At 39.3% G+C, this 72,089-nt stretch overlaps 1 protein-coding gene across 1 annotated transcript; it reads left to right on the forward strand.

The window, feature by feature from the left end:
- The first annotated feature begins 20,121 nt into the window (after window positions 1-20,121).
- HNMT (histamine N-methyltransferase) lies at window positions 20,122-56,331 on the forward strand. The gene is made up of 6 exons (XM_079924192.1): window positions 20,122-20,615; window positions 27,279-27,331; window positions 43,355-43,462; window positions 44,501-44,631; window positions 47,946-48,039; window positions 55,195-56,331. The coding sequence occupies exons 1-6, from the start codon at window positions 20,479-20,481 to the stop codon at window positions 55,548-55,550; spliced, it is 879 nt and encodes a 292-aa protein (XP_079780318.1). The 5' UTR covers window positions 20,122-20,478; the 3' UTR covers window positions 55,551-56,331.
- The last annotated feature ends 15,758 nt before the right edge of the window (window positions 56,332-72,089 follow it).

Here is a 72,089-nt window from a genome sequence, read left to right on the forward strand (position 1 = left end):
GTCCTAGGTGTTAGGTACATGGTATCATCTAATCTATGCTCAGCCTGGACGAAGAGCGAGGCCTGGACTTGGCACTGCCTCTTCCTCAGGTCTGCACACGGAGTCCCTGTGGTTCGCTGTCCTCAGGGATACCTGCCCTTTCGTTTCATGAGGCCTCTTTCAGGACGTGACTCCTTGGCCCCCACCTACACTCGTAGCCTGGCAATTGCTGCAATTCCAGTGTGTCTGCCAAAGGAAACTCATCTGTGCGACTGTGAAAGTCTGTAGTACTGGGATCATGTGTGAGGGCTCCGCCTTTCGACAAGAGATCGATCAGCTCTAACGCAGAGAGAAGATACTGCACTTGGAGTTGGAGTGCAAAGTACAGTCCGTCCGGGTCTGTCTTTTACAAGCGCGTGCCTTCACACAACTCACGGACTCAGAGCCCCAGTTTCCTCATCTTTGCAGAGCAGGGATCCCAAAAGTAGTATAGGCTTTGCTAGCTCAGTGGTGTGAGCTGACCAGGAGTGGACAGGCTTGAGTTCATTTTGCATGAACGATGCTTTGTTTGACTCAAAACACACATGTTCCTGGGGGTCCTTCATTGGTGAATGTTGGCAAAATCAAGTAAAACTTAGGTTACAGCCAATGATTTGACCTCACCTGTGCCAGTTTCATAGAAACTTGGGAAATGCAGCTTATGTATAATGGGAAAGTATATCATTTTCCTCAGTAAGGTTATTATGAGCATCCAATAGAACCTAATCTCAATGCCTAAACGTTTCCCTTCTTTTCACTTTTTGCAGATTTATTGAGATATAATTGACGATAAGGTGCGCATATTTAAAATATACAGTGCCCCAACTTTTCTTAAATCTATTTTACAACTAAAATTATTAAGAAAAAAATGTTGTTGATAGTAAAAATAGAAGGCTTAGGGTACAGGGAAGTAATCTGGGCTTTGTACTCTTACTCCGAGGTGGTGGCCACCCGCTCTATGTTTCTTCTGGGGGGTCAGCCCAGCTGCCAGCTTTCAGTACCTTGAGGCATCGATTCCGTCTTATTTATCTCTATATCCTCCACAACAGCTCATAAAGTGGCTTATTACATAGAAGTTCAACACTAACATGCGAAATGAAAAAGGAATAAAATTATAATTAGAAGTCCATAACATCAAGGAATGGCGACACTAATGCAGGCAACACAGTGTTTGCTGAGGAACTGCTCGGCAACCCACGGTTTGGAAACGCTACGCTCGTGAGTGTGCCGTTAATTAACGAACGGCCAAGTGCTGAGTTCAGGAATGCGAAGACAATTAGAGCTCAGCTGTTGGTGAGGCAGCTCTTTCGTCGACATGTGAGCCCTGCATAAAGCCTTGGATATTTCCATTTTAATAAAAAACAACCTTGGAGAATCACAGGCGACAGGAGAATCTGTTCTCTCTCCCTGACACTGGTTGTCTCTCACAATGAGGTTCTGCTAGCCTGATGCGAAATCCTGGCTGCTAGCTCTGTTCACATTTGCCGGCCCCCTCTTAGTCCCCTATAAAAGAGACGGGAGAGAGGTTGTGGGTAGTCAACTCCCACTAGACCTCTTTCATGCTGACTATAATTAGATTTTAGTCTGAGGTCAGAAGGAAAAGGGTAATTGGGGCAAAATGTTGTCAAGCCAGGCACTTGGCGTGTGACTTCGGTTCTGAACTCAAACGAGCTCGGCCTCTCTTGCGGATTTCTGCTTCTGTGGGATCTCTCCTGCCATTCCTGGTGGCTCCCCCACTACTAGTGGCCCTTTTCACTAAGCAGTCCTCTTCAGGATCTCTCAGTCATTATTTACGTTATTGATAAGGTTCACTGACTCTTATCCCCTTAGATCTCTGACTAAGGATCCCAGTTTTCAGCAGTCTTTGCAATCCTTTGCAACTCTAAAAGAAACACTCAACTTAATAATTATTTGTGGATTGCCAAGAGCTAGATCCCAGTAGGATAGTTTTTCTGACTGACATGAAGGATTCAGTCAGAGATGAGCTGGGAGTCAGAGATGAGCTGGGTAATTAAAGGCGTTTTTGCTTAAAAACCATGCATGGAGAGTTCAGTCAAGACAACTAAGACTCACCCATGTGTGGAAAGCAGTCATAGAAGTGCATTTGAGGCCTGAGAGGGGGAAAAGAAGACACAGGATGGAACCCGCTTTGTCCATGTGATGATGCCAAAGAATCCCAGGGGGGTTGTTATCCTTGTCGATGCTCTTTTCATTAGGGGCTTGGGGTGGCCGTGAGTGAGGACAGCCAGAGTCTGAGCTAACTCAGTGACACTCTGCAGTACTGGGTTTCAAAGCCAACGAGGAGTTAGGACTGGTCCCAGTGCAGTGAGTACAGGTTGCTGGGTGTCCTAGCAAAGCAGAGACCATATCCTGTGGGAAGGATGGACTTCTGGGTATCAAGGATTATGGACAGGGACAGCAGGACTGGGGTGAGTGTCCTAAAGCAACCAAGAAAGGGAATAAATAACAAATGCAATATGGTCTTTTTTTCATTTTCTATTGCTGCTGTAACAAATTACTACAAACTTAGGGGCTTAAAACAACATGGATTTTTTTAATCTTCTAGCTTTGGAGGCCAGAAGTCCAAAATGCATCTCACTGGGCTAAAATCAAGGTGTTGACCAGGCTGCCTTGCTTTCTGGAGGACTAGGGGAGAGTCCTTCTTCTTGCCTTCTCCAGCTTCTGGAGGCTGCCTGCATTCCTTGGTTCATGGCCCCCTTCCATCAAATCTTTCTCATGATGTCATTTCTCTGGTTCTACCTCTTCTGCCTCCTTCTTTACTTCTTTTTCCCTTTTTGCTCTGTTTTTGAGGAGTTATCCTGAACTTTATCTTCTAACCTTTCTATTGCATTTATCTTGGCTATTGTATACTTAATTTCATTTTTCATAGCACCTTAGTCTTGGATATATCAGCTTCTCTTACCTATTTGAGATTGTTAATGATAGCATTATTTTTGCTTTATAATCTTGTTTCTTCTCTCTGATGATCTCTGTTTCCTCCATGTTCTGCATATTTAACTTAGGTTTCCTGGACATTCTCTCTCGTCTTGCTTCCAGAGCACTAACTGGCAGTCAGGAGCTATACCCCTGGGCAAAGGCAGAGGGGTCCTCTCTAGAGAAATGGAAGAGCCCCAGAAACGATGTCTACATATTGTCAGGAAAAGGATCTTTGGTTTAAAAAAAAAAAAAAAAAAGCCAAAATTTGGTAAACCTCCATGATAAAATCTACTTGCTGGCAAACTCTCCCTATGCATCCTGAGTGAGCCCTTAGAAAAGTATTTAGAAGCTCAGGTCTGTGGGTGCAAGCATGTAGATGTTTACATAAACTGTATTCATTCCCTAACCCTCATAGAAAGTGGTATCCAGGTCTATCACAGGCTTATCAAATTTCTCCCCAGAATGATCCTCCTAGGATGTGAGAGAGGGGTGTTATCTATTCTAGCAGCTGTCAACCAAAAGAATATGTGGAATATAGAACTGAAAGACAAAGTGTCTGATCTGAAGAAGGCCAAAGTGTGGTGACACTGATATGCATTTAAACTGATCTAATATACATTGCTTTGATAGAAGTATAATGAGGAGTTGATAAGAACATTGTAAGATGAAAACAAAATGCAATCAGTGATGTCACAGAGGCAAGAAGTGTTGTCTCTGCTTGGGGAAAGTTTTAGAAGGCTTTCCAGGATGAGGAAAGCCTTTGAACAAGAAGTTTCTGAAAGAAATGTGTAGACAGTAGGGTGGAATTTCCAAGCAGCAGGAGGCATTAAGAAAGGTACCAAGAGGGGCTTCCCTGGTGGTGCAGTGGTTGAGAGTCCGCCTGCAGATGCGGGGGACACGGGTTCCTGCCCCGGTCTGGGAAGATCCCACATGCCGCGGAGCGGCTGGGGCCCGTGAGCCATGGCCGCTGAGCCTGTGCGTCCGGAGCCTGTGCTCCGCAACGGGAGAGGCCACAACAGTCAGAGGCCCACGTACAGCGAAAAAAAAAAAAAAAAGAAAGAAAGGTACCAAGAAATCTTAAAATGCCCTGTTATTTTTGGAAAATCATAAGGAGTTACGGGTGATGGAATGTTGGCCCTGAGAGTAAATATTCACTCTCAGAGATCAAGATTATCAGCAGCTATGCACCTATGCTGTGATATTACTTCAGTAAAATTCAATTGTTACCTTATTCCTTGAAATGTTTTGGGCTGCTCATTTTCACTGTCTTTCTCACTGTGATTTTGTCCACGTATTACTCCTTTCCTAAACTACTGTGGTTCTCATGTCTTCTATTACTCAGTAATTTAAGAGAGATCTGAGGCTTATTGAAGCAAAAGGAAACAGAAGGGGGTAATTCGAACATATGTGATGGGATTTGCAGTTTTAATTCCCATCACATCTACTGCTATCAGAAACCTTGTGGATTCCAGCTCTGGCTGTGAGTTTCATAAGAAATCATTAAAGTATAGATATTTATGGCTGGAGGACCTTTACAGACTAGACATGTTATAATGTTGCACAAGGTGACATGGCTCTTAATCTCAGTGCTCCAAAAACTTAGACCTCTGGTATACCAGCTCAGTGTTCTTTCTATTCTGCGTCAAGCCTGCCTAGGTCCACAGGATCAAGAATCAACAAGATTTCTTCTTTCAGTGGAAACAGGGTCACAAGCCACCAGGTGGCAGTGGTTGTTAAAGGTGGATGCAATCTGTACTCATTGTTCTTCTTTTCATTCTGGCCATATTTAAAGACTTTTACACATTCTAAAGGTTCATCTAAAACACCGAGCCAGATATTTCTTTTCTAGGGGCGATGCCATGCTCTCAATTTCTCAAGTTAGGAAATCTGAATTATATTTCACCCTTCTAAGGCCTTAATCATTATCCAATTAATCTTTACTTCTTACTAAAACGGTGCTGTTGTCTGAATCTTCTCACATACTTCTAATGGCTTAACTACTGAGCAGAATCTAAGCACTTCAGACTAATAACCAGAGTTCTAACAACCCTTGCCTTTATATAACCTTGCCTTTATTTTTTTTTGAACTTTTGAATTTTATTTTATTTATTTTTTATACAGCAGGTTCTTATTAGTTATCCACTTTATACACATCAGTGTATACATGTCAATCCCAGTCGCCCAATTCATCACACCACCACCACCCCCTGCCGCTTTCCCCCCTTGGTATCTATACATTTGTTCTCTACATCTGTGTCTCAGTTTCTGCCCTGCAAACCGGTTCATCTGTACCATTTTTCTAGGTTCCACATATATGCGTTGACATACGATATTTGGTTTTCTCTTTCTGACTTACTTCACTCTGTATGACAGTCCCTAGATTCATCCACGTCTCTACAAATGACCCAATTTCGTTCCTAACCTTGCCTTTATATAAACATAGAATCACACTGTGTTATACTTTGAAGGTGCTTAATAAAATTTGTTCTTTGATTGACATTTGTATATAATTATACAAATTTATATAAATGAAAATATAAGGGATACTGTCTTTCAACCATTTGTATTACTGCTAGCTCTCTCTGCAAATAATATACCAAAAGCAAATAAGTCATTCAGAGCCTATAGGCCCTTGAAGTATAAAGACTGTATACTGTAAATGTCAGTGTCACCTCAGAATTTAACTACAGAGCCACAGTAGAACACTACACATCTTTCTGTGACAAGAACGAGCTTTTTCTTCCATTTGGGTTAACTAGTTTAGTTCACTTACATCCAGGAAATAAACTCACCAACTGATTTAAGATTTCATGCTGACAGTAACGGTAATAATAATTTCATCTTGCACGCACAGAATAGTTTATAAGTGCATGACATATCTTTACTTATTATATCATTTGAAGTTATGATATCATTTGAGCCGTACAGGTCTCATATGAAGTTGACAGAAGAGTATTAGTTGTTCTATTTTACCGAAAGGGGAATGTAATTTTAGTGGAAATAAAGTATTTTTCCATGGTGACATGGCTAAGAAATATGATCTCCACTGGGTCTCCAGACCCCCAGTTAAAATATAAGCTGGACAAACTCTGAATGTTGGAAAAGGAACAGGTGGCCAGGTGGCCACTGTGGCTTACTTCACTACCAGAATATTTCACCCAAGTCTGGAAGAACAGCTCTGTCTTGGTATTCAGGGAAAGTCCAGAAAAATTAATGGAATTTGGTAGAGACTAAAGAACATCTTCCCTGCTACCCAAATGTGGGTTCCAAACTTTTTTCTTGGCAGTAGAAACCCTTTTTCGTAAGAAAACATTAAATGGAACTGTTCTGGTTGAAGGGGACGGTGAACCCAGAGAAATGCAGGCTTGGCGTACTTTGTCTTCTCCACATTGCTCCTGGGGTACCCACAGAACCACAAGATTCCAAGAAATATAGTCAGGAAAAAAAAAAAAAAAAGCATTTGCAGTATTCAAGATCCCACTTTACAAGCAACAGAACCTGAGTCTAGCTGATCTGGGCAGAGAAGGCATTTATTTACTTGAATATTCTGAAGGGTTTTGAGTCTCTCACAGGGAGGCCTAGAGAAGCGGATCTGAGGGCTGCTTGCCAGAAACAAGCCAGAACTGATGCGCTAAGGATACTGCTGCTGCTGCAACCGATGCTGGGATGGACCTGCTTCCACTGTTGCCCAAGAAATTCATTCTTGGTGTCACAGCCACTGCCAGCAGAGAGACCTGCTGTGACCTTAGTGTCCTGGGATCTCCAATTCCCATTCCAGTTCCCAAAATCCAAGGCTGGTGTGTCTGATTGAAAGGGTTTCACTCTCAGGCCCTCATGACCTTCTAGCTGCAAGGGAGGCTGGGGACCTGGGAAAAGTTGCTGCCACCACCACAACTCATGAGGTGGGGAATTCCCTGAACACAGAGCCCGGGATCAGATGCTACTGGGCAGCCAAAGCAGGTGACCAGAGTATCTCAAACCTTTGGTTCACAGGCATCATTCTCAAACCTGGCTGCACAGCCGAATCACCTGGTGGGAGGGGAGGGGGGGTGGGGAGGGCTTTGAGGACAAATTAAATGACAAAATACCAAGGAGACCAAGTGAATCTGAATCCCTAAACCATGGGGCCCAGGCTTCCATACATTTATTTCTGTCTCTACTGGGGATTCTGAAACCAAGTGGGGCCCTGGGTGGCTCCCAGGCATGGAAGCACTTTTGTCCACCATTTCTTGGAGGCAAGACCCCAGCCTCCATGACCTTCCCTGAGTTCCAAAGGGCAGATTATCAAACAGTTGCTAATCAAGGGAGGAACAGCAAAGGGCCACCTGAGGCCAGATTAAAGGGACCAGAGAAGCTCATCAAGATGAGATGAAGGGAGTGTAAGCCCTCCATAGACCCTAATCTTGTCAGAGACCCTACCCTGAACCACTGTTATGAACCCATCATCGAATCCTCCGGGGTTGAGACACATAGTTTCTCGAGGCAGAAGCCCAGCGTGTCCCCGTTTGCCTGGCAAAGCAAAACTTCACCCAAAACTCTGTCTCTAGGATTTGATTCGGCACCTGTGTACAGAGAGGCCAAGCTTTCAGTAACAATTCTAACACACAGTGAGGGTTGCAAACCAACAGCCAGGATGGTTTCTGAAGTAGTTCCAGCTCTATTTTTAGGATTTCAATACAGCAAGTCCAGTGCTCGTTCCACAAGTTTTTGCACATTCTACATTTTAAGAAACTGAGTTTCTCACGCCAAAATGGAGCAAACCCCGGCAATAATCATCCTAATTTTTGCCTTCTAGCCTGTCCAACCTTCACAAGAAGAGACCCTGAAGGTAGAAGAGTGGTTTTATATTCTCCCACAGTTGCATGCACCCCTGGGGGGCTGCCCATGTATCCAGAAGCATCTGACATGAGACACATTTTTCCTACCATGTAAAGGGAGGAATGACAGGGAGGGAGGAAAAGTCTTCCTCTCCCCAGCGTTTCTGGCCCATAGTTATGGGCACTTCATAGCCGTGTGCTCCATTTATTAATCTAACCTACCTCATGTGCCAAGGACTGTGAGAGGCACTAGGAATAGACAGAGATCCACCCATGGCTCAAACACACAGTTCCTGGCCCTTCTGGTATTTCAGCCTAATGAAGATCTAAGGGATCTTCGATCTTTTTCTTTGAAGGGAAAGATCTAAGTTATATTGGAGAATAACAGGTTGGAGGAGGCCAGGAAGGGGATTGGAAAGGGGGGTGGAGGGGTCAGGGATTGTCCCTCTGATGAGATGACTTTCAGGTATGAGTTAATGTGGCCAGATCAGATGTGAAATAGAGCCACCAACTCTCTTCCAAGTTTTTAAGTCAAAGGCAAATTTCTTTTCCTCTGTTTAAAAAGAGGAGCTTCGACAATCAGATAGGCATTTGCTCAACTGGTTTCCTATTTATACTGTGAAATATATTGAGAAATACTGAATCCATTACAGAGAGCAAAACAGACAACATTTGGGCAAACCAAAGCCTCTTGAGGAAATGTCTCAGGAAGTGCTGGGGCCCATCTTCCTTGAACTATGTTTCCTTAACAGGACTAGATCTGGGATTTCCTAGCTAGCCTTCTCAAATCGTTTGCGGAACAAGGCACAGCATAAACAAAGATATTAATCTCTAGTTAATTACTTCCTGCCTCATGAGGGAAAACCTGCCTGACACACTCTTTGAATTGGTCAAATCCCTCTCCTTTTGGTCAAATACCGCATGGGAGAGGAGATCTCAGGCACTCTTTTCGGGGTTTGGATTTTCAAATTGACGCTGCCTGTTGTGCAGATGGCCTTTGACTGAGAGAACACTGTCCCCCAGCCTGAGCTACCTATTTCTATGGCTTTTCTAGACCAAATTAAAATAGTAAGAGCAAACCCATCAACACAGCATTGGCTGCAACGTCATCACTAAAAGATGTACCCAAAGTGGAGGTTGCAGACTCATTCCCACCCACACCCTTTGACCACTGTCCAGAAGGATTTCACTGGGGGTGACATCCCTGTCAGTGGCTCTGGACTCATAGCATTTGGGCAAAGGCTACATGGGGTTCTAGATTGAAGCCAGTGCTTAGAACCCGATGTAAAACAAAGAACGTTGCCCGCCATCCAGTCCTACGTGAATCAAGTCATTAGCCACTACAGTCACTGACCTACAGTACACCCTGAAAGGAATCCAGGGTGACGATCAGGATGAGGCAGTCTGTGCTCTGGAAAAACAGGCAAAACAAGCCCTTAGACAGTTAGAAATATTTCAGGAGAAATTTTTTATGAACCTAGGTTCTTGCATCTTCCCATACTTAGAGAAGCACTAAAATCATTTAACTGAGATATGTGACTAGCAGTGATCTTCTACCAAGATGTTTGCTTGATTGTACATACACCTTCGCCAAAATCACATATATATTTTGGTCTCTCCCCCTACCTCTTCAGAGCAGTTCCTCAGAGCTACCCGAGAAACTGTCTCCTGGGACTACAGTATCCAAATAAAACTGAAACTCACAACTCTCATGTTGTATGCTTTCATTTCATTCAGCACAGGAATCCTAGCTCACATACGAGCTTTTTCACGTACTAGCTCTGTTTTCTCATCTGTAAAATGGGGGTGCAATGAACCCTACCTACACGAGCAGATAGATGGAATATTACAGGAGCTCGTTTAAGATTATTATAAACTATAACACGCTTTACAACAAGGTAGGATTATTCTATCTTTCTCGTCATTCCTTCCCTAGTCCCCCACTTTCAGAAGTCCTGCAGAAAAAGGAACCCCTCGCCTCCCCACCAACTTTCTGTGCGAAGCTTTTCCATCAGCACATTTTCTCCCCTGATGCTCTATCCCAGGTCTGAATTCTTTTCATCATCATTAATTTGATGCCTTGGTTCTCAAAGGTTTTTGTGCACAAGAAGAGAAATCAGGAAATCATAGCAAGCTCTGAGGAAGAGGTGAAACTGAGGAGAGGTGAGAGGGAGGGGGCCTTTGAAATCGTAATTAGGGAGGCGGAGAAGTACCAGTAAGATGTCAAGTCTATTGATGGACTTATGTAACAGAAAGCTAAACTGACACACTTTTTTAAAATGTCAAAGTTGCTACCGTTTGCTTGTTTATTTATTTTTAAATTTACATATGGTAAAATGTCCTCATTTGGGGCGTACAGTTCTAGACGTCTTGACAAATGCCATGACCACGCTCAGGCTACAGAATAGTCCCATTAACTCCAAAAATACTCTCTCTTGTTGTTTCTTCATAGTCCAAACCCTCCCCCTGACCTTTAACCCCTGGCCATCACCCATCTGTTCTCTGGCTCTACCAGAATTTTAAATGTGGAAATGAAAATTTCTCATGTGGATGGTAAATGTGGTTCCCTTTTTATCTTGGCATTGCCCTTGGTCTGGATTTTTGGTTGTACTGTAGCTCACAGGAATAAAGTTCAGAGAAGAACTATTATCTTCCAAGCATTCCTATCATTGTTTTGGCAAATGCTCTCCTGTCTGGGTGCCAGAGGAAGGTCCTGGGGGCGGCGATATACTGTTTTTTTTGAAAAAATGAACAAGATCTCATAGAAGGGCCATTTTCAGCATAGAATTGCAAGCCTGGTATAAAATTAGAATTGCTTCTCAGTGAGAAACAGCCTTTATTAAAGAAAGTACAAATTCTTTCAGGAGAATCCCAGGTTTGATACAACTTTTAATTAAGTTTCTCAAAAGCTAGAGCTCATTTATTCTTCCCTCTGTCTACCATCTAGCAGCAGTGTGCAGGGCCCCATATTCACCAAGACCTTGCTTTGAATTCTAATTCCAATGTGAGTCTTTATACATAATTTTGGTTCATTCCATGGGTTTTCTAAAATTATTTGTTTGAATATCATTAATATCTATCTCTCCCTCTCCCTCCATTTTCACTATGAAAATCTCTCTGGATAAAGCTCTTAAGGAGTGTAAGCTATCTCTTCTCAATACTGGATTACAGCTAGTATTTTAAAACCAAATGAAACAAAATGAATTCCCTACACAAATTAAATTCCAGTATGCATTCACGTCTTATCCTGACTGGAGATAAAAAGGTGATAAAATGAAACTTAAGAAAATGATTCTAGCAGCAATATTATGAAAAACAGATGAGCTTTTCGGTGTTTCTCTGGCCAGCGAAAGACCAAATACCGTGAAAAGTTCTAATCAACTTTGGAATTCCAACCAGTGTTGGCAGACTAACTAAAGGCAGACTATAAAAAAGAGCAGGCGTTTGTGGAAGGCAAAAATCACTCTGTGACCTTTTTTGGGGGGTAGGAGGGAGTGATATGATGTTTCGGAGGCAAGGTAGCCCACACATGTATTCAGAATTCCCCAAAGCAAATTTTCAAAATTGACTGAGTTAATTCCACATACTCTCACCATCTTTGACCCAATATGCATTTCGCTGCTGCTAGAACTGTCCCAGGTGGAAGTATTTCTTTGGACTAGCAGAATAGAGAGATTTCATATGCACTTCGTACACTCGATGTTGCTTCCTTAAATCATGTGTTTATTGACTGCAAATTTCACTTGACTGCACAAAATGCATTCAGAATTGATAACTCTGAAATGTAACAGCAATTGTGTTTATGGGAGACCATCTTCTAGCTATTGAAACTAGCTAACACTCCATGTCTAATGTCTGATTACAGAACATCCTGGGAAAAGAGTTAGTTCTTCAAGTTCTGCAGGTATCAACAACTCTTAGAGGCCTACATAAGAAATAATAAAAACAGACTTTGATATATATACATGCTTTTTGCTTTTAAGTAGCCATATTGATAAACAGATCTTAATTATCTTCTATTGCCTGAGAGCACATGGGTAATTACTATACTCTCCTTATGTTTACCAAATAATTAGTGCATTATGAAGATATCATTTATGCTTACAAATGGAAAATAGCTTTGAATTTAGTGAAGGAGGAACACCAAAGAGTCAGAGGACAACGAGGTATACGCTTCTGAGAAGTGGCATCCTGTTTTCCTACCTGAAATCCTAGCCACTGGCTCTGAATAACAGGTTTATACCCAAGTAATCTTAGAATTTTAGAACCGGAAATGGAAGATGGAATCTAGCGGTTTACATTTGAAGAAACTCAAGGCCAACTGATTTAAATACTTGCTCAAAGTCACACATGGAGATAGTAAGCAGAGTGGCGAGAAGTAGAACCAGGAGTCACAGGCTGCTCTGCTTACTCACCCCATCTGCATAGAGAGGAGGGGACTTACCCGACCCTGCTCCTGGCCGGCTCTGAAACATTCAGAGGTTAGAGCGGCCCCCGGTGCCCACCGATGGTTCTTTGTGATGAGCTTACTGAACCCTGACAGATTCCCAAGAAACACCAACCCAATACCCACCTCCTAAAACACAGCCGATCTTCCTGCTGACCTGAGGGAATTAATGATCATACCTCAGCTCCTCATTTTTAAGATTTTATAAATGTCAGCCTTCCTCTGACCCTGCAGCTATCATCATAACTATAATAACAACATAATATATAACATATATGATAATACCATAATAGCTACAACAATAGCATCATACAATGAAAACAGCTTTTCTTTTCACTATTTTACTGTGATTATCTGGCATTCATTGAGCATTTTAAAAACTATTTTATTGAAGTATCATTGATTTTCATTGAGCATTTAATATGTTCTAGGTGTTCCGCTTTACACTTTTTTAAAAAAAATTAACTCTCACAACAAATTAATCCAGTAGGCACTTGTGCTGGTTTTTGCCTATTTTCGTCAGAGCCGCTTCTGGTTTTTCCCCTGCTCTGTGCCATACTGAAGGGGGCTGAACCCTGCAAGTTACGTCACCCGAGCTTTCTTGCCAACTGGTTTTCAGTTAGTTTTAGGAAAGAGGGAAAGTGACGAAGATGAGAAGGTAGGAAGCTTTAGGAAAGAGGGAAAGTGACGAAGATGAGAAGGTAGGAAGCGGAGAGACACTGGACATTTCTGCCCATTTCCTTGGGTTTCAGGGAGCATCTCCAGGAGTGGCTGAGTCCCCTTCATTGTTCTGGCTCTTACTGCGTAGCCCAGACTCCAGGGGTTTGGTAACAGCCCTACAGGTGGTAGGAGCTTCCTGGTGGGTTGCCTTACCATCTCGGTTGGCCCCTTCAGCTCTCCCAGTACCTTTACGACTAGTTCCCGCTATGAAAAATGCCCTCCGGACCACTTGACATGGATTCTGCCATTTGGACTTGAATCTCACGATTGCCCTCATCCTATAAATGAAGGCCATGAAGGTTAGAGAGGCCTGTCTCACACCAGAGAGAGTACTATGTGTTAGACACTATGCCGAGCACTTTTACACAGTATTTCAGGTAATCCTCACAAAAGTATTATGAGGTAGATGTGATCATTCCTATTTCACAGACAAGAAAGTAAGGCTCAGGGAACATAAATAACCCACCCAACATCATAATAGTTAGTGGCAGACCTAGGAGCTATGCTTATAACCAAGCACGACCCTATGGGGTCTGCCTGGCACAGACCCCCTCCGTCATATCCTCTGCTGTAGCTCCTCTCTGAAGTGCCCAAATAATAGTATCTCAGGCATATTTCCTGAGGTTTTCAGATGCTGAAAATCACCACCAAATGAAAGAAATTAACTACTTGACGATCACAAGCGTGAGCACATAGCCCCCAGACCTACTGGCGCCTAAGGATGGATAATGTTAACTGCCCTGCTACCTCACCATCAACCAATCGGAGAATTGTGCATGAGCTGCTCACAAACCCTGCGACCCTCCTCCCTCACCTGGCCTTCAAAAATGCTTTGCTGAAACCCTTCGGGGAGTTCGGAGTCTTTTGTGCCTGAGCCACCCGTCTCCTTGCGTGGCCCTGTAATAAACCTTTCTCTGCTCCAAACTCTGACTTTTGGTATTGTTCGGCCTCACTGTGCATAGGGCACACAAATTTGCATTTGGTAACATTCTAGACATTCTAGATCACAGTGAGGGTACAACCAATTAATTAAGAGATGCTGGAAGATGGTACCACCTCTTCCAGAGTTTGATTGGTCAAACTCTTCAGGAAGGGCATGCTAGAGACTGGAAAAGGAGGCCTCTGCCGCATTACCACAACTCAGGCAGTTTACCAGAAGGCTCTCCACAGCTGCTTTGCAAATAATCACAGGGCTAAAAGCAGTGGGGTGCTGCTAATGGTTTAACAATCTGCCCTCCAGGAAAAAGAAGTCTAGATTCCTTTCTTTTGCCAATTTCCATGGTGTAAATATTCCCACTATGGGTGATTTTAAGCTACTAACGTGATATCAACCAGCTCATGAGATTCCTGAAACTCTAACAATCAGCTCCATCACACCAATGGCTAAAGGTATAAAAGGCACGAGGGTAGTTTTAGTTGTCTTGGTTCTATTAAACACATATATTTCCAGATTAAGTCGGGATTTAAAAAGGATAAGTTGATGAATTTCTATTCTTCAAAAAAATCATCAAAAAATGAACAGCACATCACAGACTGGGAGAAGATATTTCATACATACACATACATTTACACATATATAACAGGATATCTAGAATATAAAAATTAATCTTACATAAATCAATAAGAAAAGAGGCAAATGATACAGTTTAAAAAACGGACAAAAGATTTTAACAGGCCCTTCATAAAACATTACATAACTTTTATGGCCCACAAGTATTGGAAAAAATCATTACTCAAATGCAAACCACAAAGAGATACTGCTATATAACCCCCAGAAGAGTTAAAGCAAAGGTGACTGGCAATACCAGAATTGCTGAGGATATGGAGAAATTAATATCCTTATATTTTGCTGGTGATTGTGGACATTTGCAAAACTTTTTTTTTTTTTTTTTTTTTTTTGCGGTACACGGGCCTCTCACTGTTATGGCCTCTCCCATTGCGGAGCACAGGCTCCGGATGCGTAGGCTCAGCGGCCATGGCTCACAGACCCAGCTGCTCCGCGGCATGTGGGATCTTCCCAGACCAGGGCACGAACCCGTGTCCCCTGCATCGGAAGGCGGACTCTCAACCACTGCGCCACCAGGGAAGCCCTGCAAAACATTTTTGCGATGCCTTCTACAGTTAAATATTTGCTTATCCTATGACATTTTACTCATGGTAACAAAAATAAGTGCCTATATCCACCGAAAGATATGTACAAAAATGTTTCTACCAGCTTTCTTCATAATAGCCCCAACCTGGAAGAGCCCAAATATCCATTAAGAGAAAAGTGGTTTAAAAATTATGAAATATTTATAAAATATAATGTCTAGCAATAAAAAAGAATGAACTGCTGATGCCTCCCCCCCAAAAGAATATGGGTGAATCTCAAAAATATGATGATGAGCAAAAGTAGTCAGACACAAAAGAACGTACTGTGTGGAGCTTTCACATGAAGTTCGAGAACAGGAAAAACTAATCTATGGGGATAAAAGTCAGAACGGTGGCTCTCTGGAGTGGCGGGCAGCCAGTATTATTGACTACAGACATGAGTTAATCTTCTAGGATGTATACATGTGCAAGGTTTCCTCAATCTGTACACTTGAGATTTATGTATTTTATTGTATGTAAATTATGCTTTGATTTTTTTTTAACAAAAGTAATTTTGGGACCTCTTGGGCGTGTGTATCCTTTCATTCTCTGGATCATTCACAGGCAAGGTCCCAGGTGGAAGGATGTTTTAGCCCGGCACGTTCTTGAGCACATGCCCCTGTACCAAATGCCAGAGAAGTTTATTTACCATGACCACTCTGTTTATAAAAGCTTCTCTTGGACTTCCCTGGTGGCACAGTGGTTAAGAATCTGCCTGCCAACACAGGGCACGTGGGTTCGAGCCCTGGTCTGGGAGGATCCCACATGCCGCGGAGCAACTGGGCCCATGAGACACAACTACTGAGCCTGCGCGTCTGGAGCCTGTGCTCCGCAACAAGAGAGGCCGCGACAGTGAGAGGCCCGCGCACTGCGATGAAGAGTGGCCCCCGCTCACCGCAACTAGAGAAAGCCCTCACACAGAAACGAAGACCCAACACAGCCAAAAATAAATTAATTAATTAATTCAGAAAAAAAAATACGGGAGTCCATGTATTTAAAAAAAAAAAAAAGTTTCTCTTACATGAACGCTTAACCTTCACCAGATCCCTAATTCAACATGAGACCTACTCCTTAGGGTCACTGAGTCAGTAACCGAGATGATCTGTACCACAGACTCAGGCAAAGGTTATTTGATGAATTGTATTATTTTATGTTTTTCTTTTCTTTTCTTTCTTTCTCTCTCTCTCTCTCTCTCTTTCTTTCTTTTTTTGACAATTGTCCAGTTCCTGATAATTTACCAGGTTCTAAGTACTTACCAACCTCTATCTTTGCAAGGGATTCTAGACTTTTGCAGGTGACTTTTTAAATTTTTGGCTTATTAAATAGGAACTAAGTTCTTAGACTATTTCTTCCTTGTCTTGTCTCATAATCACCCTTAAACATTTCATATAAGCTTTACATCTCTAGAATATCACTGTTTTCTACAGCTTTTAACATTATTTGTCTACCCATCCACCCCTCTCCCTCTTAACTAATGATTCCCCAAATATTTCTTCTGCATTATATTTTGTTTGGTTTGTTTCCTCTCTGCATATTTTGGGCCTTTTTTTTCCGGTTATAAGTTAATTAAAACAAAACCATTATAAACTGCATGTCAATAAAGTGCAATTGAAACAGCTATGCCATTAAAAACAAGAAACATGGCGTATCATCACCTATGTGAGCTTAAACAGTGACATTTCATATAGAGTCAAGGGGCTGCCTATCCAGAGACTATCTTTAGGTTATCAATTATCTACAGTCTTTGGATACAGTGGCTCTCCTAGGTATGAATCTATCTATTTTTCAGTTTCACAAGCTCACAGTAATTTATTTTTTTAAAAGATGAAGACTAATCAGAACTTCAAGGAACGTTAAAGATCATCTAGTCTACCTTCTTTTCCCATATTTACATATAACAGGGATGCGGGGGAAGGAAGCATAGAGCACTTACGCTGTTTATCCAATGTTGTTTGGTTAGTAAGAGGCTAAGCTTGTATAGCACTCAGGTCTCTTGCTTCTTGGCTTGTTTCTACACTCATGAGAAACTTAGCCAATGGTCCTGTTGAAACTAAGATTCCTGATATCTATTATATTTGCCTGAAATTGCCAGTCTAATTGAGCTCTACAATCTTACGTACTATGATTTCAAACCTCCCTTCAAGACTACTGTGGTCACCTACTTGCTAAATTTCAAACAAACCAACACACCAAGTGAGCCAATCAATTTGTATAAAAACATCTTCCTTCTCTTTTCTTGTTGAGAGAAAATAAAATGAACTCTTCTAACTATTTGATTATGATAATTTAACAATATTACCATTGTCATATACATATATGCTATGCTATGGGGCATATTACTAAGGATAAAAAGCCAGTCCAATAAGAACTGTATTCAGAAGACTATATACCAGGGTGAATGAGAGAGCCAAAAAATGCTATGTACAATGAAGATGCGTCCTTAGAATTCTGCTAATGCATATTTTTCTCTTTGGTTCATTTGTTTGTTTTTTTTGGAATAGCACATAAGCCTAATAAGAATAAAGCAATGGAATAAGAATATAAGAGCAATAAGAATAAACAAGGGAAACCCTTTGCTTTTTGACCTAGCACAGTAGTATTATATTACTAGGTGATTGGATCAATACAGAACTACTCCACTTTTGCTTTGTTCTAGTCTTCTCTACCATGGAAAATAATCCTTATGTTGGAAAGCTACAAAGTGGTGAGAGGTAATAGGATGTAATTTTTAAAAATCGGTCCATGGAGTTCAACAACATGAATTTGGATCCAGACTCTTCTCTCATGAGTTATATGATCTTGTACAACTTATTTGCTCTGAGTCTTGCTTGATGATATCAATAGTTTCATCCCTGGAGGGTTAGGAGTATTGAAGGAGATAATTCATGGAAGGCACTTTGACACAGTAACAGCCTAATAAGTGGTAGGTAACAGGGAACAGGAGCCCAAAGTAGGTAAGAGAATATCTAAGAATTCTAAACTTGACAATCTTTCAAGGCCTAGAAGAATCGTACCCCAATGTACTAAAATAATTTATAAAAGCAATAATGATGCTATGGCCAGTAACCTTCGAGAAGTCATGGCAAATGATAGATGTGCTGGACTGTTTGCCCCAGTTTTCAAAAAAGAGGGGAAAACTTAGTCATCCCAACCAGCCAGCTAGATGTTTTAATCGCCAGGGACATTCCAGATGCATTATGGATTACGAAATGGATATTCTAAATGCAATTTTAAAAGGTAGTTGTGATTGCTAAAACCAGCATTTAGTCAAGTGCAAGTCATGCTGAAAGTGTGACTCCTAATGCAGGAAAGTGGGTGAGAAAAAAAAAAGAGAATCTCAGTATCATGAAAGCAACAAGGATGGAGAGGAAATCCTTGATGAGTCACACATGAAGAGCAGATTGTTGGGAAAGATGTGTGAACGAGTGAGGCAGCTGAGGGCCTCAGGTGAAGATTGAGTTTTAGTTAAAGGTAGTTTTTAGTAGGAAGACAGAGGTTAAGGTTATTTCTTCTCAGCAGAATGGCACACAGTAGACCCTTACTAAATATTTGTTCAGTAGATGAATACATGAATGAATGATTTGGATTAAGTTCTAAAGAGAAGGGTGGAAAATGGTAATATAAGAATTAAAAACGTGAGAGTCAGTATGAAGAAGGCGAGGCTCTTTGCATAGAGATGGGAGTTAAATAGCACATGTATAGAGGCCTAGGGGTCGACCAACCAGGGCCACTGGGCCAAATCCAGGCCAGCACTTGATTTTGTGCAGCCCACGAGCTAAGAATACCTTTTACATTTTTAAATGATTGAAAAAAATCCAAAGAAGAGTAATGTTTTGTGACATGTGAAAATAATATAAAATTCAATTTTCAGTGTCCATACATAAAACCACTGCTTTTTTGTTGTTCTACTGTTGCAGAAGGAGCCAGTTATTAAGCAGTAATAATGTGCTAAAGCACTTTATAAATGTTATTTATATAATTCTCACTACAACCTGTGAGATATAATTCACTGTTCCCATTTTACTGATGAGCAAACTGAAACTTATGTTTCAGCCAAGTTCACACAGCTGATTAGTGGCAGAGTCAGAAACTATCAATACATCCACAGTAATTTGACTTTCCAGAGTTTCCATTTCCTCCTAGGATGAAAGCACTGGCTCTAAGAGTAGTGAGACCATGAGATGTTTATTAAACAGGGGTGAGGAGTGTGCTGAATGCTTAGAGGGCCGCTTTGGACCTGAATCAGAGGAAGAGAATGGTTTAGGCAGACACATTTATAAGAGAGGTATATGGATTTAATTCTCATAACTCCTTCATCATTTGGATACTATTATTAACATCCCATGTTGGATAAGGGGTGGATTTCTTAAAGACCATTTCCCAGGTAAAAGGCCCAGCATGTGGACGCTTTGGCTCTTTTTTTTTTTTTTTTCTGCTGTACGCATAGGCTCCGGACGCGCAGGCTCAGCGGCCATGGCTCACGGGCCCAGCCGCTCCGCGGCATGTGGGATCTTCCTGGACCGGGGCATGAACCCGTGTCCCCTGCATCGGCAGGCGGACTCTCAACCACTGTGCCACCAGGGAAGCCCCGCTTTGGCTCTTTTGATGGGTGACACCACTGGGCCTCCAAAGGCTCATCCAATCCTACGTTTTAGGATCCCACGTTCAGAAGCACTTAGGGAAGGTTTCCTATGGATTGAAGGATTCCAGTGTCCTGCATTCTTCCCTGAGACTTCTTTCTCCGCCCCCTCCTCCTCTCCCCCATCTTCACCTCCCAACTAGGCTTCTCAGACCTTTCAGTTAATAGCTCTGTTCCTGCATCACAACAAATCAATCAGCATATGAAGAAATGCAGCAGAGTTTAAAGTTCAAGTGTTTAGGGATGTGAAGGCATGAAACTCTCCTAACAGAAAGCCTGGAGGCAGATGACAATCTTTTGTCAAAGATTCAGCAGCTGTAGATTTCTGGAAGTGGTTTGTAACCTTGCAGCTGGCCTGTTTATTCCTGCCTTTGCTGCCTTTGGCGCTGAAAGCAGCCACGTTCCCACTGGGAACTTACTGGCTGGCCCCTGCTGCCAAAACAGGAAGTGATTTGAATGTCGTCTGTTTTTAGGACTTTCTGAACTTCAAGAGTTTTAAAACAAATTTCAGCAGTGGATTTACTGCTTTGCTTTACTACTCATTTCTTCTAAAACGCCCGTGCCAGGGTTAAACTCTCAGGGGCAAAGTCCTGTACAAATAGTCACTTAGTAACGAGCTTTGCAAACTCAGCCTCTCCAGCACATTAAATTCAAAGCAGGGCTTTTTTGTGGATAGAAACTGGTGCGGGTGAAGAGAGAAAGAAGGAACAGGGAAGAGAAGGAAGGGAAGAGACCTCCCTTCCCTCCTTGTCTTTCTCAGAAAACCAAACATGGCATCTTCCATGAAGAGCTTGTTTTCTGACCACAGCAGATATGTTGAATCTTTCCGGAGGTTTCTCAACAATTCCACGGAGCATCAGTGCATGCAGCAATTCATGGACGAGAAGCTGCCGGGCATAATAGCAAGGTAACCAAAAAAAAAAAAAAAAAGGCCGTTTTTGTCCCATGGACAAGCCTCGGTCTCGTTCTGTGCAGTGATAGATGGGTCAAGGCCATCCCGGGAGGCTGGGCGCGGGGATAAGAACGAGGTACTGACAGCCGCCCCGCTCGACCCTCCGGTGCCCCTTCTCCTGCCGCGTTTCAGTTAGACGCTCGCTTGAAACGTTCAAAGGCTCTGATTTGTGCTGGATTTCCAGCTGCTCAGAGATAAGCGTTAACCATCTGAAGGCACAAATCCACGTTCCTTTGGGAAAAGATAAGATCCCAATCTTTGAGCTCAAATTTTTCAGCCCTCCTCCAAATTTTACCTTCCAAAAAAAAAAAAAAAAAAAAAATCCCCAACGAAGTCTAGTATTTTTGCATTAGAATCAAATAATTACCAAATACTATTCACCCCTGAGGATTGAGTGGGTGCCTCTCAATTCTCTTAATACCCATTTAAATTTATTCTCCTTATCCATTATTATAGTTACCACTCTCCAAAATAATAATAATAATTGTCTTTTACTTTCAACTTAATATTAGCAATGTGGCCCTAAAAAAGCATTTTCCCATTATCAGTGAAACTCACTAGTGTCTACCCTTCTCGCAGACTCCTTCTTTTTTCTTTTTGGTGATTAATGTGTTCAATTTGTGCCAGAGCTGATAAGCATTATGAGAGTAACAGATTTCACATGGCAGTGATAATCAAATCACTTATCTGGGGGTGGATTGCGGGAACTTTGCGCTTCAGGAAGTAATGATGGAAAACTGGGGAAAATGGCTGGGGATCCAATTTGCAACTGGAAAGGAAAGTTTCCTATCAGCAAAGGAAACTGATATTTTTATCTTTTGCTGGATTTTTCTATTGTAGGCCTGTAATTCTTTCACCAGGACAGTTAACTCCACCTGACCAGAGAAAGCACTGTTGGATGTATATGGAATTTTATTGCCCTTTCTATCTTCTATTTTTCATGGTTCAGTTTTTAAATGTGTTTTTTTTAAAATTGAGTATCATATATTAAGTAATAAGTAATAGGATAACAGTGCAAAAATCAAAGCAGACAGCAAATACAGTTTCTTATCTAGGAACTAATTATAGTTTACTTCTTTGAGTCTTTTGGTTCATTTCTAAAATGAAAGGTAATGAGTTAATTTCTGAGTTCTTTTGCAATGCTAAGCATCTGTGTTCATGTCTGTGGCTTATGCAGATCCTTGGTTTACTTCCGCCTTCCGTTTGGTTTGAAGACATACTATGGATGCCTAGAGTAACTACAACAAAGATAGTGGTTCCTTGCCTTACCCACTTCCATTCCTGATTCGGGCTCTCCGGAGACAACCACTTTCAACACTCTGAAAACATTTAGTTGTTGCTTATGGAATTTTCTTTCCTAATTCTAAATAACATGTTATTCTCTTTCTTAATTTTGATGTATTAAAGTAGCTAAATAAACATGCACATCCCTCTCCCCATCATGTCAATACAACATAGCTATATAGAGTGGGTATATATAATACATACGTGTATGTATATATATATGAATATATACATATATATGTCTAAATTTTGGTTAATTTGTTTATATCATATCATTTTGCCTGTGTAAATATTTTTCATAATTGAACAATGCATTTATACTATCGTTACTACTATCATTATATTTCCTTTCATGTACAGCCTTTTGTTTTTCCTAGAGTTAACTACTGTCTTGATTTTAGTTTATTTACTTAGCTTCCTATGTACCTATCACTACTTATACCCCAAGCAGAAGTATTAATCTCCTCTCAATATATTCCAACAGATCAAGTAACCTGCTGATTTTTCCTCATGGGAACATCTTTTCTGGAGTTCTCTGTTCTTTTTTTTCCAGTCTGGGTTGATTTGCTTTTGGCCTGCTATACAAGTATTGATGAGGAATTTATTTCATCTTCTAGAAATTCCCTTCTCTCTCCAGTACTGAATTCCCAGCTTCTGGATCTGATGCTGTTTCTTTCTTGGTTTCTTTAGTCTTTTTTTTTTCTTCCCTGCTAATCCTTTAAGAGCTTTCTAAGAAAGAGTGCATGGGAGGTAAATTTTTTGAGACTTTGTGTGTTTAAAAATGCTTTCACTCCTTGCTCATCATTGTTAGATAGTTAGATAGTTTGGGTATAAAACTCTACAATGAAAATGATTTTATATCAGAAATTTAAAGATATTTTTCCATGGTCTTGCAGTTACTGTTGAGAAATCTAATGCCATTCAAATTCTTCATCTTTGGTTTGTGACCTTTTTGTTGTTCTTTGTTTTTTAGGATCTTCTCTTATATCTAGTATTCTGAAATTTTAAGATGATGAGCTATGGTGTGGGTCTTTCTCACCCATTTTTGTGAGTAGTCCCTGGGCCATTTCAATTAAGATTCAGATCCTTCAGTTTAGGGAAGCTTTGGTATTATTTAATCATTCCTGCCCTCTTTTTTCTTTCTTTCTTTCTTTCTTTCTTTCTTTCTGGAATTTCTATTCATCAAACAGAAGACTTTCTCAGTTGATTCTCTAATTTTCTTATATTTCCAGTTTTCACAATTTTATCTTTCAGCCCTCTATTGTTTGCTATTGTATTTTTAATTTCCAAGAATGTTGCTTCTTTATAGCATCCTGTTCATCTTTCATAGATATAATACCGACTTTTATCTATTATAAAATTTTCCTCTGCTCTGTGCATGTTTCTTCTGAATTCTCCTTTTCTGTTTCTTTTGGTCTCTCTCATGTTAGGGGAGCTCCCCAACTACAGATGAGTTTTGGTTGTCCATCCAATCAAATAATGAGGCAGTAAAAATTAGTTCAGGTCCTCTTTGTGTATGTACAGGAACAGCCTGTTGAGCAGTTGGCTCACTAAAGTAATTCGATGTAGATTTTGCACTTGATGGGAGATTCTCAGATGCCAATATAGATAAGTTTATTTAGTGAAGTGGATTATTTTTTCACAGAGGAATTATTCAATCCACTATCTGGAAGTGGTAAACAGGGCGAGGATGGTTATAGCATACAGCTGTAAATAGTAAAGTTTGTTGTTGTCACATATAATGCATTTAGATCCTTGCCCGGAAAATAGCAAGTTTTCAGTAATTCTTAGTTATCATCATAATATATGAAATAGGATGATAATAGTGTCTAATCATAGAGGAGTTGTAAGAATTCAAAGAGTTAATTCACTACAGATGACCAACAGGCACATAAAAAGATGCCCAACATTGCTAATTCTTAGAGAAATGCAAATCAAAACTACAATGAGGTACCACCTCACACTGGTCAGACTGACCATCATTAAAAAGTCTACAAATAACAAATGCTGGAGAAGGTGTAGAGAAAAGGGAACCCTCCTACACTGTTGGTGGGAATGTAAGTTGGTGCAGCCACTATGGAAAACAGTATGGAGGTTCCTCAGAACACTAAAAATAGAACTACCATATGATCCAGCAATCCCACTCCTGGGCATATATTCAGGCAAAAATATAATTCAAAAATATACACCCCTATGCACCCCTATGTTCCTAGCAGCACTATTCACAATAGCCAAGACATGGAAACAACCTAAATGTCCATCAACAAATGAATGGATAAAGAAGATGTAGTACATATACACAATGGAATACTACTCAGCCATGCCATTCGTGGGACTTCCCTGGTGGCGCAGTGGTTAAGAATCTGCCTGCCAATGCAGGGGACATGGGTTTGATCCCTGGTCCAGAAGATCCCACAAGCCGCGGAGCAACTACGCCTGTGCGCCACAACTACTGAGCCTGTGTTCTAGAGCCCGCAAGCCACAACTGCTGAAGCCTGCACACTCTAGGGCCCACGTGCTGCAACTACTGAGACCACGTGCTGCAGCTACTGAAGCCTGCACTCCTAGAGCCCATGCTCAGCAACAAGAGAAGCCACTGCAGTGAGAAGCTGTGCACTGCAACAAAGAGTAATTAGAGAAAACCTGCATGCAGCAATGGAGACCCAATGCAGCCAAAAAAAAAGAAATAACGCCATTTGCAGCAACATGGATGCAACTAGAGATTATCACACTAAGTGAAATAAATCAGAAAGAGAAAGACAAATGCCATATGATATCACTTATATGTGGAATCTACAATGTGACACAAATGAACCTACCTAGGAAACAGAAACAGAATCACGGACACAGAGAACAGACTGATGGTTTCCAAGGAGGAGGGGGTTGGGGGAGGGATGGAGTGGGAGTTGGGGTGAGCAGATGTGAGCTTTTTTTTTTTTTTTATAAATTTACTTATTTATCTATGTATTTATTTTTGGCTGCCGTGGGTCTTCGTTGCTGCACGTGGGCTTTCTCTAGTTGAGGCGAGCAGGGGCTACTCTTCATTGTGGTGCACAGGCTTCGCATCACGGTGGCCTCTCCCGCTGTGGAGCACAGGCTCTAGGCATGCAGGCCCAGCAGTTGTGGCACACGGGCTCAGTACTTGTGGCTTGTGGGATCTAGAGCGCAGGCTCATTAGTTGTGGCACATGGGACCAGCCACTCCGTGGCACGTGGGATCCTCCCGGACCAGGGATCGAACCTGTGTCCTCTGCATCGGCAGGCGGACCCCCAACCAATGCACCACCAGGGAAGTCCCAGATGTGAGCTTTTACATACAGAGTGAATAAACAACAAGGTCCTACTGTATAGCACAGAGAACTATATTCAGTATCCTATGATAACCCATAATGGAAAAGAATATAAAAAAAGTATATATATATGTATAATTGAGTCACTTTGCTGTACAGCAGTAATTACCACAACATTGTAAATCAACTATACTTCAGTAAAAATTTTTTTTAAAAAAAGAGTTAAGTCATATAAATCACTTAGCTGTGCCTGGAATAATAATAATAAGTTGAGTGCTTGTCATGTGCAGACACATTTCTAAAAGATTTACATCAGTTACATCATTTAATCCTCACAACTCCTCCATAAGGCAGACACTATAATTATAACCCTATAAGGCAGGTGGTATTATTATCCTATTTCTTAGAATCAATAATAAAGGCACAGAGAAGTTCAATAACTTGCTCAAGGTTACGTATTAGTAAGCTAGGATTTCAACCTAGGTGCTCTGCTCCGTAACCTCACTATGCCAGCTAATGATAGAGGCATTTTTAAGAATTAACCAAGGGCACAGACAGGGATGGGTGTATGAGGACTCATGATTATGAATTGGAAGATAATTAGAACTGAGGAAGGCAACTCATTCACAGGTGTCCTTGACTCTGTGTTTCCCAGTGTCCTTAAGAACTCTGCTTCAATCTGTCTTCTTCCTATTACTCTGGGCAGGCTCTTCACTTTAGCCAAAAACTAGGCTTGTTTACCATCCTGAAGCACAAACAAACAAGCACCGTTCTTTCAGTTCATGTTTCCTCTCTAGCAGTCTCCCTTTTTCGTTCTCACTCTTTCATCCTTTTTCAAAAATCTCTAGATCTTCTTCTTCTTTATTGAGTTCACTTTTAATCCCACTGCCATCTGACTCCTGCCCTTAACCACCTTTTAAAGCTGCTATTATCAAAGATATTCATATTGCCAAATTCAATGGAGAGTTGCCCTCTTTTTATGTTTTAGTAGTACAGTCTGCCATGTACAATGGCCTTTTCCTTCTCTAATTCTCTTATCATCTCTCTGAGCTTTACTGCTTTCCTCTCTGTCTTCTTTGTGTGTTCCCCCATTATCCCATGACTTTTTAAAAGTTGGTATCTTGTCATAATCCCACTGCTCTTCTCTTTGCAATACCCTTGGGTGATAGAATCTATTCTCCTACTTTCGACCATTACTATATGATAATTCTCCAGAATACATCATCAGTCCTGATCTCTCTCCTACCCAGCTTCAAGCTTGCATATCCAAATGTCTGTTGAATTCAGATCAAAAAAAAAAAAAAAAAACACTGAAAAAACATAAACTTGCCATAAAATCATACTGTCCAGCTTCCTTTTCGATACCACCCTTCACCCAGTCATCCAAATTCACAACGTGGCAGTCATCGTGCACCTCGTCCTTTTTCTGACCCCTTATTTTTTTTTTTTACATCAGTTTAAAGAAAGTCCTACTGTTGCATCCCAGTCCATCAATTCCACTCTATTTCTGTATAGAGCCATAATACTGGGCTTTATTGTCTCACATTTCAACTTGAGAGCCAAGTGGTCTCTTCATTTTTATGTATCAGTGCTTAGGATAGGCACATAATAAATGTTTAATAAACATTTGTTTATTGAAATTAGCAAGAAGAAGGAAACAAGGCAAATATCAGAGAGAGTATGAATCACCTTAGCCTTTCTCCCATCTACAATGAATGGCTTATTATATTACCAGACTCAAAGGCCCACTTTTTCTGTTTTTGTTCTCCAAACAATCTTCAAACAAATGCTATTTCCCACGTCTGAGATGTTTATAGTGCTGTTTCTAAAAGTCTCCCAGTTCAAGGTTGGTAATAAGTGGAACCTTTACTTCTAAAGATTTCTGAAGACAGCAATATAGCCACTGAAATGATCGAGGCCTTTCTTGTTGGCCTAGTTTTTGTTCACTGTAATTTTAGTCTGTTCTCTTCAACTAGACTTGATAATCAGATTTTACAAACCACCTGGCACATTTTTCTTAAACTACATAATTTTTTTTTTTTCAGGATTGGAGACACAAAATCTGAAATTAAGATTCTAAGCATTGGTGGAGGTGCAGGTATGAATAACACATTTTAAAATTTGTATTTCACTCCAAACATCATGCTGTCTGACAGCAATATTGTTCATTCTTTAGGAAAGCCATTTTCCTTTGCTTTTGGCAGAGATTAGTTTATTAAAACTAGTAAGAGACATACCACTTCAACTAAGATTAATGTCCGCATAGATTTATAGCGTTTAGGACATCGGCCTTCATTATTATCTGTGATATGGATACGTGTGGCTTTCTTATTTTTTTTATATAACTGGAAAAAATATAGGATAACTTTGAGGATACCTTTGATCCAAAATGATTTAACTGTTCACAGAAAAGGGAAATTTCATAAGACATTCCTTAAGCTTGTGCCACTTAAAGCAAAGTCCATAGACTGGTTAATGGTTTGCAAACTATTACTGGTGCATGAGAAGATAAGTGTGCACTGGAACGTAAATCAATGCACAGCTCCTTTCATTGAGAAAGCATTGCTATGGGGAAAAATATGCTTAATGACATAGCTAATTTACACTCTTGTGACCCCACTCTTTTTGAGTTGCACTGGCCTAAACCATTCCCTTCCTCTGGCTCAGTTCTAAAGCTGCCCGCTAAGAATTCAGCACACTCCCCAGCTCCCTTTCGTAAGCAGTTCATGTTCTCATTACTTAGAGCCAGTGCTTTTATCTTAGGGGAAATGGGAAGTCTGGAAAGACAGGTTAATGTGGGTGTAGTTTCTGACTCTGCCACTAATGAACTGTGTGAACTTGGCTGAAACATAAGCTTCAGTTTGCTCATCAGTAAAATGGGAACAGTGAATTGTCTCATAGGTTTGTAGTGAGATTTATATAGATTAGTTTCTAAAGTGCTTCTATAAGGTGGAGGTAGGTCCTTTCTGCAAAAATAAAACAAGAAAATTCATCTCCAGACTTTGCCTCATATCAAACTCCTGAGTAGTGTTTGCTTTACTTTTAAGCTGCTAGTCATCTGGAGGTCTGAGTTAACATAATAATAATATATATATTATATAATATATATGATATGTTAATACTATAATATAGTCATATATTATTTATAATATATCCATATATAATAATATATAGTCATATATAATGTTTAAACATATTATTCATATGTTTATATCCTTATTATTGTTTTCATTTGAAATAACCACGGAGTGATGGTTAGTATAGGTTACAACTTGGTAACAAGTGGACACTACATTACCACTTGTCACATAGTGCCAAATGGTAATCTCTTGAGTCTTCTAAGTGTAATGTTCTAATCCTACATGAATGAGTTGAATTGTGCCCATCTTAACACAAAGATAACCAAGAGCCCTCTAATGGAATAGGATGGCTAGTTTTTGATGTCATCATTTGCTCATTTTTCATAAAATACACTGGAATATAATGTAATAAGGACTGACTCTTAAAATAATTTTACGTTATTATCATCTTTCACCAAGAAAACAGAAACCAACAAGGACAGGTAATGAAAGATACTGTCATGAATGATCTAATACAGTGTGTTTAAGCTAAAATACTCTATTATTGCTTGTGATATTTTATGTCTTAAGGTTTATAAGAGTGATGAATTGCCCAAAGAGTGTCCTATTAATTCATTTAACCAAGACAGTCATTTCCAGTGCGTTTTGCAAATGAATTTCAGGCAACCACAGGCAATGAGACTATCATTTGATAGTGTCACTTGTTCTTGGACAAGAAAAGAAGCCCTACAAGGAAAAGTAATTAAAAACAATCTCTACCGTGGCCAAGTTAATTGACCTCTTAATATAAAGTTAATTGAATTTCTAATGTAAATGTATCAAGCAAGATGCTTATAAGCTATCTAGAGAAAGGAATATTTGCCCCACACAGTGATTCCTTACATAAAGGTGCACATAGGGGCTAATATAGAGAACTTTTCCAAACAGAGGGAGCAGTACTTGGTGTTCTTCTGACTGAGCCCTAACATTGTATTAATAACAAGCTCTGCCTTGGAGAGAATATGGGTGCCCTTTAAGCTCATTCTTCATAAGCAACTGCTCAGAAACATAAGAACTGCAAGAGAAATTCAAACTGTACTTAGTCTTCACTGCTCAAGTAAGTTACATGAAATCAAAAGCAAGGCACTTAAAACCCCTAGGTCTAGAGGTTCTTGGCATGAAAGAGTAGTGTTTGGGGGGAAAGGACACCTCACTCAGTTAGTCTGAGTGCTTATATACCAACTGGGAGATGCTTATCTAATAATCTGTCATTGCCTAACTGCAAGGACTGCATGCGCAGAAGAAAAATATATAATGAGGAACTTCCTGTACTTGCCTTAGAGAAATGGGTTCGCCGCATGTTTCACAATCTACAGTGTGCCTGAGACTTTTGCATTATCCTGCAGCTTAGGTATCCTTCCAAATCAGTGTCTGAACTCCAGTCCCTGGCAAATGAGGCCATTGGCCCCGTGTGACACCTTGTGCTCAGCTCCCATAATGCATCTTACAGGGTTCTACTCTGGCCTTAGCTTATGGGCCTCTCTGGTTTCACTTCCTAGATGTTTTCTTTTGGATGTCCATATACCTACAGATCCTATTCTGCATATCTTTGGTGCAAATACTCTCTCTGTATTTGTAATGGTGATACCATTCTCACCATCATGATGAAAAAACACTCCAAAAGCAAACAAACTAAAAACTTCCCTAAATCAAATTGCTGCATTTATATCACTTAATGTTCATATCCTATGGGGGCCTGTTTGATTTTCTTCTCAGAAGCATGAGCAGGGACTGCTATGTACCCTATCTGTCTTCTGTCTCTTCTATAGAGGTTGGTATTTGGGTGCAGAGGGATTTCATAATTTAAGAGAGAATGTAAGGTTTTAGAAAAAGGCGTTTGGCAATTCAGTTCAGAAGCCAAGCAATTATTAGGGCTCTGAGCAGTTCAAAAGAAAGGAAACTGATGGAAAACTTTTCCATGTCTTCTGTAAGTGATCTACTACATCAGTGAAATACAATTGATAAGCAGCATTGTTATTCATAGATGATATATTCGATGTTAGGAGAATGTTTGAAATAAATATTATGTGTATCCACAAAAGAAAGAGAGGAAATCAGGAGAAAAACAAATCATGTACAGAAATATAGACCATATAGTTTTTACAAAGGCCAAATAGAGAAGTGTAACGCTGTATGTGTATGTGCATAAGTTTGTATACTTTCATGAAACAAAGTGAGCAATGGGAATGCTTCATTCGAGGTCTCAGAGTATTCAGATCATGCTTATTTCAACAATTTTTTTTTTTTTTTTTTTTTGGCTGCGCGGCTTGCGGGATCTTAGTTCCCTGACCAGGGATCGAACCCGTGTCCTCGGCAGTAAAAGCACTGGACCGCCGGGGAATTCCCAATTGTTTTTAGCTATTGAGAGCAACTGCATTGTATTCCAAGTCTCATAGAACATGCTTTTTCGGTCCATCTTCAACACTGATGCTTCCTAAAATTAAACCACCCAATGGAACTTCTTCATTACTCAACTTTAAATGAGTGTTGTCTTTATGTTTGATGGTACATGAAGAAAAAGAAACCCAGACTCTTTTTGGTAAGGGAGAATGCTGTTAATTTACAGTGCACATTTATACATGGAAAAAGGTTCCAGAAGGCAGTAATGGGCAATGTTTTCTCCTTGCTCTGGGCTTTGCTTCAAGGAGAATCACTTTATCTGCTGCGTTGTTCAGTTCTTATGTTCAAATGCCAGAAAATTTTATAAGGTTTAGACAGGACTCAAATAATCTCATTTTATCCAGCTCTCTACTTTTATTTTTATTAACCTATTATGTACCAACTCAGGTGTCATAACTTATATAATAGTGTATATATAGATAAATTTTTAATCCACTGAAGCAATTCACATATGAAACACAGGTGGTATAAACCCTTTTATAACATTTTTTGGAAAATAATTATGCTGATATATGTTGAGTTAGGTTGTTTTCTTATTCTGTAACGTATAGACACCAACATTACTACAGAGATTAAACAATAGAAGAAAATTTAGAGACCATCAATACCCTCATTCTACAAACAAGAAGCCTGAGAACCATCAAGGCAGAATAAAACCCAGGTCTCTTGATTGTAGTCTAGTCCAACAAGCTGTACTAAACAGATATAAAAGTTAACTGTCGACTTGGCAAAAGAGAGATTCGGTATTTAGTAATGACCAGCTATTTGAAAATCTAATTTTATCAGATTATTAATCTTGTTTCCTTTCATAAATGGCATGTTAAGGTGACCCTGAAGTTTAAGCTAGGTGGATAGAAATAGAAAAATGTAATTAAGGCAAGAACTGGAAGAGCCAGTGTACCCAGTTTAGAAGCAGGAGCTGGTAGCAAGCAAAGGTTAATGTTTCCAATGGTCCAGAGTAAGCCAACAGTCTGTATCAGCAACTAAGGAATGACTGGGGAAATATAGGGAATTGGGGGATTTTTTTTGCCTAGAAAAAAAGAATTTGAATGTGCTTATTGCCATCTGCAGATATTTCCTATTGAGCAAACCACAGAATATTTGCCCCTAAAGGGCCAGTGGTTAAAAGAGAGAGATTTCTTTGTTCGGTATTAGAATTTACTAATGATCAAACCTGTTCAGAAATGAAAGCACACATCTTGGGTTATAAAGAGCAGTCACTCTAGGAGTACTAGCTTAGGCTGGAAAAACACTTTGCACATGTGCTATGGAAAGGAATCAGGCACTGATTTCTTGGGTGTTTGGGCCACTGAAGGTGCTTTCAGTCCAGAAAATCTATGATCTTATGAGTAACCTTCTAGAAAGAGGTAGGCATTTCTTCAGAGCGGTGTGGCTAACACCATGTTTTGTTATATTGAAGAAGTAGAGTTTAAATAGGACTTCTAGACATGCAGACGATTTTTGTCTGGATTCTAATTGCTTTATAACTTGACATGAGTAAGAACTGTTTTACTTATGTGCAGCATGCTAGCACTTATTCCATAACTGGAAGGATATGGACTCTAGTCAATTATTAATCTGTAGGATTTAGGACTGTCTACTTCAGATAATTTGGGGCATCAGATACAAAGTATTGTTAAAGGCATTCATAATTATGTTATTTTGAAAAAAAACTATTCTACATATATAAATTTACCGAAATAGTTTACCTCATTGTATTGTATTTAAAACTTTCAGTGAACATGAAAGTACTGTTAAAGACAGACACAGTACAGAATGGAGAGTCGTGAACATAATGCTACAACACTGGAGCCACTGTCATTAAAACCGAAATAAACAAGATTGTTTTGGCTAATTCAATAAGGCCTGAAACAGGAAAATGGGGATAATGAGCAGAGTGAAGACAAAACTATCATTATCTGCAGATTAAATGACTGTATACTTAGAAAAGCAAATAAACTCAGTTGTATAGCCTTAAAATTAATAAGAATGCAGTAATGGCCTGATAAAGGTAAAATAGGAAGAAAGCAATATGGTAGATCCACCTTTCTTTTTTTGTCAACATCTGCGTGTTTTTCATTTACAGTTTTGATTATTTTACAATGTACTAGAAAGTCTGTGGCATGTGGTTATGTGTAATTTTGCTGAAGGACAAGTTTGTATCTTCCCAGTTCTTGTGCCAGTTTGGGACACAGTCTCTTAGTCGATGAATATGCTTCTACCTGACATACACTATTGAATACAACTTTGCGATTTAAGACACACAGTCACATAACCCTGGTGTAGGGTGCCTGCTGTCATCTTCATTTTATACATGGTGAACCTAATCATATATGCCACAAGGGGATTGGGGGTCCTAGAGATTGGGGTCAATGCCCAAGGTCTTCTGAGGCTTTGTCTCTATTAACAATAACAAACTGATAGGAGTGGTAAAAAAAAATACTGGATTGCTGAGCTACTAATATATTCAGTACAAAATATAAGAAACCTATTTGAAGAAAAGTTCAAATTTTTACTGAGAACAATTTGAGAAGATTTAAAAAGCAAACATGCAATAGTGATGAGGTTACAGTGACATGAAAGCCTTCATGTACAAAAGGTAAGAGTTTGAAATGAAACGAAGTTTTCCTGAAAGTAGCGTGGCGTCATATATCAAGATCAGTTCTGATATTCATCTATCACACAAGGCCCTTGTGATGCTCGTTGTTAAAATACTGACATACTTGGTAAATAGCCAATCCCTGATGTCCCAACACAGGCCCCGCTGCTGCTTCAGCCGCTCCTCATAGATTCTGTACATCCTCCACCCACCCTGTACCTCAGCCCCCCACCTCCAAGCGTTCCAACAATTGGACTGGTCTTGCCTACCCAGAGCCTCTGAAAATGTTCTTTAGTTCTTTAGCCTGCATCCTTTCTCAGCAGCTAGCGTCTGACACCTGTTTTTTTGTTTGTTTTGTTTTGTTTTATATCACCAAAGATCAAGGATCTCATTCTAATCATTAATTCTGGTTCTTGGAATTAATCTGCAAAAAAGATTTTTGCACAAATATTCACGGTTCATTGTCAGATGCCTCAGAATAGCAAAAAAACTTAAAACTAAGTATAACTATACATATAAAACTGTACATAAAAATGTATTTCTATGTATAAATACATATTCATATATATTTCCACATATAAATGCACACATTTATATATTTTTAGATACTTTTATTTATATTATATATGAAAGGTTAATAATGAAATTGATTATCCCACATATCCATCTTTGAGAATACGAATAGCACTTTCAAATAAATTTTGATATATTCATGGTTTAACTCTCAAGTGGGAAAGTCAAAATAATTCATATACATAATAATCATAATGGGTAAACTAAAGAAAATTATCTGCTCAAAGGGGACAAAAACAACTTAGGAGAAAATAAACCAAAACATTAACCTTTGCTTTCTCCCGTAGTGAGATATTTATTTTATTTTTACTTTACACTTCTATGTCTTGAGTTTTCTATAGTATTAATTTTACAGCCAGGGACAGGAAAAATAAACCCAATTTAAATTATAATTTTATAGTTGACGAGAGATGATGGTAAAGAATAGACTCACTGACTTCTGACAGCTCCTTCAGCTATTTGGCTGGCGCCCAAAGCACTGTTCTGACACACGTTTTCATGACAATTTTCCTTTGGTTATTTCTGACTCACCGGTAATAATATTGCACCCATACGAATACTTTAAGAACAATCTCGCTTGTGTTGTAGCTTAGCAGATCTTTTCTTCAGAGCCCATCTGTTCTCCCGTGGCTGCGGCGAGGACATGGTGGCCATGATGATGAGAGTGAGGGTGATGTGGATCAAGAGGATGGTGGCTGTCGGCTCTCTGGTCCTTCAGGTCCTTGATGTTTTCTGTTGATTATTTCTTGCTTTTTTTTCTACAAGGGCAACAGGCTCTCAGACTGTACACACGCTAGGGCTGAAAATTTTCCTTGGCAACATTTGTGTTTTAACCACTATTAATGTGGCAGGCCAATGGCGTAAGGGTCAAATGAGAGATCGTGAAGGTTAAGAGCGCGTAAGAACACGGATGCAAGCTGATATTGATGAAATCACACCAACTACGTGATTATCTTGGACTACCTTTGTCAGCTCAGGTAGTTTCATCTTATAAATCCTGTCTTTGGGCATGAAGAAGGTAGAAGAAAGTTGGTACTTTATTAAGGGTAATTCAATATAACTTATAAACATCATAATATGGTAGGTATAGAATTTACCTCTCTATGTATGTGATGAAGTAGCAAATATCTTTATGTTTAAAATGTATAAATTGAAAGGTAAGGCAAAACGCAGTCTTTTTTGAGTTGTTTATGAAATATCTCTACACTTCACTGTTCATCACCCTTTGGGACATTTTCTCTATGTTTGTGTTTCATAGAACATTTTGGTAGCATGGCTTTTCTTCTGAAGTTGCAAAGCAATCAGGCAGTATTGTTCCTGGGCCAACAGCCGGAAGACACACGAAAGTAAATGGCAATGCCCTTTTGGCTCAGAATTTATATTTATAATCCCCTTCCTGAGACTCTCCAGCTATTTTAATATTCTACTCTTGTCTTTCCATACTGACAGAACTGCCTCCATACTGAGGCTCCCATGGGACAAAAGAGAGAGAGAGAGAGAAAGAGAGAGAGAGAGAGACAGAGAGAGACAGAGACAGAGAGAGACAGAGAAAGAAAAGAGAAGGGATCTCGTCAAGAATCTTTTATCTTTTACACTGCAGCTCAGAATCAGATTGTTCTTGTTCTGGTTGCAAACCCATAGCTGAAATTATTTTTCATCGCTAAGCAGAGAGTTATCTGGGCAATTTTTCTCCCTAGAAACAATTTTTTTGTACCTGATACTCTAGTAGAGGGAAAAAGGAAGATTGTAATCTTAATGCAACTGTAATAGAATAAAATTTTTCCTGCTGATACTCTAAAGAATTCACTTTTTTTTTTTTTTTTTTGCGATACGCAGGCCTCTCACTGTTGTGGCCTCTCCCGTTGCGGGGCACAGGCTCCGGACGCGTAGGTTCAGCGGCCATGGCTCACGGGCCCAGCTGCTCCGTGGCATGTGGGATCTTCCCAAACTGGGGCACGAACCCGCGTCCCCTGCATCGGCAGGCAGACTTTCAACCACTGCGCCACCAGGGAAGCCCTTCACATATATTTTGATATTAGAAATGAAGCAAGAATAGACGGAAATCAAATGGCTGGAGATAACTTGACCAGTCTTTAATCCTCCATTTTCTTGGTATGGAGGATGTTCTTATTTGGGGCAGCCCCAGGGTTCTCAAGCTGGGCTTTGTGTTTCATTGAATGTAGCTCAGTCAGAAAGACAAGCCATCACGAATACATGATGAGTGCTCTTTCACAGTGTCATTTTATTATGGAACTGCCCATTTAGAAAGGCAAATCTTCATTTCCTTCTTTCCCAGTCTCCTTCAGCCTTCTCTTAAATGTCACCTTTTCCTGGAGGCTTACATGACCACCCAACTGAAAATCACAGAGCTTCCCCTCATGGCTTCCCCTTGCTATTTTTTGCCTTGGTTTTCTCCACGGGACTTATCATCATACATAACGGTTGGATGTTTTTGTCTATTTTATTCATTGCTGTATCTCCAGTGATTAGAACCTAGCATTTAGTAGGTGCTTAAAAATATTTGTTGAGTTAATGTATAATAACTTCAATTTATTGAATTATGACTATATATCATGAACTGTGGTAAATTATCTCCATATAATGTCTTTAACATTCAGAGTGACCCTGCAGAGTAGACCATATTATCCCTAATTTACAGATATGCAATTTGAAGGGCAGAGATAGTAACAAATTTGTATAAGGTATTTCTAGTGAATACTAAATTTGAGTTCAATTTTCTCTATAGCCTCTAACTTTTCCTTTTCATATTTTTGTTTTCCTTTTTAATCAAATGACCTTGGATTTCAAGCAAAAAGGCAACATTCCTCTGCTGTCTCATGAAATATATCCTTGAAGTTCAGGGAGTGGAGAAAAGTTGTCTGGAAGATAATATCCCCACCTTTTCCCTATTTTTGAACTTTTTTAAGTTCCACTGTCAGGTTTCAATTATATGTTGTTCTTCAAATATAGGTATGATGCATTTAAAATATGGCCCATATGAAAGCAAGATATTATAACCACAAAAATATCTGACTGTGAAATTAAGTAAAACATTCAACTTAGGTCAGAAAGGAGACATGGGAAGTCATACTACAGGTGTAGCTGATTTGAGGGACGGAGTAGTACAAAGGAAAGAGATTTGCAAGGAAGGAGATTTTAAAAATTTAGTTTTCATTTAACTTCCCAAATCAAAAAGTCAGGATAGAAAATAATACAGGAGTGAACAGAACAGAAAAAACAAAACAAAACACCCACAACCCAGCCTAATAGAAAAAAAACACAAAACAAAAAACAACCCACAACTCAGCCTAATAGAAAATAATTTTTGATTCATGCTGACACATGTTTGGATTTTCCTAACTTTGCTCAAGCTCCACGTATTGATCAACTGAGAAAATCAGTTACATCATCATAAAATGCCCAGACTCCAAAATCATTAATTTGCTTTGCTAGTCACAAAAGGGGGTGTGGGAGGGAAGGAAAGAAAAGAAAAAAAAAAAAAGAAGGATGGTATATTGGAAAGAGTTTGCTTAATCCCTATAATTTTTCCATTTGTCACAGGAAACTTTGCAGATTTTGTTCCAAAGCTTTAGGGGGAAACATGCAATAATAAGGCTTTAGTTAACTCAAACAGCTGCTGGCCTAAAGGCTTAGGATGTTATCAATAAGTAGTCTACAATTGCCAGAACCATGATCAAGCAGTGCCTAACCAGAGATCATATATGAAAGGAGACTGACTATAAAATGAATAAGTACTCCCTTACTCCTCTTAAATATTGTTTTCTGGACCTGAAAGTTAAGATTTCCAGAAGGCTCTGCGATGCACAATAAAAGCAGCAGACTGCTGGCTTCCACGTTTCTTTTGTTTACCCCTGAATTTGTGGAGAATTTCTGAATTATTTGACTGATTCATTTCTAGTTTACTTTCCCCACTCTTTTGGCGTATTAGTTTGGCTTGGGAGCTCTTTAAAAGCCTTTACAGGGCATTTAACGTCTGATACTGGAACACATTCATAATGTTATGGCTCCTATTCAGAAGGATCCAGCCGGGAAAGAACAAATGATCTTCTTTCTTTCTTTCTTTCTTTTTTTTTTTTTCGTTGTTTGAATCTCTTTACTGCTGGCTCGTGGTACTATAGGGTCTGATAACCCCTCACATGCTTTTCAGTGATTAATGATCAACCTGCTCAGTTGCTTAATCTAGCATTTTAGAGTCCTTGATACTTTTTAACAAACTCATTGGAATCAAGCCTTTGCTAGTGAATAAAATAAGTGCATTAAAGCAATAATTCAGATCAGGGAACACAAGGTTTTATCTGTGTTGCCAACTGCAATCAAATAACTGGCAGCTTTTTTTTTTTTTTTTTTTTTTTTTGCGATACGCGGGCCTCTCACCGCTGCAGCCTCTCCCGTTGCGGAGCACAGGCTCCGGACGCGCAGGCTCAGCGGCCATGGCTCAGGGGCCCAGCCGCTCCGCGGCATGTGGGATCTTCCCGGACGGGGCACGAACTCGCGTCCCCTACATCGGCAGGCGAACTCCCAACCACTGCGCCACCAGGGAAGCCCAACTGGCAGCTTCTGTCTGAAGGATTCTGATGCTACTGCTAGGCTCTGTGAGAAAGCCTGTAGTTAGCGATGTGTGGAAGAGTTCACGCCTAAGAGTCAGTCGGATGAAGTGAGGCAGTGAGGGGAGAGTCTTCCTGGCAGAGGAGAGAGCACAGGCAAAATGTAGCGAAGAGTCATGATGTCGATGCCGGGGGCGGGGGGGGGCGCGGGGGAGAGCGAAGCGTAGAAATACAAGAAATTCAGGGTTCCTAGAGACACGAGTTTCAAAACATGAAGTTGTGAGAGATGAGAATAAGAAAGCAGGCAAGGTGGTCTGTGCTCAGTTAAGGAGTTTGGACTTAATCCAGTTGATTAGTCATTAGAAGGTTTAACCTCAGAAATACTGGGCTTGCTTATTAGCTCAGGGTTTTAAATGGTTGTTGTAGTGATGGCTTTGAGGGAGACAAAGTTCAGCAGAGACAGGCTGAACTTTTAGGTTATTATTTTAGTATTCCAAGAGATAGGTAATTTGGGCCTAAACAAGGACATTGCTAGTATGGATGGAAAAGAGAAAGTAAAGAAACATTTAGCAGGAAAACTTACAGGTGGCCAGGGAGGGAAGATGAAGAAAAGAGCAAAGCTTGGATGTCTGGATGGAAAGTAAACAGGATAGGTGATGTATCAAGAAAATATTTGTAACTAAATTTATTTAGAACTGAATGCTACATGTTTAGACTATAATACTACAGAACATCTGAACTACCTCTCTACTGACTCTCTTTTATGGGGGAAAGAGGTTCATATATTTTTTTAAAATGCATTTCTCTTATTTCTGAGGGATACAAGAATACAAACTACATATGGTATGAGATCAAGGAATATATTGTCTTATGGGAGATCTCTCTCTCTTTCCCTCTCTCTCTCTCTCTCTCTCTCTCTCTATATATATATATATATAATCTCACAATAAGAAATAATAGAGTCTGTTATAAATAACAAACATAACACAGAAAATAAGTGCCTTACGAGCATGGTGACATTGTTTATTGTCAAACCCAGGATACTTTTAAGACTGAGAGTGGGAGAGAGTAAAAGGAGTAAAATTATTACAGTTTTTTGAAATATTTATTTATTGAACAAATTGTTTTTATTATATCGGTCAATTTATAAAATAGTTCTTTTATGTCATCAAAAAGTTTATGAATAACAAATGTTGGCAAGGATGTGGAGAAAAGGGAACCCTAGTACACTGTTGGTAGGAATGTAAATTGGTGCAGCCGCTATGGAAAACAGTATGGAGATTCCTCAAAAAACTAAAACTAGAAAGATCAAACGATTCAGAAATTCCACTCCTGGGTATATAGCCAAAGAAAACAAAAACACTAATTCGAAAAGATACATGCACCGCAATGTTCACAGCAGTATTACTTACAATAGCCAAGATACGAAAGCAACCTAAGTGTTCATCAACAGTTGAATGGATAAATAAGATGTGATACATATATCACCATGGAATATTACTCAGCCATAAAAAAGAATGAACTTCTGCCATTTGCAACAACATGGATGGACCTAGAAGGTATTTGTGCTAAGTGAAATAAGTCAGACAGAGAGAGACAAATACTTGGTTATCACCTATATGTGCAATCTAAAAAATAAAATGAAAGAATGAATATAACAAAACAGAAACAGACTCCAAGGGAACAAACTAGTGGTTACCAGTGAGGAGAGAAAAGGGGGCAGGCGCAAGATAGACGTAGGGGATTAAGAAGTACAAACTACTATGTATGAAGTAAATAAGCTATACAACAGCACAGGGAATATAGCCAATATTTTATAATAACTACATATGAAGTCTTATCTATAAACATTTTGAATCATTCTGTTGTACACCTGAAAACTAATATAATATTGTAAATCAACCATATCTCAATACAAAAAACTTTAAAATATAGTTATTTTTTAAAAAGTATTTTCAAAAATAAAATTGCAGTGATAATATTTTGTTAGAAATTAAAGAAACTTGGGAAGCAAAACCAGATGGGACATTAGCACCAGGAGCAAGTACAACTGTCCCTGGCAAACAAGAAGTGTGGTCACCTGACTTATGAAGTCAGAACTGCATTTTACGTGCTACCCGCTGAGGAAATAATTTCATTATCTCCTCTTGTTGTTCATTCATTTCTTCTAGGGACCCAGCAGTGAACGCACAGAAGGTTCGTGTCCACACGTGGGCTCACGCTCTATAGAGGTTGTTACATGAACCTACGGGTTCCGAGTCTCCATTGCAATTCTGGCATTGTGTCCTCTGTCATTGCCATAGGAGGCAGGACTGGGTGGCTCTATGGTAGAACATTCTGCAGGTCGGGAAAGGGACAAGATTGGAACGAGCCCTGGGGATGTGCTAGATACATTCTTCCATTTGGGTAGATCCCACTATCTGAATTTTAAAATGTTGGGTTTGGGAGCCTCAGAATTAATGATTTTTTTAATCTAAAATATATGGCTAGGCACATAGCACAGGGAGATCAGCTCGGTGCTTTGTGACCACCTAGAGGGGTGGGATAGGGAGGGTGGGAGGGAGGGAGATGCAAGAGGGAAGAGATATGGGGACATATGTGTATGTATAACTGATTCACTTTGATATAAAGCAGAAACTAACACACCATTGTAAAGCAGTTATACTCCAATAAAGATGTTAAAAAATAACAATAATAAAATCATTGCATGTTAATAGAAAAAATTAAATAAAATATATGGCTAGGCTGATAGAGGCAAGAACAGAACTTTTGGCCTCTGGGCCTTTGGGGCAAGCTGGAATCTCTCTATTTCTCATTAGCCCACAGATTTTCCTATCAGCCTTTTGCCTTAGTTATCTTTTGTACCCTCCAAAAATAATTACTGTAGAGAAAAACTTCCTATGTCCTTTTAGTATTTGGTGTTTTCCTATTTCTTAGTATGAAGCTGTTAGAAAAACAAACACTTCGGAGTCAGACAAGTATGCCGTAAACTTTAGGCACATTAATGTCCCCTCGGTGTCAAATTACTCAAATCACCTTATCTAGTTGGGAACAATACTGTGGCGTTTGTGATAGCATTGTGGTCAGGATTAAGTGAGATGTTTCAAGTCAAGTGCCTAGCACAGTGTTTGACAAATAATAGGTGGCCAATAAATGACGGCTAGAATAATGATTAAGGAAGGACTAAAAGGTGTCAGGTCCAGCTATGGAGAAAACTGTCACATAGGCTTCTTCATCCTCTGTTGCAACTTCTTTCCCATATCTTCTCCCCCCAATCCCCACTGTCTCCCATTACCAGTACTTGGGACTCTCATTATACCATTAGACGGCCCTCTTTTCCAAGTCTAGCATCTTTTGTTCCTGATTTATCTTCCTCGTCTCCTTCTTTTCAGACCTCTCAGGCTTATGACCTATGCTTTTTCCGCCCGCCATATCTAACCTTGTAAAGGTTCTGTTAATGTCATTTTCATATGCTAGTCTTGCCAGCACATAAGTCTGTTTTAGTGAAAGTCAACATGATAACTAAGTGAATAAAAGTGCAAACTTAATTTGGAGGCATCAGTAATAGGGAAAGAAGAGAGATTTTTAAAGAGAAGGACTCAATGATAACGATAAAAATAACGAACAGCTAACATTTATTAGGTGCCAACTCTATTTTGCACCGTGCTTTATAAGCATTGCCTCATTTAATCCCCTCACCCAATAAACTATGTACTATTAATATTGCTGTTTTTCTCATGAGGAAAATGCACCTTGGAGAGATAAAGCAAATTTCCAAAGGTCATGATACCAAGTAAGCGGGTCAGACAGGTTTGGAACTCAAGTCTATCCAACTTACCGTCATCTGTCTCTCTTACATAGTCACCTACAGGCTAAATTTTCATCAGGGCAGGTATCTATTTGCTCCTCTTATCATCATTTGCTAAAGCCTGGTGTAGTGCCTGGCACATAGTAAATAATCAATCATTGGTGCATGAACTAATGCATAAATATCAATTCTGCCATAACTTCCTCTCCATTTACCTCTCTGGGATCACCTCTTGCATGGAGACACTGCCTTGCCTAACATTCCAAAACTCTGAATTGCCAGTAGTCCCACATATACGATTCTGTTTCCTGACTTCCTGTCCTCTCTACCTGCAATTCCCATTTCCCCAGAAGTCCCTGGGCTAACTTCCACTTACCCTGTAACAGGGAACTCAGGAGTGATCTGCCATGAAGCTTTCCCTCTCTCTGGCCTCTCCTCCCATCCTCTCCCTCACTGTCTCCTTTCTCCTTCCCACCTTGGTCCAACCCAGCCAGAGTTCTTTCCATGTCTGTCTATACCACTAGACCATGGTGTTTTTGAGGGCACATGTCTGATATACTTTTTTATCCTTTTTTATACCTGACATATTTTGTATGTGACATATATTTTGTATGCATCTGGCCTAGCCTAATTTATCAATTCTATGGCATGTTTTTTTCATACTTAACATCTCTGAAATTGATATACATCTTCCAGTTGATGAAATCTTAAAATTATAATTGACAGTGTTTTTTCTGATTTAGTGATATAAGAAGAAGGGCTGTTTGCATCCTATAATGAAGGGCATCTCAGGCTTACTGTAATATAATAATTCATATTAAATGAAGGCTATATGAATGAATGAATGAATGAATAGCAATCATAGCCCTCCTCAAATCACATTATTCTTCCTACTTACAACTTAGCTGTTCTGCATCATAGACATGGTGGCAGGGCAACAGCTGAGTATTATTCTTTATTTATGCTGGGCTTTCCTAGAGATAATAAACTCGTTCAAATTATTCTGACTCATTTCTTTCTGGACTGAGGTGATCTGTTCCCTATGCTTTTCTTTCAGGTGAAATTGATCTTCATATCCTCTCCAAAGTGCAGGCTCAATACCCAGGAGTTAGTATCAACACTGAAGTGGTTGAACCAAGTGCTGAACAGATCTCCAAGTACAAAGGTACTTGTAATCCATGGTGCTGTAGATCAAATTCTGTTCTGAAAGGCCTGTCATCCCAAATGCGGCCCTTCAATCATTAACAACACAGCTGCTGTGGTATGTTCTTTGTAAACTTATTGAGAGAAGAACCTGATGAATTTGTTTTCTTGGCAGGAATGACGAAACATCTCAGAATATAAATAGTGATGAGAATCCCCCCCCCCTTTTTTTTTTAACTGACTCTCCATCCCTCCCCTGGTCGTCAACTATTATTTTTGATATTTATTCTTAGAGACAGAGTCATTAATTCATTCAGAGGTATTTAAACAGAATCCTTGCCCTTAAAGAGCTTACGTTTCATTGCTTACAGCAGGAATCAGGAAACTTTTCTTTAAAAAGGGCCATAGAGTAAGTATTTTAGACTTAGATGGTCTCTGTCACAACTAATCAGCTCTGCCACTGGAGCCCCAAAGCAGCCACAGACAATACATACACTAATGAGTGTGGGTATGTTGCAGTAAAACTTTATAAACACTAAAATCTGCATTTTATATCATTTTTACCTATCATGAAGTATTCTTCTTCTTTTGATTTTGTTCAACCATTTAAAAGTGTAATGGCACAAGATATGAAAGAAGCATGAAATCAGAAAGTAGTGTATATTTTTAGCTTGCAGTCTATTTAAAAATAGGTGGTGGGAAGATATGGCCCATGCCATGGTTTGCTGATTCCTGACTTACAGAATCATATCACCTGTCTTACATCAATTTTCCATTGATAAAATTCACCAGTTGATTTCCCATTAACACCAAGATAATAGTACCTACGTCTGATCAGGATTCTCATAATTATTTCTTATTGACTCCATTCTCTAATTTCATTTAACACTAGAGGAAAAATGAGGATGAACTCTTTGGTCTTCTGGAGATTTATAAAAAAGAAAAATGTGCTTTCTATCTGCTATGTATATAACACTGATTGCATTAAAATTCTAAATGGAAATGGGTTCCGAATTTGCAGTTAAAATTGATGGTGTGCCACCTCTTCTCCGTATTTTAGAGCTTGTAGCCAAGACATCAAACCTCGAGAACATAAAGTTTACTTGGCATAAGGAGACATCATCTGAATATCAAAATAGAATGATGGAGAAAAAAGAACTTCAGAAGTGGGACTTTATTCATATGATTCAGGTAAGAAATATTTATTGTTATACACTCTCAGAAGAAAGATTTTTCAGAAATATTTCAGAGTACCTAATATTTTAACTTTAAAAAGAAAAATGAAAATCTGATTTCTGATTTTACAAGTGACCATTATCTGTCCAAATTGAAGTTAAAGATGTTGACAATACTAAGAGATTCTCTGTAACATTTAAAAACCCAGTTTTCTCTATGCAAAATACCCCCATAGTTACTGATTTTTTTTCAATGCTGGCTTAACTTTTGTGGGATTGAAAGTTCATAGATAGTAGAGTGTAACACATCCTAACACAATTCTCCAGTAACTCTAATGGTCTGGATGGACCAACATCCCAGAGTTTTTCTGAATCCTCTTGTTTTTCCCTTCTTTTGATGACCTGGCTCGTGTGCACATGACAGAAGGGCAGGCTAGATGATTTCTCAGGTCAACAAAGTGTTACTGACATTAGTCAGTCATTACATAGGAATTTATTTCCATGGTCCAGCACTTATAGTGTATTTCTTAGAAATATGATAGTGTATTTCTTAGAAATACGATAGTGTATTTCTTGGAAAGGGGGAGACAATTCAGTAGGTGGTATGGGGACATACTTCCAGAGGTCACTGACATATCTGGATAGCATATAGGTGTATAGGCTTTGGGTGTTGGCTACCATTAAAAGATGTGTATATTTTAGAAATACCACGATGAACAACAAGATGCTTTTTGCTTTCTATAGTCCACAAGCACAGTCATCCCAAAGGAATAAAGTTTTTAAAATCATAGGAAGAAATGACTCCAAGATCAGCAATATCCAGGCAATCCTACATCTTTGCTTTCTTAGCGGACAAAATCTTTTACCTATAAGGGAGTCCTAACATTGCTCAGCAAACCTATGTTTCTCTACTAGACTTACTTTCCCACCTTCTCAAACAGCTGGCCCTTGAACAACACGGGTTCGAACTGCGTGGGTCCACTTATATGTGGATTTTTTCAATAATAAATGCTACATGACTGGACGCAGAACCCCAGAAACAGAGAAACTGCATACAGGGAGGGCCAACTCTGTGTTATGTGTAAATATTTGTGCACAGAGCGTTGGTGTTCCTAACCCCTGCCTTGTTCAAGGGTCACCTGTATAACTATCTCATACCTCCCTCTCTCTCCTTATACCTCCTGTAATCCCTCCTCCACCACTCATTTCCAACTGATGACCTCACGTCCTATTCTGTAGCAAAAAGAGAAACCATCAGGTAGAAAATCATCTTTCACTCTCCAAATCTACAAACATAGCTGCACCTGTACGCACCATGTCTTTCTTTCCCCTTATTACAAAAGCCTCCCTTTATCAAAAGCCAGTCCCTCCACATATGCTCTGGATCCCATTCTTATAAAATTCCTCTTTTTTTTTTTAGCATTTAAAAAGATCTGTATTCTACAAACATACCAGTGAATGCTATAAATAAGGGAATATGACATAAAACAAAATGAAAAATATATGTGAGACTGTTCTCTTTAGTGTACAGAATTCATGGCAGCTGCTGCACTATCTAGCTACTTAAATAGATCTATATCTATAACTATATTTATATCTATATCTATATTTATATCTATATAAAATTCTTATATAATGTTGCAGCTTCAGAGATCATTCACCAGTTTCTCTCAAAAGCTCCACGTCTGTTCTTTCTTTCTTACAGCAACTCTGCTTCCTCTGCATTACTCCTCTGTCCCTCTCCATCTACTCTGCATTTTTCTGTGCTATTTCTCTGTCTCTCTATTGCTCCTTGCGGTCCTAGCATTCTCATGACATCCTTCAACTTGATATTCATAATCAACTGCAGAGCTTCTGTGTCTATGAGATCAAATTTCAGAGCATCTGCTATGACTCGCCTCCTCTTTTCAGCCAGGTCATGTCAGGGATGGTTAGCCATCTTGTGGCTGCATCTGGGTGCCTGTCTATGTATGGTCCCTGTGATGAACAGCATGGAGTGACATGATACTAAATACGGCCTGTGACGCTGCACAAGCTGTGTGCAGCTCCACTGTATTTCATTCATTTGTGTGAGAGGGGCATAGTTTAGGTTGTTTATGCTTTACGCAATAAATTCTATCATGGCATCTACATAAAGCATTGAATTCTTGTTTAAGAGAGCTGAAGATGAGAGGTAAGAAGTGTCTATGGGGGTAGGTTCCAGGGATGTAAGTCTTTAGGGAAAATTTTCTACTGCCAATCTTTAATTCCAAGCTCTATCGTGTTGAGTGGAAAGACCTCTCTCTCCCTGCACTTCACCTTCACCAGAGATGGTTCAGTTATTAAAAATGGGTGGGCTTACTTCACTCTGGGTCAGAAAGAGAAAAACAAATACCGTATGCTAACACATATATATGGAATATTAAAAAAAAAAAGCTACTGGTGAACCTAGTTGCAGGGTAGGAATAAAGAGGTAGACATAGAGAATGGACTTGAGGACACAGGGTGGGAGGGCAAAGCTGGGGCAAAGTGAGAGTAGCATCGACATATATACACTACCGAATGTAAAATAGTTGGCTGGTGGGAAGCAGCCGCATAGCACAGGGAGATCAGCTGGGTGCTTTGTGACCATCTAGAGGGGTGGGATAGGGAGGATGGGAGGGAGGGGATATGGGGACATAGGTAGGCTTATGGCTGATTCGCTTTGCTGTGCAACAGAAACTAACACGGTATTGTGAAGCAATTATACTCCAATAAAGATCTATTAAAAAAAAAAAAAGGGTGGGCTGACTCCTAGCACCCTGGAACCATGCATGTAACTTTAGGCTTTATCCAGTCCATTTCCCTAGAGAATCTGTCAACATCAAAACCTGTCACATTTTCCATGATTTTAAAAAAATCATCTGTGAGCCTACGGTGAAGCTAGTGCAAAGGGCTTAATTTTAAAGCAACGCTCCATGAAATGGAATGTTTCTACGGTGCCAGCACCATTTTTGCCCAGAACTACTAAAACTCACAAAATATAAAGTGAGCATTAGAATTCAGTGCCCCCATGTGGAATGCAGACTGTCTCGAGCTATAAATGTCTGTGTTAATGAAGCCAGAAAGAGTAAAGTTTAAGCTGTTTGACTCTAGTTGAGTAAATACCATAGTTTCCCCTCTCCCCAAATATTTTCTCACACTATTATTCTATGTCTATATATAACATCTTTAATTTTTAAATTTCTTAAGTGTTTTGTTGAATAAAAATCCACTCAACTTGAACATCAAACCTTCTAGTGAGTATTTAGTCCAAGCGACAAAGACATTGACATAGAAAAGCATCTCGTTTCTCTCTTCCTTCACTTCTAGATGCTGTATTATGTAAAAGACATCCCAGGCACCCTGAAATTCTTCCATAGTCTCTTAGCTACCGGTGCTAAGATTCTCATTACTCTTGTGTCCGGTAAGTTATTTTCCTTCAGCCTGAATTTTGAAACAGTGATAGCGCATGGATACATGTGTTTGCAGGCAGCTGGTATATTTCATCTTCATTATGAAATTCCTGATTTGGCTTCTGATCAGAGTCAATTAATTAACACAGTATTAGGAAAATCCTTCTCAACAGCTTTCCATTTAGGATTTCCAGTGGAACTGAATGTCTGTTTACTTCTTTCTCTCGAGCAAATATATCCTTGTTGTCTCTATATAAAAAATATTCATTTAACATACAGCAAATACAACGGATAGGAATGTTTTTAATGAGACTAAAAATAGTAAATATTTCTATTTACCTCCTTTTTGTCTCTTGAATGTCTTTCTCTTCTGTGATGTTTATTAATAAATATCAATAAAATAAAGGTTTAAATATTTGGGACACTATCCTATTTGATTAATTTGCATTTCTAGAGCCATTATCAATGTTCATTTAGGTTTTCTCAAATAAGTATCCAAAATGGTCCCCTTGTTTTGTTTTGTGTTGTCGTGTTATTTTCCAAAGAAGGCATTTGATCATGTCATGTTGTTTCCAATGATACAATAAGTACCACACAGAGAACATAAGTAAACAGATTAGCAAATGAAACACTGACATTGTTGCGTGCATTAATTCATTACTTCTTTCATTCAGCAGTCTTTGTGGATTGTCCACACAGTGCTAGGCAGGTTCACTGCACGTACACAGCAGCCTCTATCTCCCTAAGCTTATACCAGACCCTGTACTCAGAAACCATAGGTCGCAAAATGCATTTATTCTTTTCTTTATAAATTTATTTATTTTTGGCTGCATTGGGTCTTCGTTGCTGGCCGTGGGCTTTCTCTAATTGCTACGAGCGGGGGTTACTCTTCGCTGTGGTGCGCGGGCTTCAGTAGTTGTGGCGCCAGAGCTCAGTAGTTGTGGCTCACGGGCTCTAGAGTACAGGCTCAGTAGTTGTGGTGCATGGGCTTAGTTGCTCCCCAGCATGTGGGATCTTCCCGGACCAGGGCTCGAACCTGTGTCCCCTGTACTGGCAGGTGGATTCTCAACCACTGCGCCACCAGGGAAGTTCCCATGTATTCTTAAATATGAGGAATGGCTTTAAGGATGGCAAACATAGCTGTTGCCTATAATCCTGGGTTTGAACTCATGTGGGAGTTTGGCAAATGAGAGTTCCTGTACACAACCTCTTCTCTAAGGGAACATTTGATATACTATTTTTATCTCAGGTTAGTTAAAAATACTCATTTGTGTGGGAGAGTTCTATCTTACCATTTAGAAGGGCTTCTGTAAACTGGATGTTTCCCACCAACCTCTCTCTAAATTAGGACACTTGGGTAAAGCACTTTGTACTGCATTTAGGAATACAGAAGTCAATTTAGTTATCAACACTGAGGGCAGTCTATTCTTGATAATCTGTGTCAATAATAAAGAAACGGTGTTGCAGACAGAAATAGCAATTCATCCAGTAGTCATATATGTTTGATTTTAGGATATATTTCATATCAAATGAAGATCTACTGTTATATATATTTGGTTTATGCTTAAATATTTTCAGAAGTCAAGTATTGGAGTGTCAGAAGGCAGCTCTCTATGAGTCTATGCCTACCAATAAGAAAAAGCCAGCCTAAGGTTTAGGAAGTGGAATGAGCAGTCTACAAGCAACTGAGAATGGACTAAGTGCCCTTATGGATACAGTATTCTGCTGGCTACATCATGAATACGTTAATAGAATCCGTGGTTAATTGGCATCAGGATACGCGCAAACCAAAACAGGTCCAGTGAAATGCAGGATGAGACATAAAATCAAGAATGCTGAGGCGCTTCCTAGCTGTGTGAACTTGGTCTGTGAGTCTTAGTTCGTGCAAGGCCTATTTCCAGATAATCATACCTACATAATACGGCATCTATGCATACATTTAGTTCACAGGTACTATGTCTATATACACTCATGGGGAAAAACAAATCAAAGAAAGGGAGTAAAAGTGCAAAAACCAGTTAGCTTTCATAAAAAAAGGTATTTTGAGTCAAAACTTATTCATTCTGTAGTTTGACGGTGGAGATGTTTTACTAACTTTTTCAGCACATAGCTTACAATTTTTCATTACTGCACACAGCAGTGGGAGGCAGGTATCCCAAAGAGGAAAACACTGGTAACACACAACCCTCTTAACTCCGTGCTCTTCCTAAGATACCAGCTCCTTACTTCCCCCTTCTACCCCTCTTATGTGTTACCTAGAGCAGTTTAACTCCCTTTTGCTCTGCCTCTCTGACCTAGATAAACCTGTGCACCTATAAACCCATCTTAACAACAGTGTATTTCTCTGAGATAAATTCTGTTGGCCCCTCGGTGTGTGGAAGTGCCTATGGTCTTCTTTTTTAAAAATAGCAAGAACTGCTTTGTCGTATTAATAAAGCTGATATAAACATATGGGTCAACTTTCAGGAAAATAGAGCATAGTCAATTTCCAACAGTGAAAACAAAGTTAATCGCAAGAACTTTCCAATCAGATTTGTTTTATATCGTTGTCAATTAACATGTATAGAATTGATCCACATTTTTATTAGTCACTTTTTCATTTGATGATATCACTGCAAATCCCTATCTGCCTGACCAGTCTTTGGATAGCAGACAGGTTTGGGAAAGCTCCCCAGGTCTGCTGAGGTGCCTGATCAACTTCCTACCTTACCGCTGTAGAAAAACCATTACCCTAAACTACCTTCTCAGCCCCAACTTGAACCCCCATTCTTCATACTTGCCCAATGAAAACATTCCTTAAACTTGAATGTTACCCTAAAACTTGAAACACCTACACCAAAATGGTTCACACTAGGCTCTGTTTATATCACATTTGTTGCAGTCACTTTCTAAATGGAATTTGCTTCATAATTACCCAGAAGTGAAGAAGCCTGTTTGTGTATTTCCTTTCTTTGGGGGCAATATTCTCATCCACAGCCTCACTGCAATACAGCAAACTGAGTACTCGACGCCAACAGAGTCAGACAAGCCTAGATCTAGTCACTAAATTAAATTTCTAAGAACGCTCATCAAGCCAGTATCTCACCTAAGCACATAATGGTATGCCTGGATTAACATCTTGCTCTAAAAGGTCATCTTAAATATGCCCCACAGCTAAGGCTTCTGCCTGTTCATCCGAGTCAGACACTGACCTGTTACCGAACTGATGCGTTCTCTCTGTGAATAAACTGAAGTGCTCAGTTACTTGAGCACCATATGGACACCCATTGTTTGCAGTTTATTAGATTCTAAGATAATGAAATACGGGGTCAGTTTCTAGATTTAATTATGCAGGGCACCTAGCTTGGTTAAGGTGACAGGTGTATTCAGCATATTCAAACACAGCCTACACTCTTGGTCCCAAGTTGACTGCATAGGACAGTCGTGTAGATTTGGTTCATTCAGCTTTTATTGAGCTCCTCTAGTTGGTCACTGCTAGGCTCCGGGGTTGCAAAGATGACTGTTACTCCTCTGCCTTTGAAAGGCTCCTAATCTAATGGAGGATTCAGACGTGTACATACTTTCAAAAAGGTGCTAAGTTCTGATCAGAGGCAGATAGGGAGTTTAAGGAGAGTTCCCGGAGAGCAAGAGGCTCTGCCTCTTATCTCTAGTCCCAGATCTTTGCAAAACCCTTGGCAACTAGAAGAAGACACCCAGTGAATGTGTTTGAATTGAACTGAATAATTGTTTATTATTTCTGCCTTATACTATCCCAACAACAGCTAGTTCTGAATGTCCATTCAAAAAAAGATACCATGTTTTAGCTAACATGATAGACATGGAATCAGAGAATACAGAAAGTTCTGGAGATTTGAAGATGGATTTAATAAACAGGAATAAAAGACTCAATAAAGAAGATACACATATTCACACGCACACAGTGCACACCGAAATAGGCAGAACAGAGGCTTTTCTCCAGTTCCTAAGTATCCATTAAAGAGTTAGCCCAGCTCAGTAAATATTTATTTATTTATAACAATCAGAAGTTCCTGATTATAATGATAAAAGATTTGATTTGGGATGAAAAAGAAGAGAAATAAGAAGAGGTGGATTTTTAAAATGAGGAGTATCCCACACTAAAATAATGTTAGTGGCATGTTTTTCTGCAAATGTAGTAGCCAGGCATTCGTTGAGAGAGTTGCTAATTAAAATGCAACTTATCTGGTTACAGGAGACTAGCCAGGAGATCAGTGACATTTTCTGTCTTGCCCTCTCCTTATCTAAGGAAGGAGGCAAATCATGGTGTGTTATTTTTAATAAGGGGGGTGGGGGTGAGGGACCTGGTTTATATCATGTTGAAAACAAAAGTAACACCATATATTGTGCCCACCGAGAGCCATTATGATAATGTATCAGTCAGAAAGTTTCTAATTGCTCAGCTCAGAAATGGCACTGAGTCACAGAACACTGACACCAGCGAATTCTCTGCAATTAGTGTTTGGTTCTTTTTTCTCTGGCAGGGTGAAAAAAAAAAATGATAACAGAGCCTTTCCTCAACCACCGAAATATTTATTTTCTTGTAGTCTTGTTTGCAGGCAAATTCTTATTTAGGCAGTCACCGTCTTTGGAATGAAAGATTTTTGTAGTACATGCTCATGACCCTCATTTTTTTTCCCACTAAACTGAGGTTTTATTTTTTTCTGCTTCATTCCAATTCCACCTTCTTCTAGAGCTTATCCTGTAGTTATCGTTCCCTCTTCTGAAATGTTAGTGGAACATCAATTATCTAGGCTATTTATTATTTACCACTTTCTGCCTTGGTTATTCTCTTTTGTTGAGTTAAATCAGGAGACTTTAGCCAAGCCCATGGATGAGGCCAACCTCCTATAATTATATGTAGAATTGTGTGGCTATATAGTGTTTGTATACTTTTCTGGAGAGTCCGATTACTTTGATTACATCATAAAGGAGCTTTCGGAACCAGAAGAGTTCACGCCTTTGAAATCTTAATTTTTAATCCTGGAAACTCATAGAGTTGTAAGTTCTCTCTTGTATTGCTTTGGCCAAGTCCAACTTAATTTCGTAACGCTTCAGCAGTGTTTACTATGTGCCAGTCATGGTTCTAAGTGCCTTACTTTATCAACTTGGTGATCCTTGGAACAATCGTATGAAGATATTCTATTATTATCCCTGATTTATAGATGACAAAACTGAGGCACAGGTTCATAAAGCTAGTGAGGAGAAGCCAGACTTCACACTCAGAAAGTCAGGCTTTAGAGACCACTCTTAAATGCTGCACATATCCACTATCTCTGTAACAGCCCACTATTAGATGCGTATATTAGAAAGTCCATAAATAGCCGTTCTTTTGTTTTGATTTATTAGTATTATTACAGATTTCTGAAAAGTAAATTTGTCTTTTTACATTCTCAAGATTACAACCTGTGGAAATACATTATCAAAGTAATTCCATATAATATTCATTTATTTTGTAAGCACTTATTACACATCTGCCATGTGCTTACCATTGAGCAATGATTCACTTCAATTATCTCATTTAATACTTGCAGTTGCATTTGGGGTAAGTATGGTTATCTCTATCTTATAGATGAGAAAACTGAGGTTCTGGGAGACTAAATACCAAACCTCATCTCATTCATGAAGTGTCAGAACAGTCCAACCTATCTCTCCCACAGATGCTGTATCTCTTAGCTTCTACACTGGGCCAGGTTTTCAACTAAATACAACATACACTGCTGATATATCTTCTAAAGCTGGGGACAACATTTTTAGGACTCAACCTAGTTGTTGCTGTCCAAGGCAGCATCCTGTAATTGTATAGACATGAGAGGCCACCCCATCTTTGGTCTGGGTAAACTATCATTGTATTTGCTGTGCTCTTTCTTTCTATTTCAATTTTTACTCTTAGACCCTTTCCTCTGAACCAGACTAACATAAACAACTGCCTTCCTCCTATCACCACCTGAATGTCCAACGGGGACCTCAACCTTATGTCTCCGAAACCAGATGCCTGATAACACATTTAAACATGTTCCTCCCTCATTCTTCCCATTTCCAATAATGGCAATTTTCTCTTTTCAGATGCTTGGGCCAAAACGACTGGGATCATCACTGATTCTTTTCTTTCTTTCACTATCCAAATTATTATTGTTAACAATATCCAAATCATTAGCAAATGGCATTGGATCTAGGAGTGTAATATATAAAAAATTCAACCACTTCTCATCACCTCCAATCTTGCTGGTGCAACGTAACATCATCTAACACCCAGATTATTGCAGTAGCTTTCTTACTGTTCTTCCTGATCTGTCCTTACGCCCCTATAGTCTATTCTCAATACAGAATAGTCCATCTGTGTGGCCAGAGTGACCTTATGAAAATGCAAATCAGGTTAAGTCACTCTAATATTGTGTTGTCCAATATGGAAGCCACAGTTGGCTACTGAAAGTGAAATGAATTAAGATGAAGTAACACTTAAAATTCACTCCCTTAGTCACACTAGCCACAGTTTACATGTTCCATAACCATAAAGTGGTTACTGGCTACGATACTGGACAACGCAAATATGGAACATGTCCAAGAGTCCAGAAAGTTCTATTAGACCACACTACAATGGCTTCTCATCTTTTTCCATATGATTTAGCACCCAGTCTACTCCTCACCATCACCCATACAACCTCCTTTCCTTCCACGCTCCCCTGTGTTCACTCAATTCCAATCTCACTGGCTTCCTGGCTAGTTCTTAACATGCCAAACCTGTTCCTGCTTCAGGTCCCTTGCAGTTGCTCTTCTCTCTACCTGGAGTAATCTTCTCTCTGATATCTGTGTGGATTGCTGTCATGTCTCTGCTCAAATGTCACATTATTAGAGAGACTATCTGCGACCACCTGATATAAAACAGCAACCCATCCAACTCTTTGATCCCCCTTATTCCTTGCTCTGATTTGTTTTTCATTAGCACTCTGCACCATCTGATATATGATTTATTTACTTATTTAACTTTCTCTCCTCCCACCCCCTTCACTCCTTGAACTGAGCTACACAAAGGCAAGAATTTCTTTCTTTTAAATTGACTGCTCTATTCCAAGCATCTAGTGTACTGGTTGGCAGAGTAGGTAAAGGAAAAGAAGAATAGCTGAAAGCATGAATTTTGTTCTGTTGCACAGGAACCAGTGGCTGGGACAAGCTATGGAAAAAGTACGGATCTCACTTACCCCGGGATGACCTCTGCCAGTGTGTCACGTCATCTGACCTCATGCAGATGCTGGACAAGTTGGGGATTAAGTATGAGTGTTATGACCTTCTGTCTACCATGGACATATCTGACTGTTTTATCGATGGCAATGAAAATGGAGACCTGCTTTGGGATTTTTTGACAGAAACCTGGAACTTTAGTACAACAGCACCACCTGATCTCAAAGCAGAAATTATGAAAGATCTACAAGAGCCTGAATTCAGTGTAAAGAAAGAGGGAAAGGTTCTTTTCAATAACAGTCTGAGTTTCATAGTGGCTGAGGCATAAATGTCCACCATGAGAATGTATTCAAAAACTATAGTTTGAACAATTTTGATCATTCACTTATTTGTGCAGTAAAATTATAAATATATCTCACAATATAAACAGAGCATTTTCTCTGATATGTAAAATCTAGAAAATCCCAAGATATTCTTGGACTTCCATGTGGAATCATATATGACACTGCTGGTCTTATCCCATCCCTTCTATCGGTAAAGAGACTACATGCTGTCTACACACCACATAATCTGGAAAAATGAGACAACTAAGTTTCACGGGCTTATTGACAATAAAACCCTTTCCATTTGTTGATTATAATGGAATTTCCTGGAATACTAATAAAATATGTGCTATGGATTTTTAAAATACTAATAAAGTATATGCTTATTGATACCTTGGACATTAAGAAAGCATATGTTTATTGATTTTTCCTCTTCTGTGAAGAAGTATTTCTCTATGTGCATTTCTTTATTGTAGTTTCTTATTTTTATAGATTACTCTAATTAACTTTGTTATGTGCTGTCATTTCCTCCCACTTTGTTTTCTCTTTTAATTTTGTCTATGATTTTGTAGTGTTTTGTTTGTTTTCTGCTATACTGAAGTTTTTCTACTTTATTCAGTCAAATTTAGTTTTTTTTCCTTTTTTAATTTCTGGACTTCTGACAAATTTTAAAAGACTTCCTAAAACCAAGGTTTTCAAATATTAACATATTTAATCATAATAATTTTATAATTTCACTGTAAAAAATCTTTGATATGTTTGAAGTTTACATAACTATCAAGAGTGAGTTGAGAACAAGCTGATTTTCCTCAAAAAAAAAAACCAACCCATCTATATCAACACAACTGACAAAAAAAAAAAACCACTGACTTAAAATACACCTTTTATCATTCACTAAATTTCTTGAAAACACTTGAGTCTATTTCAATACTCCATCATCCCTATGCCCCTCTGTCTTAAGATCTCCTCTAAGATCAAGGATCATCTTTAGGGCTTCCCTGGTGGCACAGTGGTTAAGAATCCACCTGCCAATGCAGGGGACATGTGTTTGAGCTTTGGTCTGGGAGGATCCCACATGCTACGGAGCAGCTGGGCCCGTGTGGTACAGCTGCTGAGCCTGCGCTCTGGAGCCTGCGAGCCACAACTACTGAAGCCCACGCGCCTGGAGCCTGTGCTCCGCAGCAGGAGAAGCCACCACAACGAAGCGTAGCCCCCGCTCGCCACAACTAGAGAAAGCACGCTCACAGCAATGAAGACCCAACACAGCCAAAAATAAAATAAAATAAATAAATATATTTTTTAAAAAATCATCTTTAACAGTAGTATTTCAGAGGATTTTTGAAAAGTTTTTGATAATCTTTATATTATCTTTAATAATAAGCATCTATCATTCTTAAAAAAAGCACACCTCTTAATTAAGTAATTTTATAATTAATAAATACATATATTTTAAAAATATAAGTAAATAATTACTACTCCCTGTTAGAAACAGAACAAAAGTAAGGTTTTACTAAAGAGGTCATGGACCCTGATTCACCAGTGATGAAACATTCAACATAGTATGATATTCACTCTTTCACATCACAGAGCTACCACTTAATGCTGTGGTATAGTCACTTAAAAAGGGTTAATGCCTTCCCTCAGGCCCAGGAAATACACTGGAGTATAGAACCTATTTCTACCCACAAATTACCAAACTTTATCGTTCATAATAAGTAAAACTGACTTGCATTACTCTCTTTTCATGGACAACTTTATCAATATTTTTTTGAATTGTCAGTTGCAACAAATGAAATGACAGCTATCCAATCAGATTCCTGAATATGAACCCTGAACCATTCATCATACTGATACGTGCTACTGACAAAGGAAATCTGTGAAGCAGGCACGATTGATGGATATGGGCCATGACGACCTTGAACAACTTCACCAAAAAAAATGGAAATCAAGACTACAGAGCAAATTACGGTCTTTTCTAAAAAGCACATGTGCAAAACAAAACAAGAATAGAACTACCATGCTGCTTAAAGATGAAGAAGACTAGCCGTCTAGAGACAGATGTTTGTAAATATGGCCTTTTCCTCATACAGCCCTTACTATAAAATACGAGGATAAATAAATTCTCACCTGCTTCAATTTAATGTAATGTGAACAGTCAAGCCTTTTTTAAGAGAAAATCCTTAGGAGTTACCTACCAGTCAGTGGTGGAAAGATACAAGGGTACAACAGGTGCGAGGGATGGGACTATTGGCTTCTGCCTGCACTGCATGATATTACAAAGGACTTGAGGCAGTCACATATGGAATATTCAAGTCTGTTTTTGTGGTTCAGAAAAAAAGCCCACAACATGAATTTAGAATGTTGTTTTATACATCATCGTACATCTCCCAGTACTTAACATGGGGCCATGCATAGAGAAGATGCTAAGTAATGGATTACTTTCTTTCTCAAGCACCTATCTTATACCTATGTGTTTATATTCTTGTTGTAACCACAGCTCAAGAAACCCAACAAAATTGTTTGTTGCCCTTAGTATAAACCTTAACTTATTTAAAGTGTTTCTGACACTTTTCTGCATTTGTTAGAGAGTCCTGCCAAATCCAAAGTATTAAGTGGAGCAAAGTATTTTAGGGCCTTGATTCTTGCTTATTGTAAAAATTGGCAACTTTCTTAATTGAAAACTCTGCCAAGGATATAAAATGGAGAAAAGACAGTCTCTTCAGGGAGTGGTATCGGGAAAGCTGGACTGTCTCATGTAAATCAATGAAGTTAGAACACTCCCTCATGCCATACACAAAAACAGACTCAAAATGGCTTAAAGACAAATATAAGACATGACATATAAAACTCCTAGAAGAGAACATAGACAAAACATTCTCTGACATAATTCATAGATAGCAATGTTTTCTTAGGTCAGTCTCCCAAGGCAATAGAAATAAAAGCAAAAATAAACAAATGAGACCTAATCGAACTTACAAGCTTTTGCACGGCAAAGGAAACCATAAACAGAATGAAAAGACAACCTATGGAATGGGAGCAAGTATTTGCAAACAAAGCGACCGACAATGGCTTAATTTCCAAAATATACAAACAGCTCATACAACTCAATAACAACAACAACCAAAAACCCAATCAAGAAATGGGCAGTAGACCTAAATAGACATTTCTCCAAAGATAACACAAAGATTGCCAACAGGCACATGAAAAGATGCTCAACGTCGCTAATTATTAGAGAAATGCAAATCAAAACTACAATGAGGTACCAACCTCACAACAGTCAGAATGGTCACCATTAAAAGTCTACAAATAACAAATGCTAGGGAGGGTGTGGAGAAAAGGGAACCCTCCTACACTGTTGGTGGGAATATAAGTTGGTGCAGCCACTACGGAAGACAATACGGAGATTCCTCAGAAAAATAAAAACAGAACTACCATATGATCCAGCAATCCCACTCCTGGACATATATCTGGACACAACTATTATTCAAAAAGATAAATGCACCCCTATGTTCATAGCAGCAATATTTACAATAGTCAAGACAGGGAAGCAACCAAAACGTCCATTGACAGATAAATGGATAAAGAAGATGTGGTACATATATACAATGAAATACTATGCAGCCATAAAAAAGAATGAAATAATGCCATTTGCAGCTACACGAATGGACCTAGAGATTATCATACTAAGTGAAGTCAGAAAGAAAATAACAAATACCATATGATATCACTTATCTGTGGAACCATAATATGACACAAATGAACTTATCTACGAAACAGAAACAGACTCACAGACGTAGAGAACAGACTTGTGGTTGCAAAGGGGGAGAGGGATGGGGGAGGGGTGGATTGGGAGTTTGGGGTTAGCAAATACAAACTACTATGTACGTAATAGGTAAACAACAAGGTCCTACTGTATAGCACAGGGAACTATATTCAATATCCTGTAATAAACCATAATGGAAAAGAATATGAAAAATAAAAAAATACATATAACTGAATCACTTTCCTGTTCACCAAAAAGTACCACAACATTATAAATCAACTATACTTCAATAAAAAATATAAAAAAGAAAACAAAATAAAAAAAGAAAACTCTGCCAATCTGGGCAAAAGAAAAAATTTAAATTTCTGGTGTGTATCCATAAAAAACAGATGCAAAGATCACAGAAAATACTAGATCTTAAGTCTGTGACATTGCACAGACGCAAATGTATATTTAATGTACTTAAAATGTTTGCTTAATAAAAATAGCTTACACAGAGTGTTTTGTCATTTTAAAAGCATATTTACGTATATTTACCCCATCAGAATGTTATTTCTAAGAAAATAAGGACTTCTTGATAAGCCCCACAAGGGACTGATTACCTAAAATAGTCTTGTTAGATGGACAGCTTGAACGAGATTTCCTGGGTTCAAATCCTGGTTCTATTAATTACTCACTGAGAGATCTCAGGCAATTCATTTTCTCTATTATCAGGTTTCTTCATCTTCAAAATGAAGATGACAATCACAGCACCGACCTTAGAGGGTGGTCATGAGGATTCTAGGAGTCAAGGTACAGAAATATGCTCATAAAGTGACAGGCTTATAGGGAATTTCAAAAATACTAACTATAATTATTATTAACTGCTCAAAAAATTCAGTATAAAATGTAGAACACATTTAAAAAAATTAAAATTAAGGAAAATTATGACTGAGGCCAGAGAGAGAGATAATACCCGGAAGAAGCAACCTATTTCCTGACCTTGACATTTCTAGCTAAAGGAAGATGGCCTCTCTGTTATTGCTGAACTGGTGCTTCACGAAGCCCAAGTGCCACCAGGGCTGAGCCACTCAAATCCCACCTGAGGGCATCTGCTTGCCTGATGCTATAAGTACCAGCGCTCCATACTATGAATAGTGGCCCCATCTCAACCCTGTCTGAGTAGACCAAAGAAAGGGTGGGCAGCTGACACAAGGATGGCAATACATAGGCTGGCCAGAGATTGACTGGAGTCGTTTCTCTTCACAAAATATAAAAGGCATCCCTTTAATTCTCTTACTAATTTAGAATTCCAAACCTGGGAAAATTAGGCTTTCATCTTTTCATTCATTCATGAAATATACATTTCATCACTACTGATTGTTCTAAGCAAAGGTGATAAAGTAGTAAAGAAAACAAAGTTCCCAACGTCAGTGACCTGATTTCTAGTGGGAGGGTGGACCGAAAAATCAATATTGGTCAGATAATGATAGGCATGATTAAGAAAACAAAAGTAGATAAGGAGAAAAGAGTACTGGAGGGGAAAATAAGAGTGGTTGGAATGGTCAAGGAAGGCCTTTTTTTTTTTTAGAAAAAGGGTAAAATTCGAACAGAGATTTAAATGAAGTGAAGGGGCAACCATGCAAAGAGTTGGGAGAAGAGCATTTCAGAAAGAAGGAAGTGCAAGTACAAAGTCCCTGATGTGGGAATGAGCTTGACACACTTGAAGGACCGTCAGGAGGTTAGGTGGCTTTCTACAGTAGGTGGGCTGAAAAGTCATGAGATGAATTCTAGTCCAGAGTAGCCACCATAGTGGCTATACGTGGGAGGACCTCACTAGGATGCCACAGTTAGAAAGGGAAGAATGGAGCAGACCTACAGAGAGAATAAGACCATACGGCCTTGGAACAGGAGATGTGCTTTGGTTGTCTTGCACAATGTTCCTTACCATTTCCAATTCCTGTTTATGTTTAGCTGGAAAACAAGTACCCCTTTCCCCAAGGTGTTTGTGTGGGTGTCTGCCTCTTGCCTCCCAGATGTCATTGTTAGAATAACGTGTAAGATCTCACTTGATTCTTACTTAATGAATTTGAAAGACTGATTATTACTATCCCATTTAGGAGGTGATGAAGCTGAGATACTAAGTTAAATGACTTGCTCCGCTCTCAAAATAAGTTTGGAAAAGAAGGTAAGCTAGCCCTTACACATTCTGACTTCACACTGTGCCTCTGTACATTGGGAAAATTAAGTTTATGATCCTCTGTCATCACAGATGTAGGTTATCTTAAAGAGTAACACTGCATCAGACTAAATTGCCTTTGCCCCCAAATGCCCATCTGCAAATTGAAGGGATCTGATTGCAGAAAAGAAAAAACAATAGGATGGTCAAAGGGTAGTATAAAAAAGAATCACCTCACTGAATGGTGAAATGGCACTCTTTCTGAACACTGTACTTCAATAATAAGGTAGTTTTAATCTATTGCCAAATACCTGGGTTCTCTCATCCATTTGCCTTGACTTTTGCTTTTATTTCTCTACCTCTATTCCTACCAGGTCCCAAGCATCACCCATTTCATGTTTAAATTATCTGTCACCCCTATCCTAGGTCCCCCCGATTCATACACTGTGCAACATGCCTTCATAGTATGCGATCAACAAATGCAGGGTAGTTAAAGCTATGGATCATGTAATCCATTTCTCAACGTGATATACGCTGTAAAAAGGCAACTGCAGTAAAAGGGGGGTTGATTTAAGAGGCTCCCTGGGCAACAACAGTCACAATTTCCAAGTGTGCCAAAAATTCATTAGGACTCCATGTCAGATTGCCGTAATCTCTGCAGCTATGGTTTAATAAATACAGTGATGTGCGGTTCTGGAGGCTATCCTATATAATCAGTGTCTTCCCATGATCAGATTCTTCTCCTGAAGAATTATCTGTGTTTCCTGATTTGTCTTAATGATACTTGAAGGACTTTGCAAACAACCTGCCTACAGTAGAAAATGTTGAAATAAATCACAGGGGCTATCAACTACAGTCCAAGCTTCGTGAATTCTCCAAAGACATTTGATACAAAAGAGGCAGGAAAATGTCAGTACCTCTATTTATGTCCTACAGCTAACTAATTTTATGCTAATTTCATTTCTATACTGTGATTCCTTATTCTACATGTTGATGGATGGATTTCATGAGTTAATTCTCTAGTCCCCGTTGCAGGCGGACTGGACATAAATCCCAGGGTTTTGTAGAAGAGGCAGTTGTTCCATGCTACCTATTATCAGCACAAACACATTGCAACCGTGGCTTATTTATCAAGAGATTGCTACTATTCTGCACATTTTCCAAGTGGCTTCATCTATCCCACAGTAGCTTTTAATGGGAGAAGTATAACAGTCTTTGTGGTTTGTTTATTATTATCTATTAGGTTTTTTATTTCTCCAGGTCTGACTGGGAGAAGAGTTTGGACTTCTTTCTCATTTTATAAAAGACACCTAGAAAATGGGACAAGCAAATTAGCTAGGGCTTACTGCTTCAGGAGACACCTCATGAGAGGGATTGATTTGGGCAAGGTTGGCGACCCATGGGTTTCCCATCTGTGTGTCCTCAGAATGGGGAAGTAAATATTAGCTTCCAGGCTTAGCTGTTCTCCCTGTGTTTTCTTTGGTCTCTCTAGTTTATAGATTTCCAGCCTGAAAAATAGTTGATCGTGGAGATTCTTTGCTAAATAACAGACATTAAGGAATTTTAAGGACTCAACTTTAATAATAGTTCATATTTATTGAGTGTTTATGATGTGTTAGGTATTGTGTCACATGATTTAGTCTAATCCTTGTAACAAGCTTATGGGATAGTCATTATTTTTATCCCAATTTCACAAAGAAGGAAACTGAGGTTTAAGTTGCTTATGGAACTTTCCCCACATTCTCACAGCGAATGCCAATCCACAGCGATAAACCACAGACACCATCTTCTTAACCATCACATCTCGCTGCCTAAGGGTGACCCTTGTTGATTCTGTTCCTTTCTATCCTAACTATCCAAGCTTCCTTATAGGAATTATGTCCTAGCTTCGAATTTTCATTCTACTTCCTGGGGACTGATCTCAACTGTTGACTCTGGTACAAAGAGAACATCTGTTTGACTTAATCAACTTTGATCCAACAATGTATTACCTTCAAACGGCAGCTCCTGTATGACTGGCCTGCCCTCTTGGGCAGAGAAGGACAATCCCAGTGAAATGATTTATTATTTTAATCTTGTGTACCTATATTTTCACTTAGTGAGTATCCATAACACAAGAGACTTTGAAATGGCAAATCATAAAGCCTGTGTAGCTCCCACTGGCCAGAGAGTTGAAGGTAATATGGCAGAGACTGTTTCCTAGTAGCAATTCTCCCCTTCTTCTGTGACAATGTAATATCTAATTTTTAATTAGGTATACGGCTGCCCAGATGAAGACTACATTTCCCATACTCCCTTTGTGCCAGATATAGTCACATGACTAAGTTCTAGCCAATGGGATGTGAGAAGTAACACTGTGGGATATGCCAACAAAGGAAGACATATGTTCTCTTCATCTGCTTTTCTTCCTTCTAGATGGCTGGAATGTGGATGTGACAGTGAGCTAATCTCAGACCAGGCAGACAAGAGTGGCAATGCCCTAGGAAATGCAAACCAACAGGAGTTGGGTCCCTAGACCTGGTGAAGCAGAGTTGCCACATTAGGGGTGGACTGCTTACCTTCAGACTGTTACAAGAGACAGAAATAACTTTCTACCTTCCATGTACAATGTTGACTTATTTGAAGTAGCAGTGGCTGAATCCATGCCCTACCTACCACAAGTAGGTTAATCTTAACCAAGTCCTTCCCATCGTTTTCAGAATCTTTTTTTTTCTTCTAATCTATAAAGTAGGCCAAAAGGAACACTGAGAAAGTAAGAAAAAACTTTGAAGAATACAACACATGTTATACTGGGTCTAGGAGAGTAGGTGACTATTTCTGAGAAAAAAACTTTTTTTCCCCAAATAGTGCTAAAATATCAAGATAAGTGTACCTATTTTATCAATCACCTGAATTCTAGATGCTTAATCTGCATGATGTCACATATCCACCTAGCAGATTAGTCATTCATCATAGTATTTAATTCTGTTTCAACAAGTTATGGAGACATGAACCTCAACAAATTCTGTAAATCATAGTCACTCACTACTTGTAAATTTTCAATGGGCAGACGACTCACCTGGGAACCTTATTAGGCATGCAAATTTCTTGGTTCTACCCTCGATCTGAACCATGTGTGAGGCCCAGGAACCTGTCTTTGTACGAATCAACCAGGTGATTCTCTGGCTCACCAGATACGGAAACTTGTATGGAATATTGGTAAAAATAATAGGAATAATTATAGAAATATTGCATCATTCACTGACATATCTGAACCGGTATCCTCTGAACGTTGCATTTGCATTATTATTTAATAATATCTAAATGAAGTGAGAACTAATTATGTGTCAGGCACTATATACAATTTTTGACGTTATTTCATTTAATTTTCAAAATAAAAAGGCATTTTTTACTAATTTTTCTTATTTTATAGATGAAGACAATGCTGTTTGATAAGTTTAGATAGACTTGCACAGTTTCTAAGCTAAGACATGGCAGAGCTGGGTCTCTGCTCCAAAGTCCAAGAGTGTAACTCTGAGATGCTAAGGCCTTTCCTCATTCTTAGCACTATCATCAATCAGGGAGAAAAAAACATGTTTCAAAGGTTATTCAAGTAAGGACAGTAGTAAGTGCCTCGGTGTTCATTAGCCTACAACGCTATTTGCAAGATATCATATAGGACTCACGAAAGAAAAGAATTCAGGAATTAAAAGAAAAGGAAGAGCATTAACACAATTTTGCTAATTTTAAACACCAAGCTTTTTATAAACCATCTTAGCTGTTAACACACTTACACACACATTTGATAGATATAAAAATGCTTTCAGTGATTTCCCAAGATTGTGCCTGCTCTATTTTCATAATTTTAAATTCACTATCATTTAACTCAAAATCTTTTAGTGAATTGTTTCATTTTTTGAAATTTAATTATATATATATATATTTTTTGGTCTATACTTGACTAAGCTGTGGTTAGCATTTTTCAGTTTTGTCAGTTTTTGTCACAGTGTATATACATGTATATAAACTGTACGTGTGTGTGTGTTTGTGTGTATGCCACCCCGCCCATATACACACAAACATAAATCATTTATATATGCACGTCTACATATTACAGCTATCAATCTCTGTAGAAAGAGGAATCATGATGTGGATTACAAATTCATGTTAATTTAACATGTATGCTTGTGGGTTTTCTTAATTTAAAATAATACTTACATAAGTAAGACACCAGAATATATCAAATCTTAAGTGGGTCTCTAACAGCAGGAAGTTAAAAAAAGAAATTAACATACAAAATGTTACATTTAACTCAAAGACATCAATAAATCTCATGCTTCTGTTTTATAGGAAGAGTTTTTAACCAACAATACTTCTCAGGAGAGAAAAAAGTCTCCATTTTCAACAAAAATAAAAATGCTAAAATTAAATAGATTAATATCTAATTTTATACCTTCATTTATATTATGTGCAAAATTATCTTAAATATTTGTTATGGATGAAGTGGCTTTCTACCAAATTGGGCCTTTTCATAGTAGAAAATGTTAACATAAATTGTTGCATAAATCATTGCCTTGTAGCATACCAGAAGGCGCATATAAAAACCCATATCTTTACTGCACATATTTCCCATTAACCATAATCTATTAGTAATTGAAGTTCATTACAAATTCTTGTAGACTTTATTGCCATCGCGCTGCATGACATACCGAACCTGGCTTGCATAACAAGAAGTCCTTGCTGGGAAATATCCTATTAACGATGACAGTGCATTTGTCATTGTAATAATAAACCTGTAGATTATAAATTATCAAGGCGCCATTTGTGCTGCCCTGGCTTGAAGGTTTGTCAGTGCCTCCACTTTAAAACGCTGATTTTCAGTGAGTTGTAACTCAACTATCAGAATCTGCAGTGAGCTGCAACTCTGCCTCCAAGGACTCAGCTCAAGAGTCTTTTTGGGACAATTCTTAAGTATGATTTACATTTTCCAATTAAAAACAACGGTGGTCTGCTGGCCTGTGCACGACAGTATTGAAGGGACCTGTGAGACGTAATCATTTCCCACCAAGAAAAATATGTTTAGACCTGGCCCAGATACCTAAGGCTGTTTAAGATCAAACTTTATAGCAGTCCCAAGTGTGTGCCTTAAAAAGACATTATTTAATTTTTAGGAGGGTGACAATTAAACTCAAATATCAGGCATTCACGTTAACGACATATACCAAGTGATTCTTCCTTTCATGCAAGGGCCGCCACTCCTGCCCCTTTCATACTAATAACTTGAAAAATAGAAGAATTTATAAGGAGCAGTGAGAAAACATTACTGAGAAGGGAGAGGAGCATGGGAGAAGCAAATGTAATATTGAAACAGAAATAGCTACAACTGTGTAAACAGATGTGCCTTTGGCTTGGAGGTGAACTTTACCAGTCTGTGATATTTCTCAGCCAAGGAGATGGAAGCCCGCAGGACCAGAATAGGGCTTTCTGCATTCCAAGGGCAACTGGTTCCACAAACTTTGATCTTTCTTACCTTAAAATGGGGTATTAGATAATTACGGTTACTTGAAAAATCTCCCCAATTCCCAAATTAAGAACATGCATTTCCATGACTACGATCACAGTAACCAAGAAACTCACGTCTTGGGGTTCTGCAGAGAGGGAGTGATTGATAGGGGCTGGCTTTGGACACTTGTGCGCAAGACTGGAAGTTAGGTAGGATGGGAAAGTGACGGAAAAGGAGAAGCTCAGCCTGGCCCTGACAGCTGTTACTGACTGCTCCAGTGAACTGACAAGTAAGAAAAATATAATACATGATAAAGTGAGCCAGAAATGCAAAATTGAGCTGTAGAAACTCTCAGTACTTGGGGGAATGTAACACAATTCATTCTCACTAGAGGATTAAAGAAACAGATTTCATGGACAGGACCCTTTTGAGCAGGATCTTAAAGAATTACATCTTTTTTTTTTTTTTTCTCCTTTTCTTTAGAGACTCCTCCCCCAGCCCATCCCCCAGTGCAATGTTCTTTTCTGGGATAAGTCACACAAGAGGAGAATAATAGATTCCTATTTCAGGAATGACCATTAGCTTGGGGTGGGGCGGGCTAATTTATGCTTGTAGAACTCGGAGCCAGAATGTACTAATTGCTGGGGGTGGGGGGCAGGGGAGCAACTAAACTGTAGCCAGAAGGAATAAAAATCTTTTTTATTCCGAGGAAACGCTAATATCTAGGTCCTTCTAGCCTCTTTCAATGGGACATTGGACCTTCAGTTCTAGTCAGTCATTAAGTGGGAAAAAGCAGAGCAAATGGGCTCTTTTATTGAATTTATTCCCAAATGTCTTTGAAAGAAAAGTCAAATAGTTCTGACGGTATCAGTGCAGTCTTCTGCATAGCAAATTCACTAAGAAGGACTAAATGCAAAATCCTAAACCCATGTCCCAGATACTATGCTAAGAAATCAATGTATTTCACTGCGTTCCTGCAAATCATGAAGTAGGTTTTAATGTTTCCATTTTACAGAGGGAAAAACTTGATACTTTGGCAAGTTGGGCAAACTAAGGCAGGTTAAGATTTGCCTAATATCAAACAGCTATTAAGTGGTACAGTGGGAATTCAGATTCAGGCCTATCTGATAGCATAAACTGTGCCACATGCCAGCTCTATACCACCCATATTGTTGTTTTTGAAACTAATCTCATGAAATAAACTAGAGAGAGCTCAAGAGAGAGCCAGTTTCCACCCGCCAAACCTTAATTCATGTTACTTAATAACTATGCTTTGCTCTCCCTTCCTCCCTTCCTTTCTTTCTCTCTCCCTCTCTCTCTCTTTCTTTCCTTCCTTCCTCCCTCTCTCTTAGTTTGATTGATGCCCTCAGTCATGGTATCATTCTGCTCTACTTTTATTCTCAAGAGCTATTCCAAAATATAGTGATTTCATGTTTAACTAAAGGCAATAAATAAATAAATACTGCTATCTCCTCAATAAAAATGATTGGTTCTATCAAAATTACACAATATTGTCTTTGACTTTTTTAGAACAAAATCCACAATTCAAGTTCTACTTTTCATTTGAAAATGCTTTTGGTCTCTATAACAATGAAGCACATAGAGTTTGCCCACCCCTAGAGAAAGGTTCTGCCATCTTAACTTCAAATTTCTCAATGTGCTCAGACTCTACTTCCTCTGTGAGCATCTTTGTCATTTGGTGATAGATATCTGTTCTTTCACTTGCTTCCCTTTCAAACTCCATCCTAGTGTTCTAATAAATCACATTTTTTTCCCCCTAGCGAGTTTTATGTCCTTTTATAATGGTGAACGTGACTTACATAGTACACAGAGTACTGAAATATTCTGAACAAATGGAGTAGGGTCATTTCGATTCCAAATATTTGCCCAGGCAATAGTTTGCCATTTGGAACCAAACTGGAAGCCAATGAAAACATGATGAGCCACCTGCTCATTCTCTCTTTACCATGCCCAAGAATTTGAAACAATTATTCCCATTCCTATAGCACCTTTCTTGCAAAGAGTTTGCCAGTTTCCAGGTGTATTATTTCAATTATCAACCCAAGCTTCTCACTAAAAAAAAAATGGATATTTCAGGAGAATGTAAAAACCTACTATGTGTCATATCCAATGATATGCCCAAAGTTTTCTCTTCACGGGGAACCAAAGAACAAGGACATCAAATGTCTTACTCCAAGGATAAAGCATATGACTTCAGTAAGGAATGATTTCCTCTCTGCCCTGACCAAATTCCCATGTCTTCATAAGCTAAAGATGGTTTAAACCCAGAATAGCAAATATGGTTATTGGAAAAAAAGGAATGTTAGACATAAGAGAGAATTCTTGTTATTGGGGGATGGAGAAGAAACACATATGCACGACTCCACGTTGAATATGTGAGACAACACAAAAAATACATTTAAAATTTGGAGATCGGATAGTATAGTGTATCTGGGTCTTCCATCCTGGGTCACGGCAAGGGAGACAGAAAACCTCATAGAGCAATCTTTCTTTAATGATGAGGAGGTACTGCAAAGTAAAACTGTCACTTCTAGCATAGCATGGCTAAACCTGTAAGGGCAAGAGAGGGAAACAGGGCTTCCCTGGTGGTGCAGTGGTTGGGAGTCCGCCTGCCGATGCAGGGGACACGGGTTCTTGCCCTGGTCCGGGAAGATCCCACATGCCGCGGAGCGGCTGGGCCCGTGAGCCATGGCCGCTGAGCCTGCGCGTCTGGAGCCTGTGCTCCGCAACGCGAGAGGCCACAACAGTGAGAGGCCCGCGTACCGCAAAATAAATAAATAAATAAATAAAAAATAAGAAAGGGAAACAGAGGACACCATACCCCAGGATATGTTCTCATAAGCTCCAGAGTGACACAAAAAAGCATTCCTGAGATCCCTATTCTCTCTGCCCTCTAATACCCAAATGAGCGTGCAAGGGTCAAGAAATGGCCACTGGTCCTCATCAGATATTTTATACACGATAAGGAGATGCAATCAGAGAGGGTTTCTTGGGCAGGGGGGCTGGAAGACACTGAGAGCACAGTGGATGCCAGTGGTCGCGTAGCGTTCGTTGCTGACAGGCCGTGGCACCATGTTTGTTCACTTTCCTCTCACTATACAGACCAGATGTAAGTGCTGGCTCTCCCTTAGAGTGACAGCCAAACTCTCCCTACCCGAAACATATAGAGAAGGATGGGTAGAGGAAGACTTTCTGAATTTGAACTTTTCCTCAAAATGGCTAAGTAATCCATTATTTGTCTGAATTTACCTAAAAGTCATTCGATTATATTTTCCACCACTGGATGGAAATGAAATTGAAAGCAACAAAAACCAAGTCCAATTTGTGAAAAAATAAATTAAAATTCTGCTTTTGTAACTTTTGAAATATGTAATCTATCACTCACGTAAGGACTCAAAATCTATGTCAGTCAGTTTCTTCGTCCTTCCACCTTTGAAATCTATATTACCGATACCAGGGCATGACATACTGTTGACAGCGGAAGGAACATTCCCATAACAATAAGATAGGTTGATTTCAGATATGTTGTTTTACACTCTAATAACCCCTTCTTCCCACTGCCATGCGAATTTCTCCTAATCTGTAGAGATCTTGCTACCCTGAGCCAAACTCTGCTTTCTGCCCAATTTCCATATGTTATCTCTTAGGCACAGTGCATCACAGCACAGGGACAATTATCTCTTAAACACAGCCCAGTACATATGTATTCATGCCTGTGCATCTTGCCCCATGAGAAGAAATTAGTCCCTCCATAATGAGACAAAACTATCAGTCAGTAGTTAAAGAAACGCAAAGTTTCAGCAAAAGAAAGCCACCCCAGAAGTCCTGGTCTCCATTGTTAAAGAGATCACACAGAACTTTTCATTCTCTATACTCCATATGCTAAACCCCATGAAATCGTTTTCTGATCACATCTTCTAACTGTACCCAATTCCTAAGACTTTTCCACTGTGACTTATAGGACTCCTGGTCTATTATCATTAAAGACTCCTTATGTTTCAGACCCTGACTCTCTCTCGAGAAAGCCCTTTCAGATGATAACTGTTAGCCCTTCTGCAGTCTCCTACACTGGGCTTGCAGGAGGGATGGGTGTCCTCTTACCCCCTCGTCGCTCCTTCCTTTGAATTTTCTCTTCCTTCTCCACAAAAACACTTTGACTCTCAGAGGATCAGGTGCTGTACTAGTCGTCAACTCAGACTCAGGCTACTTCTGAATTTTGGAAGATTTTTGATCCTGGCTCATTGTCACTTTCTTTAGCACCACTCCTGCTTCTTGGTGATATCAACGCCCTTCTAGTCCAACCTGGCTTCTCAGTCCCAAAGCTCCTCTCTTCCTAGGATCTGTTCCTCTGTGTTCCTCAGCCATTTGCTCTCATGAATATATCACAGACCTTGTCATTATCTGAACTACGCCCCCTCCATATTCTCTGTTTCTAGCAATGCACTCTCTGATGACTACCTGCTATATTTCCAGCCCACTCCTTCCAGTATCTTCTCTCCAACCTCCCTTTGAACCCATCAGAACCTAAAATCTATCAATGATAGCAATGTTTCACTTTTCCTGACCATTCTGGATTCACTCCCTTTCTCATCCAGACTTAATTCTGTGACCAAGAATTATAAGCCTTCCCTTGCAGGTATTCATGATTTCTCTGCCCCTCTCTAGCTTCATCATAGGGAAAAGCACAGCCCTAGTTAAATTCAATCGTCTACTCCATGCCTGCTACTGTGCAACTCAACATGATTAAAGAAAAGCATAAACTATGATAAATGGCCTCACTTTCAATTCATGACCACTCATCTCAAATGGGCTCTTCATGTTAACTGGCAATTATATGTCCATATCTGTTTCTCTCCCACTCTAACAGTGGACTATTTCATACTTGAAATCGCCAATTACCTCTTCCCCCATCCTCCTTTCTTAGTTGATGACTTGGTTCGTCCTCCTCAACTTTATATTTTACTGAGAAAGTACAGGCAACCAAAAGAACTTCTGCAAACTCCCCCCACATCTGCTGACCTACCTGCATCTGTCCCTGTACACTCCACCTTCTCTCCTGGTACTTTGGATGCACTGTCCATGCTCTTAGCTAACGCCAATGTCTCCCATTGTACCCTGGG

Source organism: Stenella coeruleoalba (assembly GCF_951394435.1).
Source record: "Stenella coeruleoalba genome assembly, chromosome: 6".
NCBI lineage: Eukaryota > Metazoa > Chordata > Mammalia > Artiodactyla > Delphinidae > Stenella > Stenella coeruleoalba.

Excerpts from the sequence above, each read along its gene's own strand:
- HNMT (XM_079924192.1), top strand. The coding sequence starts at position 20,479 with ATGGCATCTTCCATGAAGAGCTTGTTTTCTGACCACAGCAGATATGTT. Across the intron at positions 43,463-44,500 it reads ACAGATCTCCAAGTACAAAG|AGCTTGTAGCCAAGACATCA; the intron begins GTACTTGTAATC and ends TCCGTATTTTAG. Across the intron at positions 44,632-47,945 it reads ACTTTATTCATATGATTCAG|ATGCTGTATTATGTAAAAGA; the intron begins GTAAGAAATATT and ends CTTCACTTCTAG.